The following is a 72089-nucleotide window of genomic DNA, read 5'->3' as shown; positions in this document are numbered from 1 at the left end:
AGGGTGACTTAAGCGATATGGGTCCGCTACAAAAATAAAAATCCTGGCTTCTTACATAACATGTATAACCTATCATTAACTAACGTAACTTTCATTGCAGCAGGTAGAAATAAAAATTTAATGGAGTTGTTGTAAAATTCCGTGTAACACAAACAAAGAAATCATTCGTATAACACATTCAGAGTAATAGCGATAAATGTTATTTAAAATTAAACACATTATAGTGATTGACAGCCAGTATCAACAAGCGCAGGCCTGTCGTTCCATTCATTGTTTGATTGATTTGTACTTATAAAAACCTCACTGCAGTCACCTCGATATCTAGTGAAACTGGACCAAGCGGCGTACTTTATATGATGGAAGGTATTGGTTATTTCACTGGCATCAATAAATCACTTTGGATTCTGTGGAGGCTGAGTTGACTGTCTTAGGTCATAGAATTCCAAAGACAGTTGTTTTATAAGTATGAGCTTAAAAAATAAGCGTTGAGTCGAAGAAACAGCAACAGGAATAGTTAAAAACCGCTAAAATTTTGTGCATTAATCTGGAACGCTACAGAACACTTCGTCCAATTATTTGTCATAATGTTCCAAGTAAATGTGTTTTCCGTCCTTCGTGGTATGATCTGCCTGACGGTTTCTTGACACTTCCTGCTGATGTATTACAGGAACTGGCAGAAGACACATTCTCGGGTTACATATTTTTTGACTGAATTTGCCTTTCACGTTGCGGGGTTAGCAATATCCATCTGTAATGATGAAGACAAATGTATGACGAATTTATTGATAGCGACTTGGAAACTCTTCGAATTCTGAAATATGTATAGAAGCAGTACCCAGTATCGTGTTTCAGCTTTCCATTCGCGTCCAGCAATCAAGCAACGTTTGAAAATTGCGAAAATTTACTCGGCGAAGAGTTTTTGCTTCATGCATCTCGTCAGCAGACCCTCTCCTTTGCGCTAGCTATTAATGCGGTAACACCCCTACAGTCTGGAATGTAAGTTCCCGAGTTCATCAAAGCAATTGTCTCAACAAACAAAAGGATAACAGCCAGAATTACGTGAAAACAATTTCATTGAAATGTTACTACAGAGCGCTGTTATGTTAAATAAATAACTGTTGAGGTAATTTGTAACAATCGGCTTCCTCCTATCTCGGATTATTCTTTATTACTGCTCAATATTGGCAAGCATTTGCTTCAAAACAATTGTTGACGAAAGGAGTGGGTGCGTTGTAGCCTATCACTTGTAAGGAAACATGAAAGCAAGCCGAAAAGACGGGATTCCGTTCACAATACAGTGCGTCTGATATTCTGCGAAGTGCCTTCGACTTGGCCAAAGAAAGGCAAGAAACGGGAGAGTGTGTTGCTGGGTTGCCTTTGCACAAAGACACCTGAAACAAGATATATTTTAGAGGTCAGAAATTTTAACTACTATCTCAGTGGTTTATAGCTCATTACTTTTTGATAAAGGCAATGGGAAATATTTATTTTACTTTGTTTTTATCAAACTAAAATTTTTGCGGGTACGCCGAGTGCTAGAGCCCCATCGCACCTACGTAGTTAGTGTGCTTGCCTCAGAATATATGACAGGCGCGCTAAATTATTTAAGTTTTGCTGCGCGAGAAACAACTAGTTTGGGCTGGAGCCTTATATGAGGAACATAGCGCGTAACGCTATACTGTTAAGGTGGTCCAATGAGCGCTAGTAATTACGTGTTGTGTTGTCCTGTGATGACAGGTGACCAGAGGTTCATTAGCTGTTTTATATGATGTAAATCTATCATTTGGGGTAAAACAGATTGAATGAAACTGGAATTACATGACGTGCCATGTGAACGTAAAGAAGTGCACGAACGCACACCGTTACGCAATTCACCGTCTAACAAACATCAGTGGACCGTTGTGTGTGTTGACATCACTATTTACGCAAGGTGCTTTTTTAAGTGTTTTGTTATTATTGCCGACAAACCGGTTTTTACTTTTTACAAACCTATGTGAAATTTGCTACCTAATATCCACTATGTCAACATGGCACGTATGATAATGGAACCGGACGACTAACAACAAGCTTTTTAAAGATCCGCATGTGACAGTCTTAACTGTTGAAATAAGTCATTAGGAACAAATAGTACTGATTGCTATATTGGCTACCAAATTTCCTTCGAAGCTATATAATTTGACAGTGAATTTAAGAAATTTTAAATGTAAAATTCCTTCAGAGTACTTCAGAATATCAGGCACTCTGTAATCTTAAGATATTCATCTCAAATCTAACGTGTCTTCTGTATTTGAAGGGTGATAAAGTGATAAAATTGTAAGCGGGTTCTGGTTCATAAACTGACCTCTGTTACAGGAAGGCGTCGGTGGCCATTGCTGGCGGATCGTTGGTGCCTGACGTCGCATCCCTGGTGGTGCCGCAATCAATGCAGAATCTCCATTGTAGCCTGCGAGACTACTGTCGCAAACATGTTCTTTAATAAATGATTTTCAGCTAAATCTCGGCAGTTAATAAAATAGCAGCCCCCGACACCCCCCCCCCCATTCCCACCCCTATCCACCAAAATTCGGTTCAAAGAAAAGTGACGGATTTGGATAAGTTTATTAGACAGCTTACCAATAAGCATCATTTCTTTCCCTGCAAATTTGTGAGCGTTTTCCTTCCTCGTTGACTTAACTGTATTTCTGTTCTGTTGGTGGAATAACTGGCGGCAATTACTAACAGGCAGTTGAAGGTGGCGTACCGAAGTGTTAACAGCAAACGCATTCCAGTCCAGTGGTCGGATCTCGGAATCTTTCAGGAGAGCAGTTTGATAGTTACAGCCCTTTTAATGACTGACTTTTGAGCTGTGAAGCTTAACCCTGTCTCTCAGTCCAAAGCAACGCTGGCGACGTGTATTTACACCGATTTCACACGTGTAGCTGTGCAGTAATCCGTGTCCGCCAATAAACGTTCCCAGTTAAACCCGTGGAGAAGTGCATGCGTCTATCCATACTTTCTACATCTACATCTACATCCATACTCCGCAAGCCACCTGACGGTGTGTGGCGGAGGGTACCTTCAGTACCTCTATCGGTTCTCCCTTCTATTCCAGTCTCGTATTGTTCGTGGAAAGAAGGATTGTCGGTATGCCTCTGTGTGGGCTCTAATCTCTCTGATTTTATCCTCATTGTCTCTTCGCGAGATATACGTAGGAGGGAGCAATATACTGCTTGACTCTTCGGTGAAGGTATGTTCTCGAAACTTTGACAAAAGCCCGTACCGAGCTACTGAGCGTCTCTCCTGCAGAGTCTTCCACTGGAGTTTATCTATCATCTCCGTAACGCTTTCGCGATTACTAAATGATCCTGTAACGAAGCGCGCTGCTCTTCGTTGGATCTTCTCTATGTCTTGTATCAACCCTATCTGGTACGGATCCCACACTGCTGAGCAGTATTCAAGCAGTGGGCGAACAAGCGTACTGTAACCTACTTCCTTTGTTTTGGGATTGCATTTCCTTAGGATTCTTCCAATGAATCTCAGTCTGGCATCTGCTTTACCGACAATCAACATTATATGATCATTCCATTTTAAATCACTCCTAATGCGTACTCCCAGATAATTTATGGTATTAACTGCTTCCAGTTGCTGACCTGCTATTTTGCAGCTAAATGATAAAGGATCTATCTTTCTGTGTATCCGCAGCACATTACACTTGTCTACATTGAGATTCAGTTGCCATTCCCTGCACCATGCGTCAATTCGCTGCAGATCCTCCTGCATTTCAGTACAATTTTCCATTGTTAAAACCTCTCGATACACCACAGCATCATCTGCAAAAAGCCTCAGTGAACTTCCGATGTCATCCCCCAGGTCATTTATGTATATTGTGAACAGCAACGGTCCTATGACACTCCCCTGCGGCACACCTGAAATTACTCTTACTTCGGAAGACTTCTCTCCATTGAGAATAACATGCTGCGTCCTGTTATCTAGGAACTCCTCAATCCAATCACACAATTGGTCTGATAGTCCATATGCTCTTACTTTGTTCAATAAACGACTGTGGGGAACTGTATCGAACGCCTTGCGGAAGTCAAGAAACACGGCATCTACCTGTGAACCCGTGTCTATGGCCCTCTGAGTCTCGTGGACGAATAGCGCGAGCTGGGTTTCACATGACCGTCTTTTTCGAAACCCATGCTGATTCCTACAGAGTAGATTTCTAGTCTCCAGAAAAGTCATTATACTCGAACACAATACGTGTTCCAAAATTCTACAACTGATCGACGTTAGAGATATAGGTCTATAGTTCTGCACATCTGTTCGACGTCCCTTCTTGAAAACGGGGATGACCTGTGCCCTTTTCCAATCCTTTGGAACGCTACGCTCTTCTAGAGACCTACGGTACACCGCTGCAAGAAGGGGGGCAAGTTCCTTCGCGTACTCTGTGTAAAATTGAACTGGTATCCCATCAGGTCCAGAGGCCTTTCCTCTTTTGAGCGATTTTAATTGTTTCTCAATCCCTCTGTCGTCTATTTCGATATCTACCATTTTGTCATCTGTGCGACAATCTAGAGAAGGAACTACAGTGCAATCTTCCTCTGTGAAACAACTTTGGAAAAAGACATTTAGTATCTCGGCCTTTAGTCTGTCATCCTCTGTTTCAGTACCATTTTGGTCACAGAGTGTCTGGACATTTTGTTTTGATCCACCTACCGCTTTGACATAAGACCAAAATTTCTTAGGATTTTCTGCCAAGTCAGCACATAGAACTTTACTTTCGAATTCATTGAACGCCTCTCGCATAGCTCTCTTCACACTACATTTCGCTTCGCGTACTTTTTGTTTGTCTGCAAGGCTTTGGCTATGTTTATGTTTGCTGTGAAGTTCCCTTTGCTTCCGCAGCAGTTTTCTAACTCGGTTGTTGAACCACGGTGGCTCTTTTCCATCTCTTACGATCTTGCTTGGCACATACTCATCTAACGCATATTGTACGATGGTTTTGAACTTTGTCCACTGATCCTCAACACTATCAGTACTTGAGAAAAAACTTTTGTGTTGAGCCAACAGGTACTCTGAAATCTGCTTTTTGTCACTTTTTCTAAACAGAAAAATCTTCCTACCCTTTTTAATATTCCTATTTACGGCTGAAATCATCGATGCCGTAACCGCTTTATGATCACTGATTCCCTGTTCTGCGTTAACTTTTTCAAATAGTTCGGGTCTGTTTGTCACCAGAAGGTCTAATATGTTATCGCCACGAGTCGGTTCTCTGTTTAACTGCTCAAGGTAGTTTACCGATAAAGCACTTAAAAAAATTTCACTGGATTCTTTGTCCCTGCCACCCGTTATGAACGTCTGAGTCTCCCAGTCTATATCCGGCAAATTAAAATCTCCACCCAGAACTATAACATGGTGGGGAAATCTACTCGAAATATTTTCCAAATTATCCTTCAGGTGCTCAGCCACAACAGGTGCTGAGCCAGGGGGCCTATAGAGACATCCAATTACCATGTCTGAGCCTGCTTTAACCGCGACCTTCACCCAAATCATTTCACATTTCGGATCTCCGTCAATTTCCTTCGATACTATTGCACTTCTTACCGCTATAAACACGCCTCCCCCTTCACTGTTCAGCCTGTCTCTGCGGTATACATTCCAATCTGAGTTTAGGATTTCGTTACTGTTTACGTCTGGTTTCAGCCAACTTTCTGTCGCTAGTACTATATGGGCGTTGTGATCGTTTATTAATGAGAGCAGTTCTGGGACCTTTCTATAGACGCTCCTGCAGTTTACTATTAGCACATTAATATTGTTATTCCCTGTTGCATTTTGCCTACTCCTATCTTGCCGCGTCTCAGGAGGCGTCTTGTCGGGCCTAGGGAGGGGATTCTCTAACCTAAAAAACCCCCATGTGCACTCCACACGTACTCCGCTACCCTTGTAGCCGCTTCCGGCGTGTAGTGCACGCCTGACCTATTAAGGGGGACCCTACATTTCTCCACCCGATAGCGGAGGTCGAGAAATTTGCACCCCAGATCTCCGCAGAATCGTCTGAGCCTCTGGTTTAAGCCTTCCACTCGGCTCCAAACCAGAGGACCGCGATCGGTTCTGGGAACGATACTACAAATAGTTAGCTCTGATTCCACCCCGCGAGCGAGGCTTTCCGCCTTCACCAATTCCGCCAACCGCCTGTACGAACTGAGGATGACCTCTGAACCCAGACGGCAGGAGTCATTGGTGCCGACATGAGCAACAATTTGCAGTCGGGTGCACCCAGTACTCTCTATCGCCGCCGGTAGGGCCTCCTCCACATCTCGGATGAGACCCCCCGGCAAGCAGACAGAGTGAACACTGGCCTTCTTCCCCGACCTTCTCGCTATTTCCCTAAGGGGCTCCATCACCCGCCTAACGTTGGAGCTCCCAATAACTAATAAACCCCTCCCCCCGTGTGCCTGCTCGGACCTTGCTGAAGGAGCAGCCACATGTCCCCTCACAGGCAGAGCGGGCGATGCCACACGGCCAGCCTCCACATTGACCTTCCGCCTCCTGCGCCGCGAACGCCGCTGAACCCGCCACTCCCCTTGGGGAGAGGGTGGCCCAACCGCGCCCTGTACCCGCGAAGATGTCTCGACAGCAGGGACAGTGGGTGAAGCATGTAACACCTGGGGTGTACCTTGCGACGCACCAGACTCCCCACTGCCGCTACACTCCGAGGCAGCAGCCTGAAGACGGCTGACCGCGGCCATCAACACGCTCAGCTGTTCGCGAACAGTGGCCAGCTCCTCCTGCGTCCGTACACAGCAGTCACACATCCTATCCATCCTAAGGAAACAATTTACTGAAGGGAGTTAATCAACCTTTAACTAGACTGCTAATTCACTAAAGGCGGCTGCTTATTCACTAAACTGTGGTTGCTAGCCCCTTCTTGTAGAAAACAATGAAAATAGCACTACCTGTCTCTGGACTGTATTGAAAACAAACTCTAGCACTACTGGCACTATGGTTGACTACAGGGACTCTCTCTTACGGTATTCAAAACAAACACGAAATCTATGGAACACTATTAAGAGCACTCGAAAAATAAAGCTTCCTAAAAGCAAATACACACGGAAGAAGAAGTGACAAGTAAGAAAAATACAGTTAATACTTAAATTAAGGTAGCTCGCTGCACAGCAGACGTGAAGCAGGCGGCAGTTACGACGACACTGACACTACTGGCACTATGGCTGACTAAAGGGACTCTATCTGACTGTATTCAAAACAAACACGAAATCTATGGAACACTATTAAGAGCACTCGAAAATTAAAGCTTCCTAAAAGCAAATACACACGGAAGAAGAAGTGACAAGTAAGAAAAATACACTGTGCCTTCCAGAATGACGAGATCACCCAGGGAATGCCACGAAAACATTCCCCAGACTATAGCATTCCCTCGTCATTTGTTCCCGGACGTTTCACAACGTACACGCCGACGGCCGTGTGTTCGGTGGAGTATAAAACATGATTCATCTGAAAAGCCCACCTGTCGCTACCCAGTGGACGTCCAGTTCCGGTATTGGCGTGGAAATGCTAGCCTCCGTCGCCTATGATCACCGGTCAGCATGTGTGTATGAAATGGGCGCCTGCTGTGGAGGCCCATACACAGCAACGGTCGTTGAGGAGACGCTGTCGGTAGCTCCTTGTTACGTTGCGTGGTCAGTTGCTCAACAGTTGAACATCTGTTCGCCCGTGCACATCTTCGCAACCGTCGTTCACCTCTGTTATCTATGGCCCGATTCAAACGCCTGGTTAAATCCGCAGGACAGAACAGGTAGTTGGAATTGTTGAAAGGGGCCAAAAATGAGTGGCTATCAGTTACACTCGGAATTTCCGATCTTAACTATCGACTGAATATGTCACACAGTCTTATGGCTTAAGGGCACAACCGCTTTAATTTTTAAAACGGCTGAAGGCCCATGATTCAAAACACAACTACAATAAATTTTTACAAGGCAGAAAACCCAAGGATTTATCCTTAAATAACTTTTTTTAAATGAAACTGAAGGCCCAAACAATGTAAGATTTAACAATTAAGGAACCTTCAATCTTAAAACGGCTGAAGGCCCATTATTTAAAACCGAACTAAAAGCATACAGATTCATACAATTTGCCATGAGCCATTAAATTACACAGTCAAACACCAATAAGAAAAGGCAGTACAGCCAGCGGCGCTCAGAAGTTTCCGAGGGTCGGTCTGCACTAGAAATATTAACGTTCGCTTAGGGGAGACAGGTAGTCGGCCCAACTATATCCGATCCGCCGGCAACCCAACCAAGAGACAGTCAACGGACCCACCGACAAGACTACTTGCTTTCCACCTGACCAGTACCCAAGGAACTCCAAAGTCAAAACGTAAAAGGCATTGCCACCCACAACCAAGTATACATAAGCTGTCAAAACCACACACACGTGTTGGACAGCGACAACACGGTGAGGAAGAGATACTGCCCGAATTTTACGTCAGTGGCCAGGGCAGGTAGCCGGAACGCTAACGGCCAGAAGGCAGAAAATTCCGCTGGTGCACTTGGACTTCAAATAACCAAAATATAGTTAAACTCTACCGGATGGTGGCCAAACTTTCGCCAACTCGAACACTCGCTGTTGCTCACGGGAATACCCCCAACAGCCAACCATGAAAACCAGCGGCACAATGTTAACAGACTGGCTTCGGTAATTAAGTCATCACTCAACTTTGATGTCCTGGGTCGGTGAGCCACAAACCTCGTAGCAATCGGAACAGCTCCCACACACTCTGACACTGCGCAGAGACCGCCAGCGGGCCCGGCCCACTGTGCCGTGCGGAGATTTCCTGGCTGATCCACACCAAGCGACCGACTCCCACACATCAGCACGGAGACAGCACTAAAATATCTGAGCAGTCGACTTCACAAGCTGCACACAGTTTCACGAACACTTGCACGAAGGACTAGACAATACTAACGTGCAATAACAAGGACGAATCACGAGTCGGCACACTCAATCAACTCATAAGCGATCGCCGGCCAACATACACGTCGTCCGACAAGACGACCGACCGACGACCAACCAAGGTGGTCCGCACTCAAGTGGTATGTATCGGCAACCGCCGGGCGAGTCATGACTGTCCGGACCTCACTGCAGCCGCGCTCCGACTGAACTTCTGCCGCGTCCTAAGTCAAACACTGCCAGGTCCGAACTGCACTGATAGCGCCTCGCAACTCACTGGCAGATCCGAACTAACTCCGAACACACGATAACCGGGAAGTAAAAGTAGTCAGCAAAGATGATAGACGAGGGCTTATATCGATAACTGCAGCTGCTACTGCTCACGGGCAGGCACGGCGGCAACTCAGTGACACGAGTAATTGAAATTAACATAATGAGGTGGTAGTACAGTAAAAACAGGACGTCAAATGAGATATGGCACGAACACGAGCCACGCACGGCTCACTGTTGGTGCTCTGCAGTTGCCTCGGCGACTGTTTTCGACAGTGCCATTTTGCCAAGAACAGCATAATTAAACCATTGGCGTCACGCAGACAGTTTACAAAACTAGCAGTTGTGGAAATGCCTCCACTCTCGACACGAAAGCCAATGATCATGCCCATTTGGACGTTAGCTAAATCGCTCCATCTCAGCATAATGTCCACGACTGCACTGTTTGCCGCGTCCCCCCTTGACAAGCTTTATATACCTTCCGCTATTAGTGCTGCAATCTGTCGTCTTCAATTGGTGGTTGCACATTGATATATAACATAAACTGATGTAACTGGACTGTGTAGTTCTCCGGAACCTCTCTTGGGGAAATTTAGAGGACTTGTATTAGATAAAAACTGTGCGATCCCTATGGTGACACAATCGTATAGCTCGCGTGGGGTAATGAGAGTAAGACAAGTGTGATTAGGCCGTGTACAGGCTTACCCAGGAGCAGATATAGATTCAGATCACAGTTTAGTAATGATGGAGGGAAGGCTGAAGTCTAACAGAATACTGAGGGAGAATCAATGCGCAGGGAAGTGGGATACGGATATATGAAGGAATGAAGAGATGCGCTTGAAATTTTCAGTGGCTCTAGATAATGCGATAATGAATAGCTCAGTAGAAGAGGAATAGACATCTGTAAATAGGTTAAATAGGACAGTAACAGAAGTTGGAAAGAAAACCATAGGTACAAGTGAGATAACCTTGAAGAAAGCATGGATGATGGAAGAAATACTTCAGTTGACAGACGAAATAAGGAAGAGCAAAAATGTATAGGGAAATTCAGAAATACAAGTCACTTAGGAACGAAATAAACAGGAAGTACAGGGAAGCTAAGGCAAAAGGGGAGCATGAAAAAATGTGAAGAAATCGAAAAAGGAATGAGTGTCGGAATGACGGACTCAGCGTACAAGAACTCCAAACAACTTTTGGTAAAATTAAAAGCAAGGGCAGTAAGGCCAAGTGTGCAATGGGAGTTCTACTGTCAAATGCAGAGGAGTGAGTGGACAGGTGGAAAGAGTACACTGATGGCCACTGTGAGGGTGAGGACTTGTCCGATGACGTTACAGAAGAAGAAACATAAGTCAATAGGGAAGTGTTAGGATATCCAGGTTTTAGAATCGGAATTTAAAAGAGCTTTGGAAGAGATCGACGAATAAAGCAGAAAGGATAGATAACATTCCATCAGACTTTCTAAAGTCATTGCGGGAAGTGGCAGCAAAACGGAAATTCATGTTTGTTTGTAGACTATATGAGACTGTCGATGTACTTACCATTTGACTTTCGGAAAAATGTCATCCACACAGTTTCCAAGACGGCAGGAGCGCAAACAGCTTAACAGCTCATGCATCAAAGTTGCTGACAAGAATAATATACAGAAGAATGGAGAAGAAAATGGAGGATGTGTTAGATGACGGTCAGTTTGGCTTCAGGAAAGATAAAGGCACCAGAGAGGCTATTCTGACGTTGTAGTTGCGGATGGAAGCAAGACTAACGAAAAATCTAGACGCGTTCATTGGAATTGTCAAACTGGAGAAAGCGTTCGACAATGTAAAACGGTGCAAGGTATTTGAAATTCTGAGAAAAATAGGGATAAGCTATAGGGAAATACAGGCCATAAACAACATGTAGAAGACAAGAGAGAGCACTAGAAGACCAAGAACTAAGTGCTCAGCCGGCCGCTGAGGCCGAGCGGTTTTGGGCGCTTCAGTCTGGAACCGCTACGGTCGCAGGTTCGAATCCTGCTTCGGGCATGGATGCGTGTAATGTCCTTAGATTAGTTAGGTTTCAGTAGTTCTAAGTTCTAGGGGACTGAAGATCTCAGATGTTAAGTCCCATAGTGCTCAGAGCCATTTGAACCATTTGAACGAAGTGTTCGGATTAAAAAGGGTGTAACGCAGAGATGTAACCTTTCGCTCCTATTGTTCAATCTATACATTGAAGAAATATTATCGGAAATAAAAGAAAGGTTCAAGAGTGAAAATAATTTTCCAGGTAAAAGGATACCAATGGTAAGATTCGCTGATGGCATTGCTATCTTCAGTGCAAGTGGCGAAGAATTACAGGATGTGTTAAAGGAATGAACAGCCTGTAACACCTATTTTCGGCTTATTTTGCGTCTGCATTGATATTCCTATGTCAGTTTGTAGTGATGCTTGTATAGAATGTTGTATCTATCATGGAAATCCTTTGACTATGTATACATATTTCAGTTATGTGAACTTTTGAACGCTGTTGTTTAAACTGTGCTTGTGAATTTAAATAACTACTGGAATAATTGTTATATAACGTACTGTAAATAACTTGGTCTATAATTAGGGAACACAGGCTTGAATGTAAAAGGTGTGAGGAAGCCCCTCAGCTACAGAAGTAGCCTGTTGGTGGGCGCGCAAGTGTCAACTCGTCCTTTGTGGCTGGCAAGGAGTCAGGGGCGAGCAGTGCTGTGTTTAACACCTCGCTAGCAGTAGCGGATCATTTTGGTTCATATTCCTGCAGTTTTGAGGCCAGAAGAGCTTAAGGGCAGTATCTATGGGCCTCGGATGCTGCATTTGGTGACTACAATATGATGACATGGTTTTTGGCCCTATAAAGATATAATTCCGTCGCCAAGAAGATATGTAACAGGGATAGACCAACAGTATTGTAATGATTGCATCGCTGCCAGGTTAATGGCACTGCAAATTGCGCCACCAGTTCCACCAGCTTTCCACTAAATTGTTTATATTTGGCTCTCTGTAAATGGACCAAGTATTTGTGAAATTTGGTTGATTTTAATAATAGTCGTGTGGTTGCTAAAATCTCTACCTTACACCCTTGACTATCCCAAATCACAAACCTGCACAGGAATCCCATCCTAGTGAATTTAATTCCGAGTGACCTAATTTATTATGAGAAAGAGGTTGAAGTTAATGTTGTGTTTTCATTTGCACAGTCAACTTTATTTTTGAGTGGGTCAAAAGACTGCTTATCAAAGCACATTTGTTGTTTAAAGAGTTATCGTTTGTTGTGCTTTACCTAATTAATGTTAAGAATACCTACCATTTTTCATACATACTGGTGTAGTTTTGTTAATGAGCACGGTTCTTCAAATCATGAAATTTTAAGGGTCTTTATGTTCTGGGTTAGTTAGTTAATGAAACAATACAAAGGCTCCCTCGGAGCCAGTGTAGTTACATTTGGCTTCTGTTTAGTTGCTTTAAACAGAGTTTAAGAAACAACTATTTACTGTGTTATCTATTCTAATGTAAGCTGGTTAATGCACAGGCATAGAGACCCTGTACTAAGCAATGACGTTACAGATTATGATCATTAGCAGATCCCTGATTTAAAAGTCAAAATCATTTCTAGCTTTTCCTTGTTCAGTATTGCTACTAGTTTCATGTGTGTCAGTATTTCGTTTTATAAACTGTTACACCTAGTTCATTTAAGGTACGTGTTGTTGAGAGGGCCGGCCGTGGTGGCCGAGCGGTTCTAGGCGGTACAGTCAGGAACCGCGCAACCACTACGGTCGCAGTTTCCTTCGGTCATGGATGTGTGTGATGTCCTTAGGTTACTTAGGTTTATGTAGTTCTAAGTTGTAGGGGACTGACGACCTCAGATGTTAAGTCCCATAGTGCTCAGAGCCATTTGAACCATTTTTGTTGAGAGGCATATGTTACTGTTTACTATCTCATTGGCCATTTGTTTGTTGGTAGCACATTTATCTGCAAGGTTAGGTTACTGTGTAGGAACAGACATAAGGAAAGAGTTTAGTGTGTGTGTGTGTGTGTGTGTGTGTGTGTGTGTGTGCGCGCGCGTGCGTCAAGGAAAGTTGAGTTAGTAATAGCAATGGCTTCTGCTTTATCATTTTGCGTGACACAAGAATGCCTAATTAGGCTGGTGAAAGGTTTTAATATGTAATGTTACAACTTGCTTTTGTTCTAGGAGAACATCTGTTCCTGACCCACCGTTTACTGTTGGTTATACCCTGCTGGAGTGTTTCTGAAACGAATCCCAGTTTGATTGTTCTGTTTCCATTAGGTTACATCACGGTCACAACTTCTTGAAAATTCCTCGCAGAGGTATAACGTTAAAATCGATTGCAGTTTAAGGTGGTCGGTGGTACCGTTACAAGCCTAATGAGTACAGAATTTGGATTGAGAGTACATCGAAGAAAGCCGAACGCAACGAGAAATAGCAGAAATGAGAGCAGCGAGAAACTTATTACCAGGATTGGTGATCACGAAGTATTAGTTAAGGAATTCTGCTACTTAGAGAACAATATAACCCGTGACAGGTGGTGCAAGGAGGACATCAAATGCACTCTAGCAATAGCAAAAAGGACAGTCCTGGCCAAGAGAAGTCTACTGGTATCAAACATAGGTCTTAATTTGAGGAAGAAATTTCTGAAAATGTACGTCTGGAGTGCAGCATTGTATGGTAGTGAAACATGGACTGTCGGGAAACCAGAGCAGAAGAGAATCGAAGCATTCGAAATGTACTGTACAGACGAATGTTTTAATCAGGTATACTGTTAAGGTAAGGAATGACGAGGTTTTCTGTTGAATCGGCGAGAAAGGAACACAAGGAAAACACTGACAAGAAGAAGGGACAGGATGACAGGACATTTGTTAAGACATTAGGGAATAACTCCATGATACTAGAGGGAGCTGTAGAGGGTATAAACTGTAGAGGAAGACAGAGATTGAAATACGTTCAGCAAATAATTGAAGACGTAGGTTGGAAGTGCTGCTCTGAGGTGAAAAGCTTGGCACAGGAGAGGAATTCGTGACGGAACGCATCAAGTTAATCAGAAAACAGATGAATCAACAATAAATGCATTAAAAAAGTGGGACATGTAGACAGTCATTTTTCTCTCCCTCAATAAGCAGGTGGAATAAGATAGGAAATATTGGTGAGAAATACCGTGGTTTGCGAAATATGTATGTACATGCAGAACTACTTCATATTACATTTACCACACTCTTTCTTTTTAAATTTATTACACGTTATTGCCCATATCTTACGTTTACCAATGTATTCATTAGTGTTTATAGTTTTAAGATGTCCTTCAGGTGATTTTCTTGAAGAGAAATATGGCCACCTTGAAATCCTCTTCCTGTTTCTGAAGTATTTAAAATGAATGAGCAGATCACCTTTCGATTAATTTAATTTGGCGACCCGCTGTCCATGATGTCAAAGTTTTCAATTCAATCATTTGAACGAAACACACACTACGACTATTTTAAAAACCCAGGCCACAGAAAGTTTTCTGTTGATCAAGTTTGCATCTCATCGAAGACATATGACAGGTGCCAACATAACAAAAGACAGTTTTGATAGCAAAGTCATCTCTACCCCAGGCGGAGAAAGTTCCAGCTTGACTTTTAATTAAAGTACAAGGAACTTGAATTTAGTGAGAACGACTGTTTGAGTATACATGAAGAAGTAATTCCTATGGTGTAGTAGTACTGTACCATCAGCGGGCCGCCGCTGTCCGCCTGCAACGCAACGGTCCTCTCACAGCCCTTACCAGCCAGAGAGCCTTGTCGCTCCGTAATGCTGGACACGTGCAACACAAATTCACTACCACAGCAAATCGTGGTAGAGTGAGCCTGCTGTCGCCTCCCACTTCTCATTCATTTCTACATCAAATAGTTTCCTCTTGTTTCTGGTGTCTGTAACTAGAGGCCTGCAGTACTGTTTACACAGAACATACCCGTGTTTAGCGTCGCCATCCACTCCTTCGAGGCCTTCTGCTAGCGACCGCCGGCAGCGCCACTAGTTCCACAGTCCGCCACTGCGGCCCTGCTATAGTTGCCGAAACTAGGCCAGCGATAAGCGGAGCCCGCAGCGACCCAGTTGGCGGGAGGCCCTGGGTTCGGCTCCTGCTCATACGATTCTGCCTGATATACCGGCTTCCGTATTTACGTTAGACAGCTCACTACAGAGAAAGCGTTTCCTGTATCACGAATGCAAAGTGTCCCGTCTATCAGTGGTATCAGAGGCGTGAATGGCGTATTTGTGACACAAACTGGGTTCGCGTAATTATTACATTTGTTGTCTCTGTCAATCAAGCAAAGAATTGTGTAGTGCTACAAATCTGTATTATCGAATACTGATTTTATTAGCTGTTTGGATGACGTCAAAGGGAAAGACACATTTTGGAAAACCATCAGAAAAGTTAGATTTACAATCATAAACATATTTTATTCATTTGAAGAACGACAAGGAATACAGTTTTCGTTAACAGAGGTTTCCGAATAATATTTCATCTTGCAATAATTTTGTTTTAAAATATGATTGAAATACAAGAGATACGTATAAGATGCTACCCGTGTAAAATTCAAAAGTAACATGGATTATGCAGCAGAAACCTGAAGCAAATGATCTGAACTTTTACATTTATGTTTTGTGCTCCATACACGAAAATGTAATTTACTTAGTCAGTTGCTGCTTCACTTTGCTAATAATATTTTTCTTTGAAATCTTTCATCGTCACGATGGTGCTGTTGAAAGTAATGGTAAGGACAGTTCTAAAAAAGAATACAGACATCTGGGAAAAAGTTTTCGACTCTGGCATTCAGTGTAATGTTATGCATTTCCTGTTGCAGAATCCATGTTACTCAGAATTCATTGATGATATGTTGGCACTCTAATGACTAGAAACGCAGTGACGCATAATAACTGAGTGTTGGTGTTTCATAAAAAAAACGTTTTTTACACAACACAAGTACCAGTAAACTCAGTTATTTTAGGATAGCGATAACTGTAGGTTTCAATACAGTCTTACGTCTTTTCTGCTTCATCAGGAAGTGGTAAATAATATTCAGGTACAATGTAGCATAGATAATAGTTTTAAACATAAAAATGTAGCTTTACAAAAATATTCTCCTCTTAGATTCCAAAAAGCATCGAATGATGTTAACTTCGCAGAAGCCTACAATTTTGGGTCGAATTATTTAGTTTCAACAAAATACTGCCCTTATGTTAGTTTAAGAACAGATCGTTTGTCCTATCTTTGACATTTCAGTGGTCAATAAGAGATCTGTTTATAAGAATCAGTAGCGTTATTTGTGTGGAAGACATCAGTACGTTAAAATATTGAGATAGTTTTTCGCAGTATAATGTACTAATTACCTGAAGTCTTATAATATTACCCTGTGTGCCCGAAAAATTTCAGTGATCGTTTTCCAAGTCCCAGACATAAAAATACTAATAGAGTATTTCGGCCCACTCATATTCTAATCTTGTTTCCAATGCTCTAAATGGAACTTTCACCCACGAAAACAAAGAAAATTTCTTATCTTAAAGCTTATAAATATATTTTGCTCCTAAAACGTAGCTTTAATTAATAAATACCAATAAATAATGATAATGAAATGCATGATTAAGACAGATTCACTGCGACACAACAACATAAAAAGAAACAAATGTTGCTGAAACAGAGAGGACGAAGTAGTGCTGTGTTACATATTCGAAAGAAGTTAAGAGAGGCTATCAGGTCAGGGAGACACATCTCGTAGCAAAAGAACGCTTTCCTGCAGACCTCACCAAAAACACACCTAAGAAGGAATATCATTACCATGTACTGTTGGAGGCCTTTTATTTTTGAGGCAATCTTTAGGGAATTTTAATGAACTCTGGAAGCTTGTGCGGTTTTACGTGTTTGAAATGCCGTCGGAAACAGCTGTGTCAGGAAAGACCAACATCTTAGTCGGAGGTCGAAAATTTCAGATATGCAATAGGAGAGAGCTCTGGCACTTGTTATGAGGTGGTACGAAATTGAGGTTGTGTGTGTGTGTGTGAGTGAGTGAGTGAGTGAGTGAGAGAGAGAGAGAGAGAGAGAGAGAGAGAGAGAGAGAGAGAGAGAGAGGGGGGGGGGAGGGAGCTGAATGAGAGAGTAAGTGAGAGTGAGTCTGGCATCTCGTCGAGATAGAGCTCATTACAGTTTGATTTAAATTAGTTGGCATCTGACTTCTAAAGTACCAAAGTTGCGACGTTGTTCCGACAAATATTGTCACTAGGTAGGCACCACAACACTCCACTTTAAGCGGTGATCGAAAATCGCTTTAATCTATTAAACTCGCGTAAGGAAATTCACATATGGCATAGGCCACTGTAGTGTCTAAGCAAGTCTAAATTTTATTCTTAAAGCTAGAAATATGTTGGAGGCGGACAACTGGATATTGAACGAAAGCAAAGATGGACGCTGGACGCTGGACGCTTGTAGGTAGGCGAGAGCAACAGCTGCAGACCTGGCGCCGGCTTATCGCACAGAGGCCCACGAAAAAGACAGGCCGTATCGCGTACGTCACAGCACGAGTGCCAGTGGGCTCCGTAGTCTCCGGCGGGGAGTGAGTAACTGTTTCAGAGAAGTTTAATAACGCTTGACCGCGCGTTTAAATGCATTCAAGCTCTCTATAACACACGACAAAGTTATGACCTCTAGGGGGTACCTTTTCAATTACATATTGATTTGCTGTGGGCCAAGCGATCACGAAGTGTGGCGGACAATCCGAGTAGTATGACGTCACGAATTCGATGAAGACCCGGTATTTCTCTCGGGCCCCGCGTTGCACCACCTGACGTTACTGGTCCCGCGGCGGATCAGCACCACCTTAAAGCTTAGTGTTGGGCGGACCGCAGCTGCTATGAGCTGCCAAACTTGTTTTACGCGCAAGTGTGACTTCGGCCCTCTCCGGAGGGTTCCAGATGGCTCTGTGATGCCTGTATAAGTGTGCCGGCTCCTGCGATCAGTGGCTTTTACTCCTGATGATGGTGGCGGGCACAGTCGTCGAAAGGTGGAGTGTTTTATTTGAAGTTATGCTGCTTGTAAACCGAGAAGTTTTTATCCACAATGAAGTTAATTTTTTAAAATCCGGTAACAGTTTCCCGTCTGGGAATCAACTTTAAATTTATTCCGTCACATCTCGTGAACTATTTAACTCAATGAAACACTATTTTGTTGTTGTTGATTACGAAAAGATCGTTTTTTCCAAAGTTACCTACGGCATTTCTTTGGTACGTACAAGCTTTGGGAAACGGCGTTTTCTTGCGATTATATTAGTTTTTAACGTGAAACAGATATGAAGTTTGAAGTCGCTAAAAGATCTGTAATTCATGTGTGGTATAAATACCTATAGTGACTCTAAGGGTGTCAAAAATATTTTTTTTCATTTTAATTAGGGACGGAGTTTGGTTTTTTTCGTGGAATAGGCTCATTTTTGTGTCCGGGTAAGTTTTCTACTTGAGAACTCACAAGCATTATACTTTACGCAGAGGAAGTGGCAACACAGCGTGTGCCCATAATGCCAGGACTGCTCCCACTAGTGTATTGCTAGAGGTAGCAGACTAGCACGCTAGCTGTCAAATGCCAACTACTTTAAATCGGGCTACAGTGGGCTGGGCGTAAGAGGGAATAAGTGTGCAGAACAATGACGTAATCTACTTCCGAAGAATGGAGACTATTTCGTTAGAAAAGGGGTTCTCTATCGAGCTGATGTGCCTGATTGTCCTTTAAGATGACGCAGAAGAAATGAAGTTCCCCGCGCGACGGTCGTGCCGCCGCAGCAGATTCGCAGCGCAGTCGAGTCCTCGGTGGCGCGGCGCCTGGCAGTGGGTCCCGGCCGGTGGCGAGCGGCGGGGGCTAGGGCTCGCGCACGTGCTCCTGTATCCAGAGGACGTAGTCGGAGAGGCGCGTGTAGAGGCCAGGCAGGCGCGGCCGCGCGCACCCGATGCCCGTCGACACGATGCCCACCACCGTAGTCAGCTCTCCGTCCGCCACCATCAGCGGGCCGCCGCTGTCCGCCTGCAACGCAACGGTCCTCTCACAGCCCTTACCAGCCAGAGAGCCTTCTCGCTCCGTAATGCTGGACACGTGCAACACAAATTCACTACAACATGCATCTCATACTGTTACATACACCACTGGCCATTAAAATTCCAACACCACGAAGATGGCGTGCTACAGACGCGAAATTTAACCGACAGGAAGAAGATGCTGTGATATGCAAATGATTAGCTTTTCAGAGCATTCACACAAGGTTGGCGCCGGTGGCGACACCTACAACGTGCCGACATGAGGAAAGTTTCCAACCTATTTCTCGTACACAAACAGGAGTTAACCGGCGTTGCCTGGTGAAACGTTGTTGTGAATCCTCGTGTAAGGAGGAGAAATGCTTACCATCACGTTTCCGACTTTGATAAAGGTCGGATTGCAGCCTATCGCGATTGCGGTATATCTTATCGCGACATTGCTGCTCGCGTTGGTCGAGATCCAATGACTGTTAGCAGAATATGGAATCGGTGGGTTCAGGAGGGTAATACGGAACGCCTTGCTGGATCCCAACGGCCTCGTATCACTAACAGACGAGATGACAGAAATCTTATCCGCATGGCTGTAACGGATCGTGCAGCCACGTCTCGATACCTGAGTCAACAGATGGGGGCGTTTGCAAGACAACAAACATCTGCACGAACAGTTCGACGACGTTTGCAGCAGCATGGACTATCAGCTCGAAGACCGTGGCTGCGGTTACCCTTGACGCTGCATCACAGACAGGAGCGCCTGCGATAGTGTACTCAACGACGAACCGGGGTGCACGAATGGCAAAACGTCATTTTTTCGGATGAATCCAGTTTATGTTTTCAGCATCATCATGGTCGCATCCGTGTTTGGTGACATCGCGGTGAACGCACATTGGAAGCGTGTATTCGTTATCGCCATACTGGCGTATCACCCGGCGTGATGGTATGGGGTACCATTGGTTACACGTCTCGGTCACCTCTTATTCACATTGACGGCACTTTGAACAGTGGACGTTACATTTCGGGTGTGTTAAGACCCGTGGCTCTACCCTCCATTCGATCCCTGCGAAACCCTACATTTCAGCAGGATAATGCACGACCGCATGTTGCAGGTCCTCTACGGGTCTTTCCGGATACAGAAAATGTTCGACTGCTGCCCTGGCCAGCACATTCTCCAGATCTCTCACCAACTGAAAACGTCTGGTCAATGGTGGTCGAGCAACTGGCTCGTCACAATACGCCAGTCACTACTCTTGATGAACTGTGGTATCGTGTTGAAGTTTCATCGGCAGCTGTACCTGTACACGCCATCAAAACTCTGTTTTACTCAATGCCCAGGCGTATCAAGTCTGTTATTACGGCCAGAGGTGGTTGTTCTGGGTACTGATTTCTCAGGATCTATGCACCCAAACTGCGTAAAAATGTAATGACATGTCAGTTCTAGTATAATATATTTGTCCGATGAATACCCGTCTATCATCTGCATTTCTTCTTGGTATAGCAATTTTAATGGCCAGTAGTGTATTTCTCCGGAAAAAACTGATCTGACGATACCGCTCGTCTGCTTTGACCGTGGACGTCTTCACAATGGTGGGCATGTAGGGTAAGCTTGGGTGAATCGAGACAGTGGCTGAGTAGGGACAATTTTTGAATGTCGATTTACCAGTAGAAATGAACTGACACGACATTGAGGTGACAAAACTCATGGGATAGCGGTATGAACACACAGATGGCGGTGGTATCGCGTGCACGAGGTGTAAAGGGGGCTTTGCGTTGGTGCAACTGTCATTTGTACTCAGGTGATCCACGTGAAACGGTTTCCGACAGGAATTAGCAGACATTGAACACAGTGTGGCAGTTGAAGCTAGACGCATGGAACATACCATATCGAAAGCCGTTAGGGAATTCAGTATGACGAGATCCACAGTGTCGAGTGCGCTGAGAACACCAAATTTCAGGCATTACGTATGACTATGGACTACGGAAGAGAGCAGCTCATTTTGATTACATTTGTCAGTGCTAACCGACCAACAATACTGCGGAAATAACCGCAGAGATCAATGTGAGATGAACGACGAAAGTAACTGCTACGACAGTGTGGCGAAATCTGGTTCTAATGGACTAAGGCAGCAGACGACCGACGCGAGTGCCTTTGCTAACAGCGCGGCATCGCCTGAAGCGCCTCTCCTGGGCTCGTGACTATATCGGTTGCACCCTAGACTACTGGAAAACCGTGGCCTGCTCGGGTGAGTCCCGATTTCGGCTGGTAAGAGGAGGTTCAACGCAGAATCGGAGAGGAAAGGAATATGTGGAAAATACTGAGGAGAGACAAATTGACAGGATATCTCTCAACACATCAGGGAGTGAGTTCCATGGCACCAGAGGGACCTGTAGAGAGCAAAAACTGTAGAGGCAGACAGAGATTGAAGTACATCCAAAAAATAATTGAGGACGTAGGTTGCAAGTGCTCAGAGAGAGAGAGAGAGAGAGAGAGAGAGAGAGGTTTCCGATGTTGCGCAGACCCCGCGAAACCATGGACCCAGGTTGTCAATTAGGATCTGTGCAACCTGGTGATGGCTCCATAGTGATGTGGCCTGTGTTTACAAGCAAAGCACTGAGTCTTCTGGTACAACTGAACCGATTGACTGGAAATGATTATGTTCGGCTGCTTTGACACTATTTGCAGCCATACAACAATGGCGCGTCGTCATCCATAAAAATTCCATGCCACCTTGCCACAAATGTATGCGATTAGTTTGAATGGTTAACAATTCGGGCGAATGATTTGGCCAGCCAGATCGCCCGTTATGAATCCAGTCGAACATTTATGGCACATAATCGAGAGGTCACCTCGTGCACAAAATCCTACACCGGTAACACTTTCGCAATTATGGACGGCTATAGAAGCATGGCTCCGTATTTCTGCAGGGTTGTTTCAGCGACTTGTTGAGTCCATGCCACGCCGAGTTTATGCAATTCACCGGGCTAAAGGAGATCCACCACGTTATTAGGAAATATCCGATAGCTTTTGTCACCTCAGTGTAAGAAGTTGTTGCCATCCCCAGATTATTGTCTGCCATTGATGTATCAGAAAACTGCTTGACAGAGTGTCAGTCTAGTGTCAAGTTCTTAATTTCTCACAACAAATATCAGGTGTTGAAAGTAACACGAACAGAAACTTTTGATGTCCAATATTTTGTTTTTTAAATTTAATATAATTAGTTAACGTTACCCTTATTATGTACTCGTTTGTGCTACATTTTAAACCGAAGATCTGGTACTTCTCCTGTTCATGGAAAATGATTTCAGTGGTACCAAATTCTGTAGACTAAAACACTACTTTTTTGGTGAATAGGGACGACACATCTTGATGATTTATTTTTCACAAATTCTGTAGACTAAAACACTACTTTTTTGGTGAATAGGGACGACACATCTTGATGATTTATTTTTCACTGTTCTCTCGCAAATGGGCAATGATTTAGGTGGGTGGGCTGAAGATGACATGCGCAAAACTATTAGCGCATTCCGCCAAGAGAGGAGCATACGCTGTGCTGAAGAACTATTTGGGGTGCCTCGGTCATGTCTTCACCATCATCTACAAAGTGCTAATGATGTACAGATGAAGAAGAAAGGTGACCAAATTACGTTTACCGTCGAAGAAGAAAAGCAGTTAGAACGGATGCTTAGGTGGTCGGCCCGTAATTTCGGAGTGGATTCTAACGTGGTAACGAAAGCGAAACAACATGAAATGACAGGAATTAATTGGCTTATTGCTTTGCGTTAATTATAGCCCTCAAATAACATTCAGGAAGGCTGAAGGCCTCTCTTCATATCGTTGCAATGGCCTTAGTAATCGTGATGTTGAAGGATAAAACTATGGAAGTACTTAACTTGTTTGGTAAGCCACAACTGTATAATTGTGATGAATCAGCCTGTCAAGTGAATAATAAACCAAACGAGAAAATTTTTGCAGCGAATGATTCGAAAGTTCTTTTCTCTCTGAGAGAGGGATGAACTTGTTAGCATTCTTGCTTGCACATATCAACAAAATTGGGACTCTCGATTCAATGCCAAGGAAGGATAAAGGGATGGTACCGTGAAAAGTGTGTAGGGGCTAAGGGAAGGGAGAAGTTTGTGCTAGATGTGTATTTAAAAATGACATTCAGAGCTACGGAATTTGTCATGAGACAAACAACATACTTCATTAATAAATATATACAGTATGTGTCAGTTAAAAGAAGAAGAAACGTTATTTTAACACTGTCCTGATTCACCTAAGCAACTGCCCCGCGTCATTCTCACTGTGAATGGTAAATAGGGACATGTGGTACCTAACCGTTATCTTTAATACATTATCTGTGTAATAAATTACAAAAGCAATGTGTCCTGTTAGGCTAATTTGTTCCTTAAATATTGTAGTAAAGAATGAACTAGAAACTTTACATTTTCTACTGACAGTAAAACCACTACTTCAAATATTCATTTTTTTTTCGCAGTTCATCCGAGCTTGTCGTATGATTACGACAGATTTACTGTAACCCAGTACGCATCATAAGAAAGCTTACAAGCACTCCGGAGAAAAAATTAGTCACTCCTAGGAGACATAATGCTAATATCGTGTAAAGCTGCCTCTAGACTTGATGATGTCTTCACATCGAAGAGGAAAATAGTCCCCAACTTTCTCTAGGTATGCTGTGTCAGTGTTCGATAACACTTCGCCAACTGACGATTATTCACCTTTCAACCTAACGTAGACCTCGAGCCACATTACATGTCATTAATATATTGCATCTAAGATTTCGTATTCACATTCATTGGTTTCGCCAACACACAGCCAATCTAAAATAACATCCGGCCACTGTATAAATCGGTCTGTCACTGAAACCTACATTTCAAAAACTAATACAAGTACGGAAGAAATATTGTCAGTGTTGTTCACTTTCTGAAGCAAATCTGTGACGATTAGAACCCACAGAGCAATTAAAATGCGGGGGTATTGATTGCTGTGTTTCACCGCTATCCCAAATAGTCACAGACATTTTCTGTGGCCCTATGGTTTAACGGACCTGTCAAGATACGATAATGCTTGAGCGTTCGTCCAACCCTGGTGAATACACTCCTGGAAATGGAAAAAAGAACACATTGACACCGGTGTGTCAGACCCACCATACTTGCTCCGGACACTGCGAGAGGGCTGTACAAGCAATGATCACACGCACGGCACAGCGGACACACCAGGAACCGCGGTGTTGGCCGTCGAATGGCGCTAGCTGCGCAGCATTTGTGCACCGCCGCCGTCAGTGTCAGCCAGTTTGCCGTGGCATACGGAGCTCCATCGCAGTCTTTAACACTGGTAGCATGCCGCGACAGCGTGGACGTGAACCGTATGTGCAGTTGACGGACTTTGAGCGAGGGCGTATAGTGGGCATGCGGGAGGCCGGGTGGACGTACCGCCGAATTGCTCAACACGTGGGGCGTGAGGTCTCCACAGTACATCGATGTTGTCGCCAGTGGTCGGCGGAAGGTGCACGTGCCCGTCGACCTGGGACCGGACCGCAGCGACGCACGGATGCACGCCAAGACCGTAGGATCCTACGCAGTGCCGTAGGGGACCGCACCGCCACTTCCCAGCAAATTAGGGACACTGTTGCTCCTGGGGTATCGGCGAGGACCATTCGCAACCGTCTCCATGAAGCTGGGCTACGGTCCCGCACACCGTTAGGCCGTCTTCCGCTCACGCCCCAACATCGTGCAGCCCGCCTCCAGTGGTGTCGCGACAGGCGTGAATGGAGGGACGAATGGAGACGTGTCGTCTTCAGCGATGAGAGTCGCTTCTGCCTTGGTGCCAATGATGGTCGTGTGCGTGTTTGGCGCCGTGCAGGTGAGCGCCACAATCAGGACTGCATACGACCGAGGCACACAGGGCCAACACCCGGCATCATGGTGTGGGAAGCGATCTCCTACACTGGCCGTACACCACTGGTGATCGTCGAGGGGACACTGAATAGTGCACGGTACATCCAAACCGTCATCGAACCCATCGTTCTACCATTCCTAGACCGGCAAGGGAACTTGCTGTTCCAACAGGACAATGCACGTCCGCATGTATCCCGTGCCACCCAACGTGCTCTAGAAGGTGTAAGTCAACTACCCTGGCCAGCAAGATCTCCGGATCTGTCCCCCATTGAGCATGTTTGGGACTGGATGAAGCGTCGTCTCACGCGGTCTGCACGTCCAGCACAAACGCTGGTCCAACTGAGGCGCCAGGTGGAAATGGCATGGCAAGCCGTTCCACAGGACTACATCCAGCATCTCTACGATCGTCTCCATGGGAGAATAGCAGCCTGCATTGCTGCGAAAGGTGGATATACACTGTACTAGTGCCGACATTGTGCATGCTCTGTTGCCTGTGTCTATGTGCCTGTGGTTCTGTCAGTGTGATCATGTGATGTATCTGACCCCAGGAATGTGTCAATAAAGTTTCCCCTTCCTGGGACAATGAATTCACGGTGTTCTTATTTCAATTTCCAGGAGTGTAGTTGTCATCTTGGTAAAAGGGAGTGTCCACAGCATATGGAGATGTAGAAGAAACGGCAGCAATTGGCTACCAAAAATAATTAAATAAACACTCTGTTTCATGTTCATGGTAACTTGATTGCGGTGGACACAAATCATCGTACGGAAAGCACCACCAAAACATTACAGAACCACCTTCGGCCTAAGCTACACCCAGCAACCGGGTTAAACACCCAACTGGGCCGTTTCTGCACTCGACACCTTGCGTAATTTGAAGAGAGACAAAATCGTGATTCGTCGGAGCCCACTACACGCCTACAGTCAGTTAATGCCCAGTTTCTCTGTTGCTTGGCCCACTGAAGGCGCGCAGCATTAGGTGTCACTGCGAGGCTTTTGGGAGATGCCTTACTCAAAATTACGATTGCTCGGAATTCCGTTCGCAATGTTCCCTCCGAGGCTGATTGAGATGACTTGCATTCACTAAAAGCAGTAACTCCTGTCAGGTTATTATTGACTAGAGGTGACTTTCCTGTCGACTGGGAAAAGCTGCATTTGCTATGCAAGCTCTGTTTATTTCTGAATAAGAGAGTCTCTGTTTCAGAATTTGTTGATGACGCCCAGAATGCTTGAATACACAGAGTGTCTAGTTCCGTTAGGATAGCTAGTGTAACGTTCCAAACTGCATTGCTATCTCGTGGCGAGTTGTGGCGTTACGATCTTTGAAGTTTCAAAACCAACTGTGTAGAAAGTCAAAACATTGATTCGACCCGAATACCGAGATGCAGGTTCCTGCTTGCTCCTCCGTGACGACACCTCAGCTACAAATCGAAGGCTGTGCGTGCGTTTTGGCCAGAAATGGATCACAGTCCTGGATCACCCATTGTCTTCGCCGGATTTGATCCCATGCGACTTCTGGTTGTTCCCCAAATTGAAGTTGGCAACGAAATGACATCGCTATCGCAATTAAGAACATCCCAGAAAATTGCACCGCACAACTAAATGCAACTCCAAAGAAGGACTGCAGTGACTGTTTCAAAACACTTTTAAAGCGATTTCAACTGTGTTTTGATTCAGTAGGAGACTATTTTGAGTAAATACAGTGATTTTTTGAACATAATCCATGACTTATTTCTCACAGCCACGGTCCTAACGTAATACATAGTGTATTTTTAACTTTGTAAGAGTAACAGTCGTTTTTAGATCGTGTTTTAGCTCTCTTCTAAGTAGCTATTGCACTATCCGTTAATTTCTCCTCAGTTACGGCTTCATATTGGTTGAGGTAGGCCTTACCGAGCCTAGAATATATCGTTAAGTAATAATACATAATACTTTTTTTTTTTACTGTAGGACATTGGTTTGTGCTGTAGACCGCACGCACCAGGATACCACGAACACACTCACCCAGCAGGAGTCTTTGCCTCCGACTTCAAAGCCAGCACAGATCTGCGAGTCCAGTATTTTGGTCTTCTTGCCTTGAGATTTGTACCAATCACGGCACTGCTCGTTGTCCACTACTTGCACATTCACCTGAAATGGAAATTTTGTCATTCTCCAGACGATAAATGATGAAAGAGATGGACATGCTAACGATTTGTTACGCCCCATTCGAGAAATAAACTACTTTTTTTGCTGTATGTAGACAAGATTTTACCAAGCACATTTACTTGTGAAGAAGTTGTTAAATGTCATAAAAATAGCACAGTCTGGCAATGAATTCCGAAAACGCTAGCTGTCGAAATGTACAACAGTTTTGAGGGAATGTTAAATCTTTAAAAGTATTGAGTACAATATGAGTCCCTCAGTCCCAGAATTGAAAGTTGTACGTAGTATTTTGAGTCTCTCTTATTCTGATCTTGTTTTTAAAATTCCAAATGAAAAATGTAAATGCTGTAATAATTTTAAAGTTTATATATTGCTCCTAATGCGAAGCTTTAAGTACTGGGTGTTAAAAAGGTGTTCTGTATTTTGAGAGGTGGTAGTACGGAACAATACAAGACAAAAATGTCCATAAAACCTGGGTCAACATCCATACTTTAAGAGCTTTGAGTACTTAGTCATCTTCACTACCATGAAACATCTCGTCTAATGCAATCTCTTTGCTGTTACCAACGACCTGAAGGATGCAGTAAACAAATGAATGAACATTGTTCTCTTTCTGTGAAACAGCAGATCTTATAATGTGTCTGTTTACTATTATATGCTACCTGAACTTGTGAGCCTTCGCTAAAGGAGGTGGTCAGTACAGTGTCCATAAGAAGACACTTTTCGGTACAGTGTCCATAAGAAGATATGCTTCTGCCCCATGTCTTAGGGAATCACGCCCTCCTGGAAAATTCCGAAAGTGACCACCTTCATCTCTTGGCACTTTTGGGCCTTGGCCAACAAGTTGCTGAAGGCTGATCGAAGGTGGGCCACTGAAATTGCTGCAGTATCGTCCGAAATGTCCTGCTGAAGTTCTTGAAGACTATGAGGGTTGTTGCGATACACGTTAGACTTGACGGCTCCCCACACAAAGTAATCGCACACTGACAGATCAGGTGACCTGGATGGCCAGGGCAGCGACCAAACTGACCTCTGCTGACAACTCTGTCAGGCGTGAAGACTGTGAAAATGTGCCCCAAGGTTCGGCCGACTGTATGGGCAGTTGCTCCATCCTACTGGGGTGTGGTTAAGTGCATATATTCACGTACAATCGTATCCACTCTGCCAGGGTACTTATGTGTCTCACCCCGTACATATTAATGGGGCTTGCATACACCAAAGGTTACAAGTGTCCCCACAATCAAAAATCCAAATGATTAACGTTGGGGGTACGAGCTGGCCGACGTGCGAGACGTACCGACAAATCCATTGCCCGTTTCACATTTCACAAACTTATCAGAACACAAACCGGTTCCATTACAACTAACGTATGCGCTGCATTTACCCAGAATCGTGAATACGGCTTACGTATTAATGCTAAAGGATGTTTACTGCTTGCTGTATCCACGGACAATAGCAGAGGAATGTGTCAGTGTCTGTTTGCTGCATTCTGTAGGTCGTTCGTCACAGTAACGAGCTAGAAGAGATGTATTTCACAGTAGCGAATATGAACAAATGGTAATAGCTGTTACGATATGCATTTTGGTGCCCATGTTTTCTGGACATTTATGTCTTGTTTTGGTCTATGCTACCACATCTAAAATTAGGGAATTCGTTTTTAACACACAACATACCAGCAAGTAACGATAATGGAATGTATTATTAGGCAGGTTCACTGCAATACCAATAATTTTAGACCTAGGAATAGTAGTGGAACTCAAAGGAAACTATGGTGAAAAATGCTTTAATCACTACCAAACAATATCATATAATGCCCTTTGTTTCGGCGAACAACGAGAACATGAGACAATTGAAGCATTCTACATAAGGTACGCAAATAAATATTAACTGCTTAGCTGGGTGGCCTGTCATCTTTCTAACTACAACATTTCTCAGTAACTGCTTACATGGCGTGCCAACAGTGCTGCATGAATGGAGCGCCAAGGATGTCAGAAATGACCACAAGTAGCTACTTAATTACTGTGGATGGTGTCATTAGATATTAAATCTACTGAACTTTCTTGATTTCAGAAGTAACCTCATGACTAAAACTGTTAGAGGAATTTCAACATATTACCAAGTCCCGAACTAGAAGAAACATAAGGCAGCAGTTAAGTGCTTAATAGGGTCAAGAGCGTAGATTTAGACTACAGGAAAAGAAGAAAGTGAATGGAGGTGGAATAATATCAAAAACTTTTTCAACAACCATCTTGCTTTGAACTTGTGTTAAATGGGTGAACCAGTCTTGACATCACCAGCACTGAATAGGATAACACAAGAATTTGGATCATTTGAGAGCCCAATCGAAGTGGTCCCACGGATTCTCGACTGGCTTTAAATCCGCGGTGTTTGGTGGTCAGAAAAGTACGGTAAACATATCCTGGCGCTCTTCGAACCACGCACGTACACTGCGAGCTGCCGTCATTCTGCACAAAAACAAACTACATAGCGGATGGGCACGGTCCCAAGGATAGATGCATACTTTTCTTGATCCATTGTGTCTTCAACAAAGACGAGATCACCAAGGGAATGTAACAAAAACATTGTCGAGACCATAACGCTCCCTTCTCGGGCCTGGACCCTTCCGAGGATTGTTACAGGGTGTTTCTTTTCACAAGTTTCATGCCGTACACGTCAAAGGCCACCTGTCCGATGGACCATAAAACGTGATTCACCTGGAAAGGCGCCCTGTCGCCATCGCCACTCAGTGGACGTCCAGCTGCGGCACTGGCGTGCAGTTTCCAACCTTAGTCTCGGATATCAGCAGTCAGAATGGGTGATTGAAGCAGGCGCTCGGTGTAGATGCCTGTAACCAGTTCGCTGCCTGTAACCGTTCGCTGAACGGCCATTGAGGAGACACTGTTGGTAGCCCCCTGGTTCAACTGGGCAGTCAGTTGCTCAACAGCTGCACGTCTATTCGTCCGTACGGATCTCCGCAGCAGTCATTCGCCCCAGCATCTATGACCCTTGGTGTCTCACATTTGGCTCGGCGCCGGTTTTGGAGTGGGTCATGTTGCCATACATGGCATAGTTTAGCCACGGCAGCACGCGAACAGTTGAGTTCGGAAATGCTTCCACTCCCGGCCCAAAAGCCAATGATCACGCCCTTCCCGACGTGAGATACCGGCTGATCAAAAAGTCAATATAAATTTGAAAACTGAATAAATAATGGTATAATGTAGATAGAGAGGTACAAATTGACACACATGCTTGAAATGACGTGGGGTTTTATTAGAACCAAAAAAAAATACAAAAGTTCAAAAGCTGTCCGACAGATGGCGCTTCATCTGACCAGAATAGCAATAATTAGCATAACAAAGTAAGACAAAACAAAGATGATGTTTTTTACAGGAAATGCTCAATATGTCCACCATCATTCCTCAACAATAGCTGTAGTCGAGGAATAATGTTGTGAACAGCACTGTAAATCATGTCCGGAGTTATGGCGAGGCATTGGCGTCGGATGTTGTCTTTCAGCATCTCTAGAGATGTCGGTCGATCACAATACACTTGCGACTTCAAGTAACCCCAAAGCCAATAATCGCACGGACTGAGGTCTGGGGACCTGGGAGGCCAAGCATGGCGAAAGTGGCGGCTGAGCACACGATCATCACCAAACGACGCGCGCAAGAGATCTTTCTCGCGTCTAGCAATATGGGGTGGAGCGCCATCCTCCATAAACATCGTACGTTCCAGCAGGTGTTTATCAGCCAGGCTGGGGATGATGCGATTCTGTAACATATCGGCGTACCTCTCACCCGTCACGGTAGCAGTTACGAAACCAGAATCACGCATTTCCTCGAAGAAAAATAGGCCCGATAAGGATAGATGTGGTAAATCCAACCCACACCGTGACTTTCTCGTCGTGCAATGGAGTTTCCACGACAGTTCTAGGATTTTGGGTAGCCCAAATTCTGCAGTTGTGGGCGTTGACAGACCCTCGGTGCGTGAAATGAGTTTCGTCTGTCCACAACACGTTACTCAACCAATCGTCATCTTCCGCCATCTTTTGAAACGCCCACACCGCAAATGCCCTCCGCTTCACTATATCACCAGGTAACAGTTCATGATGCTGATGGATTTTGTACGGATAGCATCGGAGGGTACGCCTAAGTGCCAATCAACCAGTAGTGTATGGAATGCCGGTGCGACGTGCGACTGCAGGGACGCTGACTTCCCCGTGCATACGGACCCGCTACAGTCTCCATTTCTTCCTGAACTGTCTCAGCAGCATTACGCCTTGTGCTCGGTCGCCCACTACGGGGTATATCGTCTAAACAACCCGTGGCTTCGAACTTCGAAATTATTCCCGTCACAGCTGCATTTGTCAACGGACCTGTACCCGTTCGAATCCCCTTCCTATGGCGATAGGATCGTAACGCTGAACTACCACATTCCCCATTCTGACAATACAGCTTCACTAAAAGCGCCTTTTCAGGTAACGTCAACATGCTGCGACTGCTGGCGCATCTGATTCTCTCTCTCCGTTTATACACGATTGTCATGCGCAGTCACTGACGTTTTGCTGTCCAGCGCCATCTGTCGGACATTTTGTGAACTTTTTTTGGTTCTAATGAAACCCCATGTCATTCCAAGCATGTGTGTCAATTTTTACCTCTCTATCTACATTATTCCTTGGTTTATTAAGTTTTCAAATTTATACTGACTTTTTAATGACCCGGTAAATCGCTTCGTTTCCTCGTTACAACGACTGCACTGTTTTCGGTGTCCTCCAGACACGCTTTATATACCCTCCGCTGCTAATGCTGCCACCTGCCGTCTGTGAATGGTTATTGCAAGTTGAAGTCGATTTATCGTAGATCGCTGGAAGAACGTAAAGTACCTAGCGACTGGAAGAAAGCGCAGGTCGTTCCCATTTTCAAGAAGGGTCATAAATCAGATGCGAATAATTATAGGCCTATTTCGCTTACGTCAATCTGTTGTAGAATAATGGAACATGTTTTGTGTTCTCGTATTATGACGTTCTTAGATAATACAAACTCCTTCATCATAACCAACATGGATTCCGCAAACAGAGATCATGTGAAACTCAGCTCGCCCTATTTGCCCAAGAAATTCACAGTGCCGTAGACACTGGCGAGCAGATTGATGCCGTATTCCTGGACTTCAGGAAGGCATTTGATACGGTTCCGCACTTACGTTTAGTGAAAAAAATACGAGCTTACGGAATATCGGACCAGGTTTGTGATTGGATTCAGGATTTCCTAGAAGAAAGAACACAACATGTCATTCTTAACGGTTCAAAATCTGCAGATGTAGAGGTAATTTCGGGAGTACCGCAAGGAAGCGTGATAGGACCTTTATTGTTTACAATATACATAAATGACTTAGTTGACAACATCGGTAGCTCCGTGAGGCTATTTGCAGATGACACGGTTGTCTACAAGAAAGTAGCAACATCAGAAGACTCGTACGTACTCCAGGAAGACCTGCAGAGGATTAATGCATGGTGCGACAGCTGGCAGCTTTCCCTAAACGTAGATAAATGTAATATAATGCGCATACATAGGGGCAGAAATCCATTCCAGTACGATTATGCCATAGGTGGTAAATCATTGGAAGCGGTAACGACCGTAAAATACTTAGGAGTTACTATCCGGAGCGATCTGAAGTGGAATGATCACATAAAACAAATAGTGGGAAAAGCAGGCGCCAGGTTGAGATTCATAGGAAGAATTCTAAGAAAATGTGACTCATCGACGAAAGAAGTAGCTTACAAAACGCTTGTTCGTCCGATTCTTGAGTATTGCTCATCAGTATGGGACCCTTACCAGGTTGGATTAATAGAAGAGATAGACATGATCCAGCGAAAAGCAGCGCGATTCGTCATGGGGACATTTAGTCAGCGCGAGAGCGTTACGGAGATGCTGAACAAGCTCCAGTGGCGGACACTTCAAGAAAGGCGTTACGCAATACGGAGAGGTTTATTATCGAAATTACGAGAGAGCACATTCCGGGAAGAGATGGGCAACATATTACTACCGCCCACATATATCTCGCGTAATGATCACAACGAAAAGATCCGAGAAATTAGAGCAAATACGGAGACTTACAAGCAGTCGTTCTTCCCACGCACAATTCGTGAATGGAACAGGGAAGGGGGGATCAGATAGTGGTACAATAAGTACCCTCCGCCACACACCGTAAGGTGGCTCGCGGAGTATAGATGTAGATGTAGATGTAGATAGGAGGTGGTCACATCAATGTGAGAGGACCGAGTAAACAAATAATAAATAAGTGATGTAATAGGTATAGTGATGAAAGGTATAGTGAGGGAAGTGCTGACCTTCTGCAGGACGTCTGCGCGCACGCCCTGGTTCTCCTGCATCCAGCCCCAGCCGGCGGCCGTGGCCTCGCGGCCCGAGAAGCTGGAGGAGCCTGGCGAGCCGGAGGGCGCCGGCAGGCAGGCGGGCCACGCAGAGTCGGGCCGCCAGCGCACCTCCGCGGCGAGCCGCAGCAGCGCCACGTCGTGCGCGAACTTGCGGCAGCGGTAGCCGGGGTGCACCAGCAGCCGCTCCACCGCCAGCGCCGGGCCGCCGCTGCCGCCGCCGCCGCGGTGCGCCGCAGACAGGTCGTGCGCGCCCACGGAGACGCGCACCTGCGAGATGGGCAGCTCCACGCTGCCGCTACACCACAAGCGCACCTCGTTAGCACTCCCTGTCGTCACCGCACGGCGCACATACGGGTAGATTGCCCTAAAAGCTGGCCCAGAGTCCACTTTCCAAATGCGAGTAATTCCCAGAATGCGTAGCTTCCTGCAGTAGTCTGATTGATGGATATTGCTAAGGCAGCGTGTTATTTGCTTATTGAGCACCGATTCGTGGTAGAACTAGTCTGTATTTACCTCTGGCTTACAGTGCATCTGAAGCTCTTCTGCTGGCTTGAAATCACTCTGCGTTCGTGAATGTGTTAAAGGGTGATTTTGCTTTTAAGAGTGGTAAAAAGAAATGTGGATTCCGAAGATCCGGATGATGATGATGATGTCCCATACTTCGAGGAGCGTAGGGAACGATGCGGGAGACCCGCAACGCCTACTAGGCAAGGTCGTAGCAGAGGTGGTTTTCCATTGCCTTCCTCCGACCGTAATGGGAAAAGATGCGGGCATGTACCGTTATTTGTAATTATTTTCATTCATCTTATTTACTACTTTTATTAGTAATCTTTTTCTTTGTTATAGCTGACGGTGTTTCCCTGCATATTTGTTAATACAGTGTGATAGAAAAAACATTCCTCTACTGGAAATTTAAAGAAGTAGCCACTGAAAACCGCAGTATGATTTTGTACGACTGTTTTACATTAATGACCTGTCAGCTATGAACAGTGTCATCCTCAAAAATAATTATGAAAGCAGTTTGTTTTCATCATAGGTCCTTCGACAGTCAAAATTATCACAAGAAACGCCTTTATGACCTTTTGAAAAGATGTTCGGAAAAAGAGTTTGTAAAAAGATTGGACTTTGTGGAATAATACATATCGCCAGATCCTACCGCCCCTGATGAAGAAAATAAAGGTTTTAAAAATAAACTGTTTTACATAAAGTCACAACTAAAAAACGATGCTCTGCTTCACACAAAATTGAAAGTTCCTTCCAAAAAAAAAAAAACTATACTTAGCTGCGAACTAGGCACTCCAGAGGGTTCCAAAGTAGTTAAAGATGTTACTTCGTGTCCTACACGAGATGCACCGCAGACAAGGAAACAATACTAAATAATCCGAAAAGCTGATAAGAAGGTCTGTCCGTGTTATTCTTCAAGAGACTAAAAAGCGGCGTTGCCGAGTCACTGTATCCTATCAGGTGACTGCCAAATAGGCGCAGAAAATAGTTCAAATGGCTCTGAGGGACTTCACATCTGAGGTCATCAGTCCCCTAGACTTAGAACTACTTAAACCCATCTAACCTAAGGACATCACACACATCCATGCACGAGGCAGGATTTGAACCTGCAACCGTAGCAGCAGCGCGGTTCCGGACTCAAGCACCTAGAACCGCTCGGCCACAGCGGCCGGCCTAAGGCTCAGATTCAGCTTTATGCCTTACTTAATCAAACATGTGAACGAATAATATTATATTTGGAAAAGGTTTGAAATGATATTCCAAACGATGACATAAATGCATTAGAACTTATCTGCAAATGGGGTGTGGGTTCACAGCTAATTCACTTTAAACAAAAATTTGGAAACAACCATGAATCTGATGCGAATATGATTGAGTCATCTTTCGTGAATCTCCTACTAATCAGTCGCACGAATAAATATCTAATTGTTTGGAAAAATCCTACACCATCATCTCCTCACTATTGCAGACCAATAACAATTAGATGTGTTCATGAAACAGCTGATGTTACTAATGAAGAAATTAGTTTTATCAACAGACAAATTGAAACATTACAAGAAATAAAAATTTCAAGGATGGAGGGTCATTTAACCATAAAAACACATTGCTGAGGACTACGGTCGATGCAAGGGTGCGCAGTGCAACAGACACAGCGTCGACAATGAGATGCTACATTTGCGGGGCCACCTCAGAAGACTTCAGTGGCTTGCCAAAAACCCATGCCCGAGTTAGATTTTTCAAATGTTTTGTTGCATTTGACAAATCCGTTCAGAAGACGAAAAGAAGCTTATTCAAGAGACGAAAAACTCACACAAGAAATATTCAGAAATCCATTGCGATTAATTATTGTAGATGTTCCCCAGCAAGGCTATGGAAACAGCAATGATAGAAATACCAGCAGAAGACTTTTTTCAGACCCTGAAACATCCGCAGAAATAACAGGTGTGGATCTGCAACCTATCTATTGATTTTGGGTGATCCTAGAAGCTATTCCCATAGGACATAAGATAGACGTGAACAAATGTTCTGCTTATATGCTGAAATAGCAATACTATGTGTTGATTTATATCCATGACATTCTACGTCTCCCACTGTACACAAGATTTTGGTGCACATTCCTACTGTCAATGAACTTACCCATAGGCAGTTTATCAGAAGAAGTGTCAGACGCCTGCAACAAGCACATTCATCCGTATACGTTTGCTAGGAAATTCTCATGAGAGGAATGCACTCTGGGTATAATAAATAGACTCCTACTAACATCTGATCTATTAATAACAGGAATGAGACCGGAGACAAAGAAAACCAGGAATATCTTCTGAAAAGAAACATTATATTTACTGAAACTTCCTGGCAGATTAAAACTGTGTGCCGGACCGAGACTCGAACTCGGGAGTTCGAGTCTCGGTCCGGCTCACAGTTTTAATCCGCCAGGAAGTTTCATATCAGCGCACACTCCACTGCAGAGTGAAAATTTCATTCATTATATTTACTGTTCCCAAGCGAAGGATGGATAGGCAGGCTGAAAATTATAATGAAGGGGAGTCCCCAATAGAAACAAAGTAGTCAGACGAACAAGACCGGGAGGCACCACCTGATTAATACGTAATGTTGTAGCTAAGGAATAAAGAATCTAATAAAAATACTACAATTTTGTATGATTTCATGTTATGAAGTATGTAAATACATTATTATCCTACAAATATGTTCTCAAGGATCTGATAGTACAGAAAATATCAAACACTAATTTTGGCCAACTTTTTGCATGAACTACCCCCATGTGCGACGTCCTTACATTTCAATATAAGCAACACAATGATCATTGTAGTTGTAGTAATAGTAGTGGTAGTAGTAGTAGTAGTTGTTGTTGTTACAGTGTTCAGTCCGAAGGCGTTTCATACAGCTCTACATGCTACTGCAAACCTCCAAATCTCTGCATAACAACCTACATCCATTTGAACCTGCGAGCTGAACCAAGACATGCTCCACCTCTGCTACTTTTAATCCCGCTCCTTGCCCTCCACACACAATTTCCTCCATTACCAAATTAACTACTCCTTGATACCTCAGAATCGGTTCAATCAGCCTACTATTTCCTTTAGTTGATTTGTTTCATAGCCCTCTTTTACCTCTGTAAGTTAGACGCACCGTGAAGCCAACCCCAAGCCGCAAGACCAACTCATCAGTAGAGCTTATTCTGGCTCCGTACACGCTTCTATGCTTTCTAAGGCGTTATAGACATGCCAGCTGCACAGTACCTATCTGTCTAAGGTAAGACATATGAATCTGGTGTTTTAATTAGTTTGCTTAATTATACGCTAGTTAGAAATTTAAATAGGTTTATCCGGCTTCCTGTCTCTTACAACTGCTCCTCGGTCCCAACCAGTTTAAACATGGACTACAGCTTTGGTGTGCTATCTGTTTATATCTTGACGATGAACGGTGGAACTTGGCTCTAAGCAATCACTTTGCCGTGCCATGACTGCTTAAAAAACCTGTGAGTACTCAGCTCTCACTGATACATAGTGCTTTACGGCAGTACACGTCTATTTTTCAAGGCACTCCAATCCTGTAATGTTTCAATTTCTCGTACAGATCGCCTGAAGATGCATCTCTATTGATGCCAAACCTGTAGAAACTTTTATTAAAAAGTATTTTAACAGCCACTGCATAGGATTTTCTTCACCACCTTTTACCCCCCAGTTGGATTCTGTTCCTTTCATTAGTTACTTTAACTACCCGTCTCATCTTCTGTCACGCCACAGGGCTTCTATTTTCCTTTTGTCTGTACTGTTCACCATCCCCGTTGCCCTTCCACATAAGGTTGCATTTCAGACAAGTACTATCGGAAAAGATTGTTAACACTTGAATTTATACTCTGTTTTTCAGCCAAGCTTCTGTTGTCACTCCCACATTCCCAGACAGTCTCTACTAAGGCCGTCATAATCTATTTTCCTGCCCATATAGCAAAGTTTATCAGCTACTTTTAGGGTCTCATTTCCTAATCGGATTCCTTCATCATCATCTGAGTTAATACGACTACACTCAATTAACCTTCTTTTGAGAAGTTCGTCTTCTAACATCTTTTTCAAGACAAAAATATTCGATAAGTTCGATGGAGGTTACAAAGCTGAAACTTGTGAACGTAGCACATGCTAATGTTTTAACTATAATTATTAGTGAACAAAGTAGCTACTTTTGATAAAAAATGATTGAAAGGTGTGCCATGCTTGGAAATGATCACCTTATGTTTGATGATGAGAGATGAGCTTCTAACACCAATAGAGACAGTCAATAGGATACGAGGCTGTAATTTAACAATTTACTAAGATAAATATTTACGTGACTGTAACACAAATTTCGCACATTAATGCATTTCATAATGAAATTAAAGAAAAATCTAGTACCCATTCAATGCTGGTCACCTTACACATTCTCACAAGTATTTCTGAAGATGGGGCGAGCTGCACAAACACAGTCATGAGAGAGTTGTATTACATTTTTAGAATTAACTGCAACTTCTCTTGTCAAAACAACATCTCGAGGAATATCTCTTTGTGATGAAGTGGTATCGAACAGGAAAGATGAAAATATCTATGTTCCGTGGTGAATTTGGACTGTTAGTAGAAGAAAATATTTGATTTTGCTTATCATTACGTACGTTGAAGCAAAATTATGTACCATTTTTGGATTCAAAGCACCGAATTTCAGCAATCTTTCAAAATTTTACTAATATCAGGGTATCGAGTGCGTCATTTCTTAGCAGTTGTACAAAAACTGAAAACTCTTTTATCCAATTTTCCCAGTTCTGTTGTGTTTGACAACTTTGATACTATTTAGTCCTCTAAAAATCAAATGAAAATGACGAGTCCATTGAATCGTGAGGCAGAACCATCAGACGAAAATATAAAAAGGAATCAAGTAGTTGTCGATCAAATTCCGGAAGTGATCTGTAATGCGACTGAAAAGTTCGTTTCTAACAAAATGGGAGGATGTCTGGTAGATCTGATTTCAATAAGAAGTTACTTAACCCAAGCCTTTGGAACATCGTGAAAAAGAAGTCCTTGACGCTCTAGAACGAGTTATTGAACTGAAAGATATATACGATTCGGCTGAGAGAGGTATGAATCTCATGAAAGACTACAATAAATAATTTAGAAAGAAACGGGGAACAGAAGAAGTATGTGCTTGAGGTTGTACATGAAGATCGCCATGAGTTTCCAGGGTATAAAAACATTTCAGCAAAGAATAAGAATTTTTAAAGAGGAATATGATTTTCTTCTCATCTTAGAAGTATTTGTCTCACAAATATTCTGTTTAGTAGATTTATAGAGCGTAATATAAAAAAATTAATACTCCAGTATTAACAATTAAATGAGAAGTAAGAAAGTTATTAGTAGATAAAATACTTATTAGTAATATTTTTGGAATAAAAGTAAACAAGGTTTTATGAGACTGTCAGGTTTTTTTTAATGTACTTGCTAGAAAGCACCTTATTTCCTATTAAGCCAAAATAGTGCAAAGCTCATTTTTCTAAACAGGGGGTAGGGGTTATTTCCAAAATTTCAGGAGATAACTGAACGAAAACTACAAGACATACAGAAAATAGACACATATCAGTGGATAGAGCATCTCTCCAAATTTTTGACTCACGTTACAGGTGGCAAACGTGAATACATGTCTACTGTTCATTGAAATCACTGACAAAAATTGCCCAGAAAAAGCCAGGCCCAGGAAACTGCTCGTTGGATTGTCTAGCTGCAGGTGCAGATTAATCCTTGCGAAAATGTGGAGCAGATGTTTTGTTTACATGTTCTGACACGCCTGCTGCACAGTGCAACTACGTCACGGCTCTTGTTACGAATCGATACTCGGAGAGATGGTCTGTTCACTCACATGTGCCATTTTTCTGTCTTGTAGTTTTGGCGCAGTCGTCTTCAGAACCTCTGGAAGAGCTTACAAATAAACTTATAAATAAGCAGCAGCAGATTAAAACTGTGTGCCGGGCCGAGACTCGAACTCTGGACCTTTGCCTTTCGCGGGCAAGTGCTTTACCATCTGAGCTACCCAAGAACGACTTTCGCCCCGAAGGCAAGAGTCGTTCTTGGGTAGCTCAGATGGTAGAGCACTTGCCCGCGAAAGGCAAAGGTCCCGTCCCGGCACACAATTTCAATCTGCTACGAAGTTTCATACCAGCGCACACTCCGCTGCAGAGTGAAAATCTCATTCCGGAAACAGCAGCAGAATGGCAGGTGTTTCACAGAGCAGCGGGCGGCAGAGCGCTACCGACCTGCACATGCAGTGCGCGGCGGTGACGACCCAGCGGCGCGTGAGCAGCGTGCCGCCGCAGAAGTGTCCGCCCTGGCGCGTGATGGACACCAGCCAGGGGAACTCCCCGGGGGCGGCCGACTCGCCGCCCACGATGCGCGCGCCGCGACGACCCGGCGACCACTGCCGGCCGCACTGCACGTCCGACACTGCGCACACACCGGCCTCCCGTCAGCAAGTGTCTTACCTTCTAGAGTAGATTCCGTTCATTTCTCACGTCATTTATTTACATTTCTCCACTCACACGGTGAGGGTTCAGAGTTCTCTTTAAGCTATCGTGTCTTCTGAGTTGCGCTCTTTTTGCGAGCGCCACGGGCTAGTAGGGTTCCATTCTAGGGGGAAGTGGGAACGCTATTTGTTACCGCCCACTTCTCCAATACAACTTGTTGCAACTCCAGTTTTATCGGTCCGAACATGCTTAGGTTTTAATAACAATAATAAAATATATAAAGGAGGGGGAGGGGCGTGTTCAATAAGTAATGCAACACATTTTTCTGTCGGCAAATTTCGGCTGAAAAAATGCGGAATTTGTTGTGGGACATAGTGGATTATTCGCGCTTCAGCCCGTATAGTTTTATCAAGTTCCGTGGTGTAGCCGCGCTGTCAAGAAGGATCTGCCACGAATTGACGCATGGTGCAGGGAATGGCAATTATATCTGAATGTAATAAAGCACCGGGACCATCCGACCGCCGTGTCATCCGCAGTTGAGGATGCGGATAGGAGGGGCATGTGGTCGGCACACCGCTCTCCCGGTCGTTATGGGGGTTTTCTTTGACCGGAGCCGCTACTATTCGGTCGAGTAGCTCCTCATTTGGCATCACGAGGCTGAGTGCATCCCGATAAATGGCAGCAGCGCATGGCGGCTGGATGGTCACCCATCCAAGTGCCGGCCACGCCCGACAGCGCTTAACTTCAGTGATCTCACGGGAACCGGTGTATCCACTGCGGCAAGGCCGTTGCCTGGATCTCAATGTAGACAAGTATAATGTGCAGCGAATACATACAAAGAAAGATCCTTTATCATTTAGCTACAATATAGCAGTTCAGCAACTGTTAATTCCATAAATTATCTGGGAGTAGGAATTAGGAGTGATTTAAAATGGAATGACCATGTAAAATTAATTGCTTGAATACTGCTCAGCAGTGTGGGATTCGTACCAGATAGGGTTGATAGAAGAGATAGAGAAGATCCAACGGAGAGCAGCGCGCTTCGTTACAGGGTCATTTAGTAATCGCGAGAGCGTTATGGAGATAATAGATAAACTCCAGTGGAGGACTCTGCAGGAGAGACGCTCAGTAGCTCGGTACGGGCTTTTGTTAAAGTTTCGAGAACATACCTTCACCAAAAAGTCAAGCAGTATATTGCTCCCTCCTACGTATATCTCGCGAAGAGACCATGAGGATAAAATCAGAGAGATTAGAGCCCACACAGAGGCATACCGACAATCCTTCTTTCCACGAACAATACGAGACTGGAATAGAAGGGAGGACCGATAGAGGTACTGAAGGTACCCTCCGCCACACACCGTCAAGTGGCTTCCGGAGTATGGATGTAGATGTAGATGTAGAATTGTCACCACGTACCTGCAAAATTATATCAACGTAGGGCACAGTTCGGGAGATACGACGCCATGAACACTGGGATGCGTGAAAAACAAGGTTTTGCAAATTAGCCGTATTATACTCATACACTGTTTGGTAATGAGAGCAGCTGGCGACTTCCAACAATTTTTAAATGCCATTTCATACCTCAACTTCTTCTCGATTAACATTTTATCTCATTCGTACTGTAATCAGAAGTTTGAAGCTGTTCTGTACAGGGCAATACGATTCTTTAAAGAATGGGAGGTTTGCTGGTTACTTGCTGTCTGGAAAGAAGCACTGTGGGGTTAAGAACCACCTACATCCCAAAATGGTGGGAATGAAAAAAGAGCAACATTGACACATAAATCAGGAACACCTGGAGCAATTTCAATCAAATTTGCTATGGCCCGCATCTCGTGGTCGTGCGGTAGCGTTCTCGCTTCCCACGCCCGGGTTCCCGGGTTCGATTCCCGGCGGGGTCAGGGATTTTCTCTGCCTCGTGATGGCTGGGTGTTGTGTGTTGTCCTTAGGTTAGTTACGTTTAAGTAGTTCTACGTTCTAGGGGACTGATGACCTAAGATGTTAAGTCCCATAGTGCTCAGAGCTATTTTTAATTTGTTATGTGCATGAATTCTTATTTCTATAAAAATACTGCGGGAATAAGATCCCTCACTACCACTAGGAGAGGGGGTGTGGATGATAAGGAGTGACGTAAAAATGTTCGAGAACGACCTCCTGGTATTTATTTCCTGTACTTAGTTGAGTTGGAACACTTTTAAAAGTATGAAGTGCAATTTTCTCTTATTTATGCTGTTCAGTGTGTCAAGTATGTCGCGAGAGTGGACACCGCAGGGAGCCAATAATTTTGTCAATGTGTTTCCGGACCTAAGATCATGTCACACGACTGAATACAACAGATAAATTTAACATCCTCTCTGGAGCTGTATAGTGTTAAACAGCAGAGAATCAGATTTTATTTCGGTGTGGTGATGGTGTAAGTGCAGATGTTTTTATTAGTGACTGAGGACAGTGTACTGAATATCATTTCATCACCATTTACTTTATTGGCAGACTAAAATAATAGCTATTAGGAGCAATACGTTTTCAGATTGATTAGTACATCCGAGTACATGTGGCAAGAGCAAGTGATTAATGCTTATTTTCCCTGAGCAGCCAGTCAGGTGTTGAATTGTGGATACGTGGATGGTAAACGGTTAGTCTATACTGCCAGGGGTAATCCATTAAGTGGTACAGTTACGACTGTGTAGAAACATCAGGTTGTAAATTACACTCTATGACGTGTTTGCGGGGAGACTGTTACATGCAGACTAAACACAATTAACACACTGAGGTGCTTACATATTAAGGTAGCAATGGTATCTCTGGCGACAGAGCACAAAGCTTGTGCACACACAAGCGTTTCGGAGCACACCGTCCATCGCACGTTATTGAATATGGAGCTCAGCAGCCGACCACCCCTACGTGTTGATCCAAAGACATCGCCAATTACGATTGCAGTGTGCACGAGACCATCGGGATTCCACAGTCGATCACTGGAAACGTGTCGGCTCTTCGGGAAAATCACATTTTGGCTACGTTAGGTCCATGATCGTATCCACAACCACCTTCATCGAGGTTAATGGCGGCTCGAAACGTGAAACGCGTCACGGGCAAAGTCTGAAGGGAGTTGTGTTATGCTATGGGAGATATTCTCCTGCGCTTGCATGGGACCTGTGGTAGTAATCGAAGACACGCTGACAGCTGCGAACCATGTGCATTCCTTCATTCTTGATGTCTTCCCCGACGGCGATGTCATCTTTTATTAGTGTAATTGTCCGTATAGCGGAGCCACAACCGTGATACAGTGGTTTGAGGAACTTTATAGTGAACTCACGTTTACGTCTCGGCGACCAAATTCGTCTGATGTAAATCCTATGGAACCCATCTGGGTCGCTATCGGGCACCATCACCGGCCTATTATTTACGAGAATTTCATGATCTGTGCGTAGACATCTGATGGCACATAAATCCACAAACGCTGATACGCAGAATCAGTGATGTATTTCGTTCAAAATCGCACAAGCAAGCCATTAATCAGTGGTCATAATGATTTGGCTCATCAATGTATGTGACACATAAATACGTGGGCGAAGCTGCCGCTAAAAAGCTAGTATAATAATAATAATAATAATAATATAGTAATATTTTGTTTACATCTATACACAGTACGTCGCTTAAGCATATCTTCCAAGCAACTGTAATGCAGGGCAATAACGCATCTGGAAAGGATTCGTCCCAAAATTTTAAAAGCGCGTGTCTCATGCAATAAACTGTCACAAGTTTGGAAAATTTGTAATCTACATGAATTGTGCACTCAGCACAATGTGAGCGTGTAAATGGGAGGGTTGCTGTTTCTTTCCGTCGTGTCCAAATACGTTCGGGCAATTCAATTTTATTATTTTCTTGTTGGAAGGTCTTTCCCTTTCTGTCTCGTTATAATCAGTTCCCTATGGATCGCTGATTCTACCTGTGTACTCACCAACAATGTCGAATTTGTGGATGAGCTTCTTTTCCTGGCCGGAAGGTTCCCTACTGGTGGCCAAGCCGCGAGCCAGTCCACATAAGCAAGCAAAAGAAAATATCTGTTGTTACATATAGATTTTCGTTTGCAGAATTCCTTGCCATTTACAATACTCCTTGTTTTCATATTATGTTATTGTCCGAAAGTTAGTTGAAAATTTGTAAAGTGATGCATGGAAAAATATAAACACATGTATTAAAATGTTTCTCTTTATTGGGGGGGGGGGGGGGGGAATAGCGTAGCCACCAAGAATCCTCCCTCCCCCCACTCCCTATTTTACGCGTGCGTGGCCTGGTATGCATTTCACCACTTGACATGGCTATATTGGAGTGATACAGCTCATGCGAACGCTTAATCGCATATCTACATACATAACGAATACCAGTAGTTGAGCAATCGTCACTGCTTTATATTAATTTTATCCGTTATATGGAAACGACTCTCTTACAGGGACACTTGGCGATACCTCTGAATACATTAGCTGTTATGATCTAATGTGAATAATTGTGTTTTTTACCAGTACCAGGACTAGAAATCGAAGATGCATTTCTAGAATTTCATAAGCTGTCACTGTAACCATTACGACCCCGAAGAACACTTCGTGCGCTGATCCAAATTCTTATTCCCTCTTGAAGGTTGCCTCCTAATTTCCAAATTCTTATGCACAGGGCTTCTCCGATCACGGAAGTAAAGCCACTGAAAGGAATGATAGCGTAGTGTCAGTACTAGGGAGACGTTATATTGTTTGGGATATTGCTAATAAGTCCTCCGCCAACATTTGTGGCAGTAGAACTAATCTTGTGACGGGACAACCTCGGCGAGGAAAAGGGTGTAAACTAAGAGACAATCATCCAGTTACAATGAGAATATTAGTGTCGTATTTCCTTGTCTTAATCCCTCAGTGTCACATGATTTAATTCGGCTACATTCATTTAACCTTTTTTTACTGTTGTTGGTGTTCATGTTATAACCTCTTCTTCAAAAGTCCTTTGTCGTTACTAACAGACCTAAAATGTCATCAGAACATGGCATAAGTTCTTCTTTCTTATCACTGAACTTACGTGTGTCTAATTCACCTGCCGGTGAGTGCAATTTCACTGTTATTTCTATTTTGAGTCCTGATAGCCAGTTGTCAAATGAGTTTTACTGGAAACGACTGGTTCCATGTCTTAGCAATAGAAGGTAGATATGTAACTATTGCAACGAAGTATCGTATCAACCACTAAGTACATTGAATTCTTCAAATTTCATTGGCAGCAGAACTACTGTTTTCATATTGTCTGCTAACATAGATTAGACGAAATATGGGCGTGACTCAAGAAGTACACGACCAGTCTAACTTAAAAGAAGAGCGAACTGATGTAACACTATGGGCTGAAGGTACTGTATCACCCTTTTTGTAGTCCCTAATTTGAAATCCAGCGATACCTGCCACATCTGATCATTGAAGCAGCTATTGTGTGCTACAGATTTATGTAACGATGTCTTGATGTACCGATGGAAGAGATATAACGAGTACTTTGAACAGTAAAATGTGTACTAGCGCCTTGCTATAGAGAGTCAATGTGGCTGCCTTTGGAATGCAATTTGTCCATGGCAGCACGTTACCTCTTCCTCAAATCTCTTATCTACAGACCGTTTCGACCAGTCGTTAAATTCTAAGATTTTTTTTTATTGATTATGTTATTACTTCTTGTTTTCCTACCTTAAACAAACTGGTGTTACGTTACACTAACAGAACATGTATAAAAATAACCCGGTAGTTTATACCTTTTCTCTTATAAATTCAGATCAAGCGTTTAAATGTAGTCTGTTATTGTCAACAATAGTATATAAATCCTCACTCCAAAAGTTTCGACGTGTCATGAGACGCAAATAAACAGCAGAAATCCTATTGTGGGTGCTCAGCTGTCGTCTTCCTATCAATTATCTTTCATGGATGATTTACCTGCAAGGAATGTATCATTAGTGTACATCAAATCTTAGATTTTGCTAGCGACAATTGGAAAAATAAACTGGGTTAGTTCCTCGTATGACTTTCCACACTTACATTTTGACAATGGATTTATTCCCACTATCTGCTTTGGAGTCATCGTGGAGGCTGATAATGTGTGCAGAAATTTCCGCAGGATCTGGATTTGGAATAATTTCTTGTAGCTAGAAAAACAGTAGAGTCACGTATTCTTTGTCTGGGATGGCAACCCTAACTGAAATTATAGCGTCAAATTAGCTTTCCAATGACATCGCGTACTCATGATGATGGACAGCTGATGAGAACCGGAGTGATTGAGACACGTCACTTGGATTTTATCGAACATCGTTCGGTTCTGTTGCGTTCTTTCTCCGTGAATGGTATGTGAAATTCGCTGTTTGATTCAGTGTACGTTCATTGGTACTATACCAATTTGAATACAGCATTCCAACAAACGTCATTCTGTAGAATGAATGTTTTCAGGTTTTGCTATTACTATGTCATCGGGGAAGGGAGGGGGGGGGAGGGGAGAGAAAGAGAAAGAGAGAGAGAGATTTGTCTACAGAAATCTTTTGTGATATTACGGTACCATAGGTTTTTCCAAGTCACTACGCTTAAGTCTTATAAGCGAGCGTAACATCCTATAGGATTTCTGAGCGTCACGATTCTTTGGCAGACACGTAGCTCTTCATAAGGGGTAATAAAATCTTATTTGTACATAAATATTCGTATTTTAGGAATTAACTCGCCAAAGACGTTTGATCGGTTCGGAATTTCCGGAAGGCTTAAGAAAAACACCCGTTCAGTTCCAGTAAACCTGTCATGAGTAAGAAATACTGAGAGTTGAAAAATAAAATTAGGACTCCTCGTCTTGCGTCCACCATATACGAAGATAGCACTTAACCACTAACAAACAATACTGGAAAATTGTTTGTGGAAAATAATCTACTGAAAGTCGTGTTTGCAGTCAGGTAAGCATCACATTTTATTTTTCTGTATAACTGTACGCCTATGCTAAAGAAGGGCGTCTGTATTGTCAAACAGAAAACCAGAGATACGGGGATGTATACTGATAAAATTCTCTCGATCTTCTAGTTGCGTCAAGTAGTTTGAAACCTACGAACTTTCAGTCGAAAACTCCTCAGCTACAGATAGTTCAATTAAGAGTCGCCTGCCCAGACAAACACTAAGTGACTGTCAATTCCAAATGATTTGAAACTCAGCTCAAAGCTCGTGGGTTTTAAGCCACTTGACGCAGATGGAACAAGGGAGAGTTTTATGTTATTGAACATGGAGGGACAGAGGGGGGGGGGGGAGGAAGGGAAAGGGAAGGAACTAATGATATCAGTTGCATATGAACTTAGTGCGGAATCAGCGGCGACGAGTGAAAATGGCTGCCTTGCCGGTACTCGAACCTGGGATCTCCTGTTTACTAGGCAATTGCGTTAACCACTGCGCCATCCGGACACAGTGTTTACCACAAATGCGTGAACTATATAGACACGCCTCTCACATTCCCACAAAGCGCCCCGTCTATGTCCTCCATGCTCACTAATTTTAGATTCCCGCGAGAGTTCGAACGTAAATGTGCATCTGCACTGAAGGTTGTATATTCATAGCCCATCGGGGCGAATAAATTACATGAACGCGTGGCGTCTGTTCTTTCGGACAGATACTGCATATTCAGAGTCTCGCCACCAGAAGTTTGCGTTTGTACTGAACGTCTAGGCTGATAATATAACAGGTCGGTCGCGTTACCCTGGTTATGCCACCATTAATGAAACCCACACAGACATATTGTGGCTGCTCTGTGGTAATGTTTTGAGTATGATATTGAAAGAAAGAAGTCATAACAGACACACCTCATTGTATCTGACCCAAATTAAGGAAGCGATAAACTCATGTTTGCTAAACAGAGCGTGCTCAGTACTGTGCCTTCAGCAGCGGGTTATCATTACGCTCTAGTTGGAACATTAAGAGCTTCCATCTGGTGGAACGAGGACAATGTTGTTCAAATTAACACGGAATGTTGTTGCAAACTAGGGTCCCTTCGTTATTCGTAGTCAAGCTGTTTACTTGTTACCATTAGATGGTGTAAGAGATTTTTTCCTTTTTTAAAAGTAAGACTGTCATATCGTCAAATGAGAGGTTCTCAAGGACGAAGAAATTTTGACATCAGTTTGTTTGACGTATAGACACGACCATGTTCGGACCATATTCTGCTAGATTATACCGTACGCCGCCATCATTCCTCGTAGCTTCTCGCATGATGCTAATAGGCTATCGCACAGGAAGAATACGATTTCAATGCAACTTCACGGTTCTGAAACAAAACTGTCTTTCACAGATCACATTCAGCGCTGATCGCTTGTGACTAGTCGGAATTATCTGTATGCGTTTTCCTGATGGTTCTTTTCCACTAGCATCTTGCAAGAGCTAAATTTTTTGTTTGGTCATCAGTATTCTAATCGGTTTGATGTGGCCTGCCACGATTTTGTCGCTAGTGCTGACTCTTCATCTCAAAGTTGCTCGTAAATTCAACATCTGTTATTTATTAGATGCGTAGGAATCTATGTCCTCAATTTTTGCCCTCTGTGGTTCCTTATAACGATGTCTGTTACTGTGTTCCTTTCCTCGCTAATTCTGCGGAGGACCACCTTACCTCTTAGCATTCCAGAAGCTTCGACTCACTTCTTTTCCGGTAGAATGTTGTGTGCAAAAAGTCTACAATTTTTTTTATCTAGGGGAACCATCTCATTCAGTTTTTTGGTCTTTAGAAGCTACTTCAAAGTCCCGAAAATAGTGGTATATGCGTGGTTCACAACAAAACCATGGTAGCTTAACAGACGGTGGTAATGTGAAACACGAAAACTGTTATATTCCACACATTTCTATATTCAGTATAGAGAGCAACTGGCAAATGCACTGAAATTATCAGACTGACAAAGTACGTATGCGTATCCCCTCCCTCTGGCTTGTTTCGACAACATGAAGCACTGCAGATTTTCGTCTAGCTCTAGTTCGTTTGCGTAGATTATTGCAAGGAGTCCATTACTTGTTCTATGATGGCAGGCGCAGATGTGAAGAGATTACGGTGTGCTTGATGCACGATTCTCACTTGTGGCGGCCAGACGTAGACGACTAGAAACTTGGCCGGCCGCGGTGGTCTAGCCGTTCTGGCGCTGCAGTCCGGAACCGCGGGATTGCAGGGTCGCAGGTTCGAATCCTGCCTCGGGTATGGGTGTGTGTGATATCCTTAGATTAGTTAGGTTTAAGTAGTTCTAAGTTCTAGGGGACTTATGACCTAAGATGTTGAGTCCCATAGTGCTCAGAGCCATTTGAACCATTTTTTCGACTAGAAACTTGAAGACGAGTATGCTTTCCTTCACGTTCCAATGCAGTCCAACGTGTTGCCATTGTCACATCCGAACGCCTCAGGTCTGGACACGGCATGATTCGACCAGCAGCACAAACGGAGACGTACAATTAGGCTCCTTCCAAACTTACATGCTGATAACTTTTTTTCACACGAGTACCTGGCATTTCCGCGTCCCTCATAGTAATCACGCAACATCTGACGCTGTTCACGTCTCCTTGTATACCCAACAAGGCCTGGTAACAACACCGAACATAGAGAACAATAATGCGGTCTGGTGGCTGTTACACCTGTCACGAAGAATTGCACCTCTAATCATTTACATACCCAGCGAAGGTGAGCACTTGTAAGGTGTTACATTGTCAGCCGACCATGTCTTCTGGGTGCTTCACTTCTTTTCATCATGCAGTTTAATTAGATTAACTATTGAAGGACTTGTACCGGGAAAAATTGTGGGGGTAGGTAGAAGACTTAAATAGGAAAGGGAGAGGAACTGGGAAGAACACAAAAGGAAATAAGTTTATGAATAATACTTACCAGAAGATGGAGTAAACAGGTGGTATATGCAGGATGCAGACATTAAAATCTGTCAAGATGTTCATCTGATAATAACGAACTTGAACTGGGTGGACTGTAAGAAGGGAAAAATTATTGTGGTAGACAAAGACTTCCTATAATGGTAGACTTAACAGATGTGCAGAACAGCCCCCTGAGAGGTTCGTTTCTAAGCCTGGTACTTCCACTAAGTCTCACACACCTTTACAGTCTACATGGGTGGATACCTGTAGCCCCCGTTGGACTCTCACTCGGAGAATGAGATTGACGAAGAGTGGTTCAGTCACAGCCTAGGGAAAAATTGTTTCAAAAATTTTAAAAAGTATGATAAAGACTCTAGTTGATTGAAACTATAGATTTATCTGCGGAAAATAGTTTCATGGATCAGATGACAGCTCTCTGGGAAACAAAGTGCCCATGTTCGAGTCTCAGTCCAACACAGAATTGTGCAGAGTACAGTCTCATATAACACCCAAAAATAACGAGCCTCCAACTATGATACTTGGCGATTATGTCTGTCCTCCTCTTTGTATTTACCCTTCAATGTAATACCTTTCTCCCAATGACGAATGACTTGGCGGAGAGCTTGGTTACAGAAGTCGGCATTTTGGTTGTCCAGGAAAAGTTCCACCTTGAAAACCGCGTCGTCATCGTTGTGAAAATGCCTGCCGAGAGGAAAGGTAAGTAAGTCACTACGTGACACGTCAGGAGGATACCGCAGGTGGCGCAAAGTAGCAACAGCTGTGTCCTGTCGAGAATGAGCTGGAGCGTTTTGGACCAACAATCACCGCCTTGGAAAGCTTCCGGCAACGATTCATCTTGACCGTCTCCCGTCAACTCGACAAGTATAGTCCCGTGACGGTTTGCCCAGACCGTGACAGTCCCATAAAAACATTAATCAAAATCGTTTTTTTTCTGTCGAGCTACACGATTCCGCTGTTTGCTTGCTTCTTTGTCTCGAAATTATAGCGATAGGCCCAGTACTTCACCATGGTGATTAGGGGGCAGAATAAGTCATCTAGATTGGCGTGATACAGCTGCAACATACCGCTACTGCCTCGGTTCGGTGGGCTTTTTGGTTGTATGTGAGCAGTCAAAGAATCGAGCAGGCGCTCCGAGCTTCGACGTCAACTCATAGAATCTGGTTTACTGTCGGTGGTCCACGTTTTCCCAACACGATGTTTCGACGTCGTATCTCGGTGTCTTCATCAGGTATCTCCAATCTCTTCGTCACTGGGACTTGTTAGACCACATCGCAAGCGTGTGCGCCACGTGCCATATTATGGTGCACTGTTTCCGTACTCCTCCAGTAACTCTGCATGGATTGTTGCAGTAGTGTCCCCCTTCAAATGCAGAAAATGAATTATCGCTCGATATTGCCTTTTTGTTTTGGCTAACCTTCCGGCGCGCTACGGTACGGTTGTATAGAGATTTCAGTGTTTACTATTATTACAGACATGTACATAGACAGACACAAAAAAACTAATTACGTACCTGTTTCTATGATGTGATAATGAGAACTTTACGGCTGTCTCTTGTAATCTATAAGAAAGGTAGTATCCATTATGAGGAAGGACATGTCTAGTGTGACTTCCCAAACAAGTAGCCTAGTATTCCTGTTTGGACTAAGCAACGGCTGTAAGCGTCCCAATTACGTTATGTCCCAATGCGAAAAGCTAGCAGCTGGGAGCACAATACGTAACGCGGTGTTGCAGGTGCTGCAACCACGGCGTGTGACCCGCTCTGCTCTCTTGTGTTCTGCTTTGCGGCTGCAGATCGCATCGGCCACCAGGTCCCTGTCAGCCTATCGGCCCACAGTCATTCATCATCCGTGTCGGTCGCTACCTGTTATGTTAATGGGCCAGCCCGGCAAGCAAAGCGTTCCTGACTCGTCGAGGCCGACAATGGATAGGTAGGTCAGGCCTACACATGTTAAGTCCTGGTATGTGTGTGTAACCAAGTGTGTAGCTTAGGCAACTGATCAGTTAATCTCTGCACCTACATTTGCAACTATTTCTTACCAATATCTGTCAAATGTGTGCCAGCTCGTGCTTTTCGCACTGTCAGGCGCATTACAAGCACAGCGTATAATATGTTTGTCACTATCAGGAGACATCACGCTCATATTGCATCTAGCCTCCATATGTTTGTTCAGTTGTGCCATATCTAACTGAAGCCGCTCATTGATGATTAGATCATGTAGAGTTACCTATCTGCGGGCTTGTTGATTGCTACGTTTCACCAGCTCTTCCACATAGTCCCAGACATTTTCTATTTGATTAAGATTGTCTGATTTAGCGGGCCAGTTGATGTGCAATATGGTACCAGGAATGTGTACGTGCAGCCCTGTGAACACGTCCGTTGTCATCTTGGAAGACTGGAATGTCCACAGCATACTCATCACGAAGATGGAGAAGAAAGGGCAACACCTGGTCACAGGAATGTAGGAACAAACATCCTATAATTTGGTGTTCACGGTAACGTGAACGAGTTGGTACAAGACATGGTACGGAAAACTCCCAAACGTCACGGAACCACCTCTGACCTAGTCTACACCCTCCACAACACTGCAGGTCAGAACGCCTCATTGGGCTGCAGGTGCAATCTACCTCTTGCAGCATTTGAAGAGGCAAAATCGCGAATCCTCGGCTCACACGATCTTCCTCAGTCACTTTACCGTCCAGTTTCTGTCTCGTTTGACCCGTCCATGACCAGCAGCTTTACGAGCAGCTGTCAGCAATGGTCTTTTACGACGTACCCTACTCCAACTGTCCACTGCATACAGTTCCCTTCGCAGTTTTGGGTCTGAAACTGTGTAAGATGGACCTGCATTCACCGACACCAGCAGTCCTTATCATTTTTACAACCGATTGTCATTGATAAGGTGTGACGCTAGTTTCCGGTCCCTGTTGGTTGGCATCTTTTTGTGCCGTATTATATGGGTGCGAGTGGACAAATTGGGCTGTCTGCGATGATAAAGCATCAAATCGTGCAGTTTCTTTCACAGTGGCGTCCTCCGGTATTCTCCAGTCATGGGGCGACGGGATTTCAGGAACTAGTAGGGTTTGCTATCCATGCCCACTGCATACTACTTACCACAGTAAATCGATAGAGTGAGTTGCAACAAGAAAACAGTAAGATTGAGTGTTTCCAAGTGGAGAAAGGTATTTAAGAAATGCATCAGGAAATTCAATTTTTCTGGGCCTACCCCTTTTCATACAGAGAAGACGACTGGATGATAGGCAACATACAATGCGCACGAACGACGGAGAGTGCGTACACCGTGCCATCTCTCAGGGGCTTAACTCATACAAAGGAACGTCCAGCGTCGCCGAGAACTGTAAACAAACATTTTGTCTGTATCGAAAGGTGTTCCTCGGTACTTGGTCTGCCGCTCCTAGACGTTTGACGCAAAGAGTGTAGTCAGAAACATTCTCAAGTGATTGTAAGGGCGTTAGAGGGAAGTTCATGCTGAAAAATAATTGTTAAGAGAAAAAAATCAATACGTTACCCCATTTCCGAGTTATTTTAGTTTGAAGTTAGCCAGTCTGGTCGTCGCAGGCGCAAATTCAAGCAGCCTGCCGGAGACAGTGTCGCCAAACTTTTTCTTTGTTTGGTTTCCTCAAACCCGACAAAAATGGCTTTTACCCACTTAGCTTTAATTATCACTTCCAAAAAAGGCACATTTTAGCTGGTAATGAGCATTTCAACACCTGGTAACGAACGGACCCACAAATATCAGTGAATTACCGCATTTTAGTGTACAAGTGCTTGAAGTTTCTCGTGCAGTGACCTCACTGGGCAATTTCAATCCTAAATAATTGTGAATCTGCGCAACGTATCGAATTTCCCACCACAACCTCCCCCGCAACATCCTTACAAGCTTTTCAGACTGTTTGTGACAGCCTTTGCATCGCTAACGAATATCAATAATAATACAATTAAACTGGTGACTCGATATCGCCCCCCCTCCCCCCCCCCCCCCCCACACACACACACTCACTCAATTGAGACAAACATAAGCCTTAGCACTGAACGGTTGTGTTGTCACAATGTAAAGTATGGAACCCTGCGCAGACGGTCGGTCAATGCGATTTAAGCAACGTGCTGTCATTGAATTCTTGACAGCAGAAGGTGTCACCCCAAAGGAGATTAATCAGAGAATGAAAGCAATTTATGGTGATTGTGTTGATGTGAGTACTGTGCGTCGTTGGGCGAGTAAGTTTAAAGATGTTGAGGCGGGGACATCTGACCTGCGTGACAAACAAAGAGTTGGACGTCCTGTGACAGCAACCACCGAGTTTCACAAGCAAAATGTCGACAGACTGATTCAGGACAATCGTCTCATCACTCAGAGAGAAATTGCAAGTACAATCGACATTTCACAAGTACGTGTGTGTCACATTATTGCTTTGCTTGGCTACCCGAAGATCAGTACACGATGGGTACCCCGGATGCTGACTCCTGAAATGAAACCGCTCAGACTTGAAATTTGCCAGGAACTCCTCTAGCGTTTCGAGAAAGAGGGTGACGCCTTCAATTGTGACAGGAGACGAAGCGTGGGTACACCATTATGACCCCGAGACAAAACGTCAGTCTATGGAACATCGACACAAAGATTCGCCCCAGAAAAAGAAATTCAAGACGCAGCCCTCAGCTGGAAAAACCATGGCCACAGTGTTCTGGGACGCAGATGGTGTTATCGATGTTGATTTCCTTGATCGTGGAACAACAATAAATTCAGAGCATTACATCACAACACTGCGAACTCTGAAACGACGGCTAAAAAGGGTCCGAAAGGAAAAAGTAAATGTTTTCCTGAAGCACGACAAGGCCAAAACACACACTTCACGGGCCACCACAGCATAACCTCAGAGACTGAGTCTCATCACCGTACGGCATCCTCCATACAGTCCAGATTTAGCATCGTCTGACTTCCATCTGTTCCCGATAATGAAAGACGATCTGCGGGGATGGTGGTGGTGGTGGTTAGTGTTTTAACGTCCCGTCGACAACGAGGTCATTAGAGACGGAGCGCAAGCACGGGTTAGGGAAGGATTGGGAAGGAAATCGGCCGTGCCCTTTTAAAGGAACCATCCCGGCATTTGCCTGAATCGATTTAGGGAAATCACGGAAAACCTAAATCAGGATGGCCGGAGACGGGATTGAACCGTCGTCCTCCCGAATGCGAGTCCAGTGTGCTAACCACTGCGCCACCTCGCTCGGTACGATCTGCGGGGACATCACTATGCTTCTGAAGAAGACGTTGAGAGATCTTTGAAACTGTGGTTGCGGAAACAGAGTGTCCTCCCGTGACGGCTTCAGAAAACTTGTTCATTGCTAGCAGAAATGTATCCAATTGGCTGGTGATTATGTGGAAAAGTGAATATTGGTAACTAAAGATCACATTCAAAGAATTATTTGTGCGTTGGATTTATTAAAATATTCCCATCCGAACTCAATTAATGAAGGTGGAGGCATTACTTTTCATTCAACCCTCGTACATATCAGCTACTATAATTGTTGAGTATAGCAACCCTCAAACGAGTTCTCTAAACGTAGAGCAACACAAAAATTGTTACTCTGCTATACACTTTAATCTCTTTTCCCTCTTACGTATCACAGAATATACCTTTTTCGCAAATTCTTTTCTTCTAAGTTAGGAGTACGTGCATCGGTAAATCGACTCATGTTTTTGCCTGAAATCTCATAAGTGTAGTACTTGCCTGCGAGCAGAATACTCAGGTAGCTGTCCACTCTCTAACAGCTGCTGTACAACATTCGTACTGAAGTGGTGTAGCAGGTTTTGTTCTTTCCACTGATCTTGTGATATTCAATTAAGAGTTGGAAATATCAGTGATATAAAAACTATCCTTCTATACACCTTCACTGTGCGTTGTATGATTGAAAAGGCAGCTATCATCTGGACTTCAAAGGGCAACATCACTTACTCCGTTCTGACATTCAAGGGCAATTTCAACTACTGTGGCTCTTCAGAAATTGAATCACGGAAATACAAGTCACTTGCTTCATTATCACAATCGAAAACACTATCAACAAGTGACTGTAAACCTTCGTTATTATCATCACGAACTACTCTCTTAGCCACCTTGGTTGTTTACTAAGATCATCTATCACGTGATACAAGAGGATCTTCTCCGTTTCAGGGTACATTTAAAAGCCATCTTTTAGCTGTGCATTCATATAGAGAAGCGCGCATTTGCGAGATGAACTCGTCATGAGATTTAAGGGGAGGTTCTGGTCGAGATCGATAAAAATGATCTTTTCTTACAGATTTGCATCCCTGAAGTATACACATCGTGGGTACAAAAGATTTTCTGATTGTAAAAGTATTTCAGAAGTTGTTGAAATAGGTGTGTTCAACGGGGTTTACTTATCTATTCTGAAGACAATGAAAGTGTTAAGAATCGTCATGTGAACGAACAGCAAAAATTTGTCTGAGTTATCTGACCGTAAATGTGTGGCCGCCGCGTAGCAAAGAATGCCTTAGTGTGTTAAAATAGGACGGATTGAAAACGTACAGCACCAGATTCAGAACCAGAGCATGTTTGAGGATGAGGACGGATGCCGCTATGGTCGTAGGATCACAAATCATCCGTAAGTTTTGAAACAATGTTTTTTATTACTCCAAATTTAAACGCGTTTTCTCGATACATTTTTCAGCACTCGAAACGCTCTGTAGCCTCGACAGATTAACCGATATATTTGAGTTTTTTGAAGTAAAAGTATTAAATTTAGGGGGCTTTCGAGAGAACTTTTTTTGTATTTGAATTTATTTTTAAATATTTGAACTTAGAAAAACGTCAAGAAATTGACATGTTTTCAAATAGCTGCCATTTTTCGAGATATTTTTTTATTATCTTATCGTGATGTTCCCCAAATTCATTCCAATTTAAGAATTTTCTGTTTCTAGTGGTTTCGGAAATAGCCACGAGTCAGTGCAACACTTTGAGCAAAATAGGCTGCTTTGCGGAGTGCATAATGGCTGCAACCATTATTTTTAATTATTTATGGGATAAATTTTTTTCATACACGGATATATGTATAAAAAAGTAGCAAAACCCGCATTTCAATAAAAACAATTCTTGTATGAAAAAATGCCAACGACCTTGCCGCAGTGGATACACCGGTTCCCGTGAATCACCGAAGATAAGCGCTGTCGGGCGTGGTCCGCGCTTGGATGGGTGACCATCCAGGCCGCCATGCGCTGTTGCCATTTATCGGGGTGCACTCGGCCTCGTGATGCCCATTGAGGAGCTACTCGACCGAATAGTAGCGGTTCGGTCATGAATAGCATCATAACGAGTGGGAGAACGGTGTGCTGACCACACGCACCTCCTATCTGCATCCTCAACTGAGGATGACACGGCGGTCGGATGGTCCCGATGGGCCACTTGTGGCCTGAAGACGGAGTGCTTTTGTATGAAAAAATTCTGAACTTCACCCATTTTTCGTGCTTCTCGACGAGGTCCTCCCCTTAAATGCTATAGCAGCATGCTATCACATCTCGTCATTTCATACGATTCGATTTAAGGGTTCATGTATGTCCAAGAAATTTATCGCACGGGCCCCTTGCTGCAGTCGGGACGGCAGTTCCACCCATTTACCCTCCTCCAAGCCATCCGCTCCCACTCTTTTTCGGGTCTGTGCGTGTTTCTATGATGATTGTATGCTTTCTTTCGTAACTGTTGAAATTCCTGTACAGGTAGGATGTGTGAGCTTCCATTCCGTGAAGACCGATCAATAGCAGCAGTTTTCCCCTGGGAAATAGCGTTTGGTCAATAGCGTACAAGATCTAGCTCCCACTGGCTGCCTCGCACGTGGTCAGAGCGCGCGCGCTCCAGCGGAGGCGTGAGCCGCCCCCGCGCCGGCCCCCTGGTGTTGTGGCTGCATTGCTGCGTGCACCGCTGCGCATCGCGGCCACGCGCGCCGGCTCCAAGTGACAGCCAGATGCGGGCCCGTGCGCTGCACGTGGCTGCCGACGTCCAGACGGCGTCCGGCCGCCCGGAGCCCACGTGGCCGCGCGTGCGGCCGTCGCAGCCCTTATCTTCGGCCGGGCTACGCTGCCCTCGCTCCAGAGCCGACCGCCCCGTACACCTGAGCACCCTTCACCGTGGCAGCAGCCTCGGCAGAATAGACGTCCCATTCGGCGAACTTAGCTGAACCGCGTCTGCAGGACGGAGCCCGGAGAACCTAACTACGCAGTTGGTGCGACCCACATCCCCAGAGTCGCTTGCTTAATCGGTATCTGCCCTTATCTTCCTGCTCATTTGTAATTGCCAGGCCAGTGTTTTCACATTCGCCGCACCTACAGGTCCCGAGGCCTGAGTTGGTAAATACTTTCTAGTTAACGATTGCGTTACTTCAACTACTCGTTTCGTGAGAAAAAAAAATTCCGTTGAAGCACAGATGTTGCTGCCATCGTTAGGTATTTAGACCGATGGATATTGCACGCTCCATGGCACTAGACACAGCGACCTGACGAAATTTCTAGGCCTGTTGCGTCATCACCCATCAGTATCAATGGGCAGAACATACGCTGGAAAAAGATATCGTAATAACAGCACAGTCGTATCGAGGACGAAACTTCAAATATGGGCATATGTTCCCTTCACAGGAATGTTTATTTTGGCCAAACGATAAACAACTAAACACATTAGTGACGGTTTCAGTAACTTCAACAAAAACAATGTCAAGTAGACAGTAATGGATTATCTAAGTCTGATTAGAGAGCATCCTAAGGGGTCAACAATGTATACTTATCGCAAAAAATACGAATATTGCAGAATAAAGAACGTAAAAAATAAAATGAATTTTCTACTGGTTAGTAAGTAAACGGAAGGTAAATTTCCAGTGTTACATTTACATTAAAACCAGTAACTTCTGAAATAACTGTGCACTGACCTTTAAAAAAAATCTTTGGGAGAATTATGAATTCGCGTTGCGTCAGACGCAGCTACTCGCGTTGCTCTTCGAACCGGAAAACCAGACGGGAGTGGACTCGGCGCCTGGCGCGAGCAACCTGTTCCGAAACCTTGACCGACTAACGCGGCCGTTTGTTTACACAACAAAGCAGAGCTCACATCGCGGTCACAGTGGCCGTCATTTGCGTATTCCGAAATCGTTTCAACTGCACACGGCTAGCTTCTGCGTTGGTGCGAACGATAATAGAGTTGGCACAGCTATTAATCTCTTATCGTCCAATATCGGACAATCACAGCGGAATGGAACATCTCTCTCAGAGTTTTCATGTTATGTGTAAAATTGACACATAGCTGAAAGGAACGGCAGTTAAGTTAATTTCTCCACACAGAATCTCATTTCCGGAACCACCTTCGCGAGTGGTAATGTACGATAGCATAGGAGCAGAAGGAGTAAAGTACAATAGCATATGAGCAGAAGGACAATGTGTGGATGTTAAGTTTTCAGTGCTACGAGTCACAGTAGACAGTCTATTTGTTGCTATATACAGATAAAACACGATAAGCGTTCCCACACCTATTTACGTAAACCGCGAATAGTATTTCGCAGCTAAATTCAAGCTCTTTTACGGTTTCTCCTCCTTTCGTAGTTCGGTAGGAACGTCAAGTAGCTCAGCTGGACAGGATGAGCCAGTAAACTTTCATGACCTCGTTCAGTGGTTCAAATAAATATTCGCTTGAAGTGTCGTTTGAAGACTGAAGTAACTTAAACTCGATTTTCCAGTGGAGATTAGCATTTCGAACGCACACCACAGCAGCTATCTGGGTCTTTCAGCAATTCAGTCGAAAGGTATACATCATAATTTGAATACGACACACGAAGCTGCATCTGGTAATGCGTTCATGGACTGAGCTAGGAGCGAAATCTATAAATTCGTTTTATACGTTTGTGTGACAATGGTGTCTGTAAAATGCCCAGAAAAAGTTGATTTTCGGTACATGACGTCGTGAAATGAAGCGTGTTAGCTATGCAACATTTGCACACACGGGGTTGTACAACGTGCTTGGGGTACGCATCGAGGTCTAATCGGAGGACCAGAGGAAAAGAACTAGAATTAACTTCCGGTCAACGATAGCAGCATTATTACTGAAGGGCAGAAACTCGGTACTGGACAATCATGGGCAGTAAATCGGCTGCATTTGTTTTAAAGGAATCATACTAAGATTTAGTTCAAACATGGAGGGTCGGACAGGGTTTCGAACCCCGCTTATCCCGAATGATCCCGCTTATCCCGAGAACCCCGATACTAGCCTAAAAGACGCGGTTTTTTAGTTTGAGTGGTTCTCTCAAAGCTGGGCGAATACTGTTTGCTGAAATTGGCCGTAACATTATTTCTGCAGTAGTTACATTCTAAGATGAGGCTGCTGTAGACGACTTTCAGTCTGTTCGAAGCCAGAGCATCATTTGGCCAGGTAAAGGCTGCACCTCACTGTGGTCAGCCTGAACGCCGTTTTCTGGACGAATCCTATTTATGAGTTCTAGACCGAGCCGGAAGATGTGTTCAAATGGTTCAAATGGCTCTGAGCACTATGGGACTTAACATCTATGGTCATCAGTCCCCTAGAACTTAGAACTACTTAAACCTAACTAACCTAAGGACAGCACACAACACCCAGCCATCACGAGGCAGAGAAAATCCCTGACCCCGCCGGGAATCTAACCCGGGAACCCGGGCGTGGGAAGCGAGAACGCTACCGCACGATCACGAGATGCGGGCCGGAAGATGTGTCTTTCTGTTCACGTGAAGTAGAGTAAAATGTGTTAAACTTGCGATAGACTGTCTAACAGATGATCCCATGCGGTAAATATTTTCATTAAATGTATTACAAACCGTTTGCTCAACTCACCACTGGTTTGAAGGAGTACGACTGATTAGGTGATGCAAAAAGCAGCGACTTACGTTTGTGTCTGTGACTTACGTCTAACACGCGTTTCGATTGCTTTGCCATCTTCATCATGTAGACGTCGTTCAGTTTTACATCAAGAATTGAATTTAAATCATAGATATGTGCTTTGTGTTCCCATTCTTGGCATGGGCTCGTCAAACTTTTTGGTTTTATATGTCGTCGCTGGCTGCCAAAAGCTTGTTGTAGTGGCGTTACGTTTCAATCATTTATTCATATGCTTATTTACGTAAACAGTAGTTAGTGAAGTGCATTGTAGAATAACTATTAACTCTAGTACACTAAAGGGGGGAGGAGCATGCTACATTGTTACTAAACGATCGTAAATTTTACTACTCCATATTTTATTTAAAGAAAGTCATAATGTATAGTCTCGGCCGAAGTTAATTTCACTTTTAAGGTCTGCAATGGTATGTCACATACAAAATAAATACAAAATATCCTGTTTTATACTCTATACTGACAAATGCAGATTGGCGGGAACCTCAAACTAGTACCAGATGCAGTAGTTAATTTTACGAGGGTTTAATAATTTAAGATTAAGAATGATACTAAGGAAACGTAATGGATAGCTGAATGGCGATGGCCAAACGCCTATAAAGAAAATGAAACTTGACCCAGGTACTTGAAGAAAAGAAATAAATGGTTGTGCTCTGTCATAATTTCCAGTAGGAAGTATGTTTTTGTTTCTTGATGGTGATTAGTTTCGGATACCTATGTACATTTTCAAACCATCCTTATCGTGTGACAATACAGGTGCAAGCCCCTGAAGTGACCATCAAAGCGGCACTATGCCGACACAACAACAGGAGATAGACCACATAAGAAGACATTAATTGTCACTGCAGGAGCAATTTTTTGTCCATAGCCTTTAGCATGTATTTTCACGCTTACGTTACGGATGGTTTGAAAATGGGCGTAGCTATCCCAAACTAGTGACCATCAAGAAAATAAAGATACCTCTTAATGCACCTTATTACCATTTATTTCAATTATAAAACAAGTTGTGGACCTATTTTTCACCTGCGGTATGCTGCAAGTTCGAAAAAAAAAAAAAAACTGCACGAGTAAAAAGAAAGGAATCCAGCCGATGGTGACGGTGGCATGACCACCGACACGGGTAGTGCACGTAAGCAGAGAGTGACTGAAGCACAAAATTGTTTTTAACTAATTTATTACTTCAGCCTTGACTCGCCATGAGGCAAGGATGCGTCAGTACAACGAGCTTTGGCATCAAGCTTTCGTCAGATGATTAATGTTAGCAGCGTTTTTAGAAACCGTACTACAATCAGACTACACGTTTATGTCGATAAGGTGAAATGCATGAGATCGAGATGAAAAAGTTCGCTGAACATTACACTTGAGCATCAAATATTTGGGAAAACCGCTAGAATACTAACATAAATAACGACGAGCATGAAACTTCCTGGCAGATTAAAACTGTGTGCCGGACCGAGACTCGAACTCGGGACCTTTGCCTTTCGCGCGCAAGTGCTCTACCAACTTTTTTTTTAATCTCATTTTTTTGTTCGTTACATCTGCTCGGGGCGGACGTCGTAAGACACCCGTTTTAGTTCGTTGTTGCCGTGAACTCAATCAACTGAGCTACCCAAGCACGACTCACGCCCCCTCCTCACAGCAATACTTCTGCCAGTACCTCGTCTCCTACCTTCCAATCTTTACAGAAGCTGTCCTGCGAACCAGCGGAACTAGCACTCCTGAAAGAAAGGATACATCGGAGACATGGCATCGCCACAGCCTGGGGGATGTTCCCAGAATGAGATTGTCACTCTGCTGCGGAGTGTGCACTGATATGAAACTTCCTGGCAGATTAAAACTGTGTATGGAACCGAGACTCGAACTCGGGACCTTTGCCTTCCGCGGGCAAGTGCTCTACCAATTGAGCAACACAAGCACGACTCACGCCCCCTCCTCACAGCAGTACTTCTGGCAGTACCACTTCTCCTACCTTCCAAACTTTACAGGAGAGCTTCTGTAAAGTTTGGAAGGTAGGAGATGAGGTAGTGCCAGAAATATTGCTGTGGGAACGGCGCGTAAGTCGTGCTTGGGTAGCTCAGTTGGTAGAGCACTTGCCTGCAAAAGGCAAAGGCCCCGAGTTCGAGTCTCGGTCCGGCACACAGTTTCAATCTGCCAGGAAGTTTCATATCAGCGCACACTCCGCTGCAGAGTGAAAGTCTCATTCTGGGAACGACGAACATGTTACGATCGCAAGATTTGGGCCAAAACACGCAGTGACAGTTCAACCGCGATAAAAAAAAAAACGTCAAACGAGTAATTCGTTGCATTCACCACTGAAAACACGTACTGTATGAGACCAGGCGTTCCGTACCTTTTTAAGGAACAGGAGGGGAAACACGTGCTATGAACAGTGGTCGTTCGATTGGAGGGTAGGTGTGAAGGACGCAGATGGATGTGGGAACGGTTGACAGAATCACTCACAGTTGTGGGCAGCCGACGCCCCCGTCACGCAGGTAGCCGCAGCTACCAGTAGTACAGCGAACGACGCCGCAGTGGGTCCGCACGTGGTGGGGCGTGTCGCTGCCATGATCGCGCCGCCGCAAGCCACTGGCTGCACTGTGCCCGCCTGGCGGAGCCGACAGTTTTTAAACGCGCACCGCGGCCCCCTCCCACTGCCGTCGGCCGCCGAACACTGTTTACATCGCGGAATGGCGGGGCGCGCCGCGCCGCAGCGAAGGTGAAAGTGATAGCTTATCGCCGCTCGCGGAGGCTGCGCGGCGCAACTGGGTCTAGTTCACGCGTTGCGCAACGCCGCCGGTGCATCCAGGTAAGTATGCCGGGCAGTCACGTGCCGGCGCAGCCGCTGCAAGTGGCGAGCGCGTCACACGACTGCCGGCGGCGGTGGGAGCGGAGAAGCCGCTTGGCGCTGTGACGTCACTGCAGACTTTGGAAGTTGGCTGTTCAACAGCACTTTTTCACCTGCAATATTTTTGATTTCTAAAATGGCGAGTTCATCTTTGCAAAGATTTGCAAGTATATTGTGTTGTCAGCTTCGATTAATGGAGGCAAACTCTTTGCGTTATCTGTTTATATCTCCACTGAAAAAAATTGTTCAAATGGCTCTGAGCACTATGGGACTTAACATCTATGGTCATCAGTCCCCTAGAACTTAGAACTACTTAAACCTAACTAACCTAAAGACATCACACAACACCTAGTCATCACGAGGCTATCTCCACTGAAGCATGCTAGAACCATCAGCCAGCGGGAAACGTTTGCAGATGCCTAGGTCATGGCCAGGTCATGGTTATGGAAGGGTGAAGAGGGTTGGGGCTGGGTTGTTTGGGGGGAGAGACCAAACAGCGAGGTAATCGGTCTCATCAGATTAGGGTAGGACGTGGAAGGAAGTCGGCCGTGCCCTTTCAAAGGAACCATCCCAGCATTTGCCTGAGCGATTTAGGGAAATCACGGAAAACCTGAATCAGGATGGCCGGACGCGGGACTGAACCGTCGCTGGTGCCTAGCTGCGAGGCTGTGTAGTTCAGATGGGTGCTGGCCATTCCGTTCTACCGAACGAAGTGGCGCAGTGGATAGCACGCTGGACTCGCATTCGGGAGCACGACAGATCAAACCCGCGTCCAGTCATCCTGATTTAGATTTTCTATAATTTCCCTAAAGCGCTTTACGAAAATGCCGGGATGGTTCCTTTGAAAGGGCATGTCAGACTACCTTCCCCATCCTTCCCTAATCCGATGGGGCCGATGACTTCGCTGTTTGGTCCCCTCGCCCGAATCAGCCAACCAACCATTCTGATTTGCTTTTCCTCTCGACCTGATTTTGGGGTGCTGCAGTTGGAGTTCTGCACTGATGAAGATTCTGGATGAGAGCTTTAGAATTACTGACGGTAGTCACTAATTCGCGATGTGGAGATTATTTCGGTCGTGTGTCAAATATTACAACAATTATGTTGCAATCATTCCGCATACGGAACTTGCGCACAATTAGAACATGAAACACACTGACGGAAAAAAATCGCATCACCAAAAAATAATTAGTCTAGAGTAATGAAATTTTGATAATACATTTGTCTAGGTAACATATTTAATTGATTAACGTTGCAGGATCACAAGTGTTCAAATGGGTACGAGATAACCCATTGCAGATGTGAAATTCTGGTCCATTAATAACCCGTGTAACCACCAGACTGTTGAAAGCAAGCATGCAAACGTGCATGCATTGTGTTCGACAGGTGCCCGATGTCAGTTTGTGGGACGGAGTTCCATGACTGTTGCACTTGCTCGGTGAATATAGGGACGGTTCATACTGTTTGTGGAAGACGCTGGAATTGTCGTCCGATGATATCCGTATGTGCAGGGTTGGAGACAGATCTGGTGATCACCAGGCCAAGAGAACATGTCGAAACTCTGTAGAGTATATAGGGTTGCAACATTGGTATGCGGGCGAGCGTTATATTGTTGAAAATAGCTCCCTATCCTGCTGTTCGTCAATGGCAGCACAACAGGTCGAACCATCAGACTGACGTACAAATTTGCAGTCAGAGTGAGTTGAATAACCACGCAAGTGCTCCTGATGTCGTATGAAGTCGCAGCCCAGACCGTAACTACAGGGTAGGTCCACTGCGTCTAGCACACAAACAGGTTGATTGCAGGCCCTCAATTAGTCTCCTTCTAACCAACACACGGTCATCACTGGCACCGAAACAGAACCAGCTTCCAACATTCATCAGAAAATACGATAGACTTACACCCTGCCCTTCGATGAGCTCTCGCTTGACACCACTGAAGTCGCAAATGGCGGTGGTTTGGGTTCAAAATGCTTGAAATAGCTCTAAGCACTATGGGACTTAACATCTGAGGTCATAAGTCCCCTAGACGTAGAACTACTTAAACCTGACTGGCCTAAGGACATCACACACTTCCATGCCCGAGGCAGGATTCGAACCTGCGACCGTAGCAGCCGCGCGGTACGGACGAAGCGCCTTGAACCGCTCGACCACAGCTTACCGGCGGTGATTTGGGTTCAGTAGAATGTACGCTACCGGGCGTCTGGCTCAGAGCTGTTCTTGATGTAACAGATTTGTAATACACTACTGGCCATTAAAATTCCTACACCACGAAGATGACGTGCTACATACGCGAAATTTAACCGACAGGAAGAAGATGCTGTGATATGCAAATGCTTAGCTTTTCAGAGCATTCACACAAGGTTGGTGCCGGTGGCGACACCTACAACGTGCTGACATGAGGAAAATTTCCAACCGATTTCTCATACACAAACAGCAGTTGACCGGCGTTACCTGGTGAAACGTTGTTGTGATGCCTCGTGTAAGGAGGAGAAATGCGTACCGTATCACTAGCAGTCGAGATGACAGGCATATTATCCGCATGGCTGTAACGGATCGTGCAGCCGCATCTCGATCCCTGAGTCAACAGATGGGGACGTTTGCAAGACAACTACCATCTACACGAACAGTTCGACGACGTTTGCAGAAGCATGGACTATCAGCTCGGAGACCATGGCTCTGGTTTCCCTTGACGCTGCATCATAGACAGAGAACCATCTGCACGAACAGTTCGACGACGTTTGCAGCAGCATAGACTATCAGCTCGGAGACCATGGCTGCGGTTACCCTTAACGCTACATCACAGACAGGAGCGCCTGCGATGGTGGAATCAACGACGAACCTGGGCGCACGAATGGCAAAACGTCATTTTTTCGGATGAATACAGGTTCTGTTTACAGCATCATGATGATCGCATCCGTGTTTGGCGACAACGCGGTGAACGCACATTGGATGCGTGTATTGGTCATCGCCATACTGGCGTATCACCCGGAGTGATGGTAAGGAGTGCCATTGGTTACACGTCTCGGTCACCTCTTGTTCGCATTGACGGCACTTTTAACAGTGAACGTTACATTTCAGATGTGTTACGACCCGTGGCTCTACCCTTCGTTCGATCCCTGCGAAACCCTACATTTCAGCAGGATAATGCACGACCGCATGTTGCAGGTCCTGTACGGGCCTTTGTGGATACAGAAAATGTTCGACTGCTGCCCTGGCCAGCACATTCTCCAGATCTCTCACCAATTGAAAACGTCTGGTCAATGATGGCCGAGCAACTGGCTCATCACAATACGCCAGTCACTACTCTTGATGAACTGTGGTATCGTGTTGAAGCTGCATGGGCAGCTGTACCTGTACACGCCATCTAAGCTGTGTTTGACTCAATGCCCAGGCGTATCAAGGCCGTTATTACGGCCAGAAGTGGTTGTTCTGGGTACTGATTTCTCAGGATCTATGCACCCAAATTGAGTGAAAATGTAATCACATGTCAGTTCTAGTATAATATATTTGTCCAATGTTTTTTCGTTTTATAAAGTGCGTAATTTTATATTTCTGAGCATTTCAAACAAGTTGCCAATCTTTGCACCATTTTGAAATCTTATCAGGACCTGGTGAATGTTTGTGGAGCTTCTTCCAGACAGTACTTCATTATAGATAACTGCATCATCTGCAGAAAGTCTGAGGCTACTACAAACATTGTCCACAATGTTGTTAATATACAACATGATAAGGAAGAGTCTCAACACGCTTCCCTAGGGGACGCCCTCAGTTATACCCGTTTATCATCTGCATTTCTTCTTGGTGTAGCAATTTTAATGGCCAGTTGTGTAGTTCGTTATGTCACTGTGGTGGTAACTGCTGCTTGAATTCCTGCTGCAGATTCAGTACGACATGGCAGAGCCACACGCCGAACACGATGGTCTTCCCTCTCGGTAGTGTTACGTGGCCGCCCGGAGCCCGGTCATCTTGTGGCCATGTGTTCTCGCGACCACCGCTGCCAGCAATCATGCACAGTGGCTACACTACGGCCAAGTCTTACTGCAGTATCCCAGAAGGGACACCCAACTTCTCGTAGCCATATTACACCACCACGTTCAAACTAAGTGAGGTACTGACAAAGTTTTCTGTCGCCTTATTAAAGACATTCTTACCTGACATCAAGTCACCACGTCCTTCCTCAAAGGTAACTAAAGCTTACGGCCATTACAGCGTCTATTTAAAGTAAACCTCATAGGGCGCTAGTAGTGCCTCTCTTACGCGACAGGCGCGAAATTTGAATAGGCTTCAGCTTTCAGTAGTAGAAACACGCCTACCAACTTTATGTCGCACAACTCCTTCTTGATGCTCTGATTTTTTCCATCTACATCTTACATCTATACTATGCAAACCACTGTAAATATATGGCAGAAGGTATGTCCAGTTGTAACTACTATCAGGGTTTTTCCGCCTCCATTCACGTATGGAGAGCAATATTTAAATGCTTCTGTGTCTGCTGCAATTAATCTAATCTTGTCCACACAATCCCTACGATGCCTGGGGGTTGTAATGTATCCCTAGAGTCATCAGTTGAAGCCGGTTCTTGAAACTTTGTACGTAGGCTTTTCTTTGATGGTTTACATCTCTCTTCAAGAGCCTGCCAATTCAGTTTCTTCAGAATCTCAGTGAAAATCTCGCACGGACTAACAAAACTGGCCATTCCTCCAGCCCTCCTCTGTATACGTTCAATATCCTCTGTTAGCCTTATTTGATACAGGTCCCACACCCTTGAGTAATATTTTAGGATATGTCGCACGAGTGATTCATAAGCAATTTCCTGTGTAGGTTTCTCCAGTGTTTACCAATAAAGCGAAGCCTGCCACCAGCTTTTCACGACTGAGCCTATATGATCATCCTGTTTACATCCCTACAAAGTGTTACGCCCAATTATGTGTATGAGTTAACTGATTCCAACTGTGACTCACTGATATTACAGTCGTAGAATACTATGTTTTTTCGTTTTATAAAGTGCATAATTTTATATATCTGAGCATTTCAAACAAGTTGCCAATCTTTGCACCATTTTGAAATCTTATCAGGACCTGGTGAATGTTTGTGGAGCTTCTTCCAGACAGTACTTCATTATAGATAACTGCATCATCTGCAGAAAGTCTGAGGATACTACAAACAACATGAAAAGGAAGAGTCTCAACACGCTTCCCTAGGGGACGCCCTCAGTTACTTCTGCATCTGTTGATGATTGTTTATCCAAGACAACATGCTGCATCATTCCTACCAAAAAACCCGCAATCCATCAAAAATTTCCATAGATAACCCGAACGATCGTACTTTTGACGGTAAAGCGTGATTGTGGGATTGAGTAAAATGCTTTTCGTGAATCAAGAAATACTGCTTCTACTTGACTGCCTTGATCCAAAGCTTTTAGTATGTCATGTGAGAAAAGTGCGGGATGGGTTTCACTAGATCGACGTTTTCGGAATCCATGCTGGTAGGCATGGAGGAGGTCATTTTGTTCGAGATATGTCATTATGTTTGAAGTCGGTATACACTATGAGATAAAAAGTATCCGGACACCTTGCTGAATATGAGTTACAAGTTCGTGGCGCCCTCCATCGGTAATGCTGGAATTCAATAAGTTGTTGGCCCACCCTTAGCCTTGATGACAGCTTCCACTCTCGCAGGCAAATGTTCAATCAGTTGCTGGAAGTTTTCTTAGGGAATGGCAGTCCATTCTTCATGGAGTGCTGCACTGAGGAGAGGTATCGATGTCGGTCGGTGAGGCCTGGCACGAAGTAGGCGTTCCAAAACTTCCCAAAGGTGTTCTGTAGGGTTCAGGTCAGGACTCTGTGCAGGCCAGTCCATTACAGGATGTTATTGTCGTGTAACCATTCTGCCATAGGCCGTGCATTATGAACAGATGCAATCGCCATCACCGAATTGCTCTTCAACATCCTGTAATGGACTGGCCTGCACAGAGTCCTGACCTGAATCCTACAGAACACCTTTGGGAAGTTTTGGAACGCCTACTTCGTGCTTAAAACATAAATTTAGGCCCGTGCTGTGATATTGCCATGAAAAACAACAAGGGGTGCAAGCTGCCTCGATGAATAACACGACCAAACCATAACACCACCGCCTCCGAATGTTACTGTTGGCACTACACATGCTGGCAGAAGACGTTCACCGGGCATTCGCCATACACACACCCTGTCATCGGATCGCCACGTTGTGTACCGTGATTCATCACTCCACACAACGTTATTCCGCTGTTCAATCGTCCAATGTTTACGCTCCTTACACCAAGCGAGGCGTTGTTGGGCATTTACCGACGTGATGTGTGGCTCATGAGCAGCCGCTCGACCATGAAATCCAAGTTTTCTCAACTCCCGCCTAACTGTCGTAGTACTTGCAGTGGATCCTGATGCTGTTTAGAATTCCTGTGTGATGGTCTGGATAGATGTGTGCCTATTACATATTATGACCTTCGTCAACTGTCGGCGGTCTCTGTCAGTCAACGGACGAGGTCGGCATGTAAACTTTTGTGGTGTACGTGTCCCTTCACGTTTCCACATCACAATCACGTCGGAAACAGTGGAACTAGGGATGTTTAGGAGTGTGGAAATCTCGCGTACAGACGTATAACACAAGTGACACCCAGTCACATGACCACGTTCGAAGTGCGTGAGTTACGCGGAGTGCCCCATTCTGCTCTCTCACGATGTCTAATGACTACTGAGGTCGCTGATATGGAGTACCTGGCAGTAGGTGGCAGCAAAATGCACCTAATAGGAAAAACGTATGTTTTTGGGGTGTCCGGATACTTTTGATCACATAGTGTATGTTCTAAGATACAACAACAAATAGATGTCAAGGGTACTGGATGGTAGTTTTTCTTGTAAACCGGTATGACCTGTGTTTTTTTTTCTACTACTGGGCATGTTTATTTGTTCGGGGGATGTACGACAGATTGCAGTTAAAATGGGGGTTACCTCACCTGCAAATTCAGTATAGAATCCAATAGGGACTCCATCAGGCTCTGGAGCTTTGTTCGGTTTTAACGACTATTTCATTCATCTTTTCAGTGTTACGAGAATTAAACCAGAGCTTTACCAATGAATTTTCCTTTATAAGGGAAATTTGAAAACGGAGTAATGCGTTTCTGCTATTGCTTTGATACCCACAATTTCAGTTCCTGCCTCATCCCCGAGTGTCAGGACACTAACTTTGGTACCACTAACAGGCTTTGTATACGAGCAGAATTTCTTTGGGTTCCGTGAAAGATCATATGACAATAATTTGTCACAGTCGTCACTGAAGGATTCACGTGTTGCTCTCTTGACAGCCAAACACGTTTCATTCAGCATCTCTCTATCTATAGCCTTATGCTTTGCTGTACAACTACCACGCAGTAGTCTATTTCTTTAGAAATTTCTTTACGGTGACTGTATAGATTGAGAGTCCGTCCCATTATGAACTGTTCTACTGGTACATACATATCCAGTGCACAGTCAACTACTCTTTCTTGTGCGTGGTGACGTGATGGCTCATAGAGTGTTCGCTTTTCGTGAAGTAGAAGCTGATTTACAATACTGAGAAACATTTTTTCAGTCCATTGCATTATAAATTCAAACTTATCATTCTGTCCTGCATTATAAACGGTTTATTATTTTTGTGGAAGACATATCTCGAAAACATCTAATTTCGTGGTCTGTTTCTATA

General features: G+C 44.3%; 1 protein-coding gene across 1 annotated transcript; it reads right to left on the bottom strand.

Annotated features, from left to right (window-relative positions):
* Positions 1–19072: 19072 nt before the first annotated feature.
* On the bottom strand, positions 19073–64094 carry LOC126157240 (clotting factor G beta subunit-like). The gene is made up of 7 exons (XM_049916362.1): positions 63989–64094; positions 58433–58710; positions 46769–46850; positions 40515–40701; positions 33677–34016; positions 27190–27315; positions 19073–19270 (listed from the first exon to the last, which is right to left on the bottom strand). Exons 1-7 carry the CDS (start codon positions 64092–64094, stop codon positions 19109–19111), a joined length of 1281 nt encoding a protein of 426 aa, XP_049772319.1. The 3' UTR covers positions 19073–19108.
* Between the last annotated feature and the right edge of the window lie 7995 nt (positions 64095–72089).

This window comes from Schistocerca cancellata, chromosome 2, assembly GCF_023864275.1.
Source record: "Schistocerca cancellata isolate TAMUIC-IGC-003103 chromosome 2, iqSchCanc2.1, whole genome shotgun sequence".
Lineage (NCBI taxonomy): Eukaryota > Metazoa > Arthropoda > Insecta > Orthoptera > Acrididae > Schistocerca > Schistocerca cancellata.
This window is presented reverse-complemented; position numbering and strand designations above follow the sequence as displayed.

Bases quoted from the DNA above. Each gene is read 5' to 3' on its own strand.
- LOC126157240 (XM_049916362.1), bottom strand. From the start codon at position 64,094: ATGGCAGCGACACGCCCCACCACGTGCGGACCCACTGCGGCGTCGTTC. The intron at 40,702-46,768 runs GTAAGTGTGGAA...GTGTGTGCGCAG, and splicing joins AATAAATCCATTGTCAAAAT to TGTCGGACGTGCAGTGCGGC. The intron at 19,271-27,189 runs GTGAGTGTGTTC...GTTGCGTTGCAG, and splicing joins GAGGCAAAGACTCCTGCTGG to GCGGACAGCGGCGGCCCGCT.